The 62,993-nt window shown below is 42.6% G+C and overlaps 2 protein-coding genes across 3 annotated transcripts; both read left to right on the forward strand.

The window, feature by feature from the left end:
* The first annotated feature begins 3,883 nt into the window (after positions 1 to 3,883).
* On the forward strand, positions 3,884 to 35,384 carry LVRN (laeverin). The gene is made up of 20 exons (XM_033164534.1): positions 3,884 to 4,925; positions 8,753 to 8,895; positions 9,544 to 9,719; positions 11,737 to 11,863; positions 13,257 to 13,411; positions 16,134 to 16,247; positions 18,235 to 18,375; positions 19,475 to 19,540; positions 19,640 to 19,705; positions 21,839 to 21,999; positions 23,282 to 23,358; positions 24,226 to 24,365; positions 25,447 to 25,502; positions 28,245 to 28,398; positions 29,046 to 29,140; positions 30,220 to 30,324; positions 31,372 to 31,536; positions 33,303 to 33,443; positions 34,358 to 34,421; positions 34,845 to 35,384. The coding sequence occupies exons 1-20, from the start codon at positions 4,276 to 4,278 to the stop codon at positions 34,989 to 34,991; spliced, it is 2,943 nt and encodes a 980-aa protein (XP_033020425.1). The 5' UTR covers positions 3,884 to 4,275; the 3' UTR covers positions 34,992 to 35,384.
* Positions 35,385 to 38,308: 2,924 nt separating this feature from the next.
* Positions 38,309 to 59,328, forward strand: ARL14EPL (ADP ribosylation factor like GTPase 14 effector protein like). 2 transcript variants are annotated; one of them, XM_033163949.1, is made up of 5 exons: positions 38,381 to 38,400; positions 45,773 to 45,893; positions 53,887 to 53,931; positions 55,801 to 55,943; positions 58,163 to 59,328. In XM_033163949.1, exons 2-5 carry the CDS (start codon positions 45,792 to 45,794, stop codon positions 58,368 to 58,370), a joined length of 498 nt encoding a protein of 165 aa, XP_033019840.1. In that variant the 5' UTR covers positions 38,381 to 38,400; positions 45,773 to 45,791; the 3' UTR covers positions 58,371 to 59,328. The 2 variants fall into 2 exon arrangements, with proteins under 2 accessions (XP_033019841.1, XP_033019840.1); XM_033163950.1 differs by lacking the exon at positions 53,887 to 53,931 and having other exon boundaries at positions 38,309 to 38,400.
* The last annotated feature ends 3,665 nt before the right edge of the window (positions 59,329 to 62,993 follow it).

Genomic DNA, 62,993 nt, shown 5'->3' on the forward strand with positions numbered 1-62,993 from the left:
AACTGTAATTAAGTTAAGATCAATTATAATTAACAACTCATCAATAGATTCCTCCCTGACGGCTTACGAAAATCTTACTGAGTCCTTGCAGGATGTGGTCTCTGCCAATATAAACTCAGACTGCAAGTCCCACACTAATAAAGGGTGTTGTTGGTTTGACCAAGAGTGCCGTACGAAGAAGGAAGCATTAAGGAATGCCTATCTGGCCTACAGAAATGCCGGACTAAATTATTTACCTCCATCCTATTTTAAAATGAAAAAAGAGTATAAAGCCCCTTTGGCCTAAAAAAAAAAGGCAGTTCAAACAAAATTCCTGGTCCCTGCTATTGAACACTTCACTAAAAAATGAAACTAAACTCTTTTGGCAACTGGTCTCTGACTCAATGAAAAATAGCTATTCAGCCCCCAGCTGTGCCATTCCAACCCAGGTCTGGGAGAATCACTTCAGAAATATATTTATGGAAAACCCAAACCTTCCTTCCAGCTTTCAGGATGACGACTGGGCAGAATTGGCACTGCTACCACATTGGAGACCAGTTACAGTGGAGGGAATTTATACATTAATTGAGAAACTGAAGAACGGCAAGGCTTCGGGAAAATACTTTATACCAGCGGAACTGATTACATCAAACCAGCACTGGTGGGCTCCGCTTTTGGCGGTTCTTTTTACGGTAGTAAACAATTTGGGCAAAGTACCACATAGCTGGAAACATGCTATAGTAGTTCCAGTCTTCAAGAGAGGCCACCCAAAAGAACCCTCAAATTACAGGCCAATTAGCCTGCTTTCAGTAATTGGGAAGTTGTATGCCTGCTTCCTCAGTAATAATGGACCGTAATAAAGATTGTTGTTGTTTATTTTCAACCCCATTCCTATACCTCCTACTCTCTTTTTTTTGTAACCTCATTTGCACGCCATTTCCACCCTTACCTCTTTTTTTCTTGCTCCTCTTCTTTCTCAGATCCCCCTTGCACATAGACCACCCCCCCATTTCCATGCCAATTCACAGCCCTCTTTGCATAAACACACACAGCATGATGATACGGGGTTTCCCCGGAAATAAGACACTGTCTTATATTTATTTTACCTCAAGAAGACACACTATGGCTTATTTTCGGGGGATGTCTTATTTTTATTACGTCAGTTGCTGCCTGTCTTCTTAACCGCTCTGCGTCAGTACGCTGCATAGTCATGCCTATCACTATGTCTTATTTTCGGGGTATGGCTTTATTGTGCAAATGCTTAGAAATCCTTCTACGGCTTATTTTATGGGTATGTCTTATTTTCGGGGAAACACGGTATATGTTACCGTATTTTTAAGATGAACATTGTTATGAGTTTGTAGGTGCCAGACATATCTGATCCCTGACTGAGCCTGGAGATGGGAGTAATTTTGAGGCTCATTTGGCTGACATGTAGCATTCAGTTGGGTTTCTAAGGAAGCTTTCAACCCCAACCTCTGGGCACTCTTATCATGGGCACTGTAGTTCATAACATCTGGATGGCACTATGTTGGCTACCCCTATTTTACATAGCTACCTGTGGTCAAGACATTATTTTTACTCAGACACACAGCAGTACGGTTTATGGCCATCCTTGAACAGTAGTCCTCTTGTAACGTCTATTTTTTTTTTTACTCAACAGGATTTCAAAACTGTGCTTGGGGTGACGGAGGAATGGAAAAAGATGTCTGTGGTTCAAGAAGGACAGCAAATAGACATAATGCATGCTCAGGTTTTGTTTTTTTTTTGTATATGCATCTTTTTATCATAAGCAATATGATGATGACTGAGATGTAAGACGATATGCAGCAACTGGTGTCCTTTCTATAAGAAGCAGATGGAGGCTGTTTGAGAGAACTAAACCAGGATATGATAATGTAAACTAGTATTTAACAAACCGAATGCTAATGTTTTCTTGAGTTCTGCATTCCTGCATGCATTTAAATTGCTTTCCAGATGTCTTCAAAACAGTAGGGTTGAGCAGATAGGCAGTGAACAAGCAGTGGTCAGGGTCTCAGAAGTGGATTTAGCTCAGTGCTCTCATAAATACAGGTTATTTGTATCATCTGGGCACCACATTGTACACATTTTTATGAACTCTTGTTTATGTAAACTGTCCCTGTTTGAGACATAAACTTTTGCATTCTTGGGGTTGAAGGGGGGGGGGGAATCAGCTCCAAAAGCATAAATGATTGTGCATTGCTAGCATAATCTAAAATCCCTTGTCTGACTAAAGGTCCCTCCACACCCTCAAGCATTGCAATATTTCTGGATTTTACACTGTATGCTTTATGTTTCTGCTTGTAAACAGAGAGCTTCTTTATAGATTTTGATATCCAAAAGTTTTTTACATGGATACACAAAACTGTTATCACAGGTGCATTACCGAAACATGTTTTGCATCACATGTATGGCACAGGTGCAAGTCACAAACTGGGACTGGCAATTTAGTTCCTTCACTTCTGTATGTATATTCAGTGGTCTTAAGCACTGCATGGACCACCTACCTTCAAGGTTGCATCCAGTACCAAGGCTGTGTCCACCCCAGTGTGTTAATGCACACATGGGTGGCTACAGATCTTATTTTTCCAAGTGTGCTTTGGTGTGCATTCATCCACACACAAGCACTCAATGTTTTCCATCCACACTCATGGGCAGTGCTTAATGGAATGAATTTCACTGTGGGTTGTTGTTGTTGTCTCCCCTCAGTTTGTACTTTCCCACTGTCTCTTGAGTTCAGGAAACCAGATTCCATTGTGGGCATGTGCACAGGTATTTGTTTATCTGTGTGCACGGCCAATTATTTTTCGTAGAATTGTAGAGTTGGAAGGAACCCCAAGGGCCATCTAGTCCAATGCTCTGCAATGCAGGAATCTCAACTAAATTATACTTGACAGATGGCCATCCAGCTTCTGTTTAAAAGAGAGTGCACCACCTTTCGTGGGAGTCCGTTCCACTGTCAAACAGCTCTTACTTCTTCTTGATGTTTAGTGAGAATCTCCTTTCTTGTAACTTGAACCCATTGCTTCGGGTCCTAGCCACCGGAGCAGTAGAAAACAAGCTTGCACCATCCTCTGTGTGACAGCCCTTGAGATATCTGAAGATGGACAGGGTTGCCGTATTCTGAAGAGAAAAAAAGAGGATACATTTGCCAACTATGGATTGCTATGACGACTCTACCCATTAAAAAGTGTCCTGGAAAAATAGGGCATATGGCAACTCTTCTCAATTTTTCCGATACACCAGACTTATACAAAACAGCAGGTTAAAAAAACCCAAAGCCTTGTGTTGCTTGGCCCAGTCAGTAGCCCACTGATGAGCACCTCATCAATGGGAATAGAGTTAGATAGATGGCACCCAGCAAAAATGTTATAAGTAAACAAACAAACAAACAATGCACTTCAGTACCTTCAGTTGGGTAACATACAATTTTATATTGTATTTCCTTTCACCACATTATCCATGGATCGGGAACATCCAACTTAAACAGGGGAAAGTACAGACTGCCATTTATTTGGATGAGTACAAGGTCATGCTGATGAAACCGAAAAGTGTGCACACCTGGGATGCATCAAACCCACTTTACACAGCCCAGGACAGGAGTCCCCAACATGTGTTGTTTGGGAATATAATCAGGGAGAAAGAAAAGAGCTGTGTTCCTACCTTAAAGGGGCTTGAACATCTAAAGTAAGTGCTGAGTGTGTTTCCTACTTCCCCCTCAACCTTCCCTGCCCCCTTTCCAAGCTGCATCAGCTGCTAGGGCCTGCCTCCTGAAGGGACTCCCCTCCTTTCCAACAAGGGAGCTAAGGGGAATATTCCCCCAGAGGAGGAATGTGCAATAACCCCCTCCTGCTGGAGCTTCTAGTATGGGCTCTGTCTGGGCTACAAGAGGAGTCTCTGAGGATGCAAAGCAATTCCAAGTCCTCCTCACCCTTCCAGGGAACTAGGGAGGGCTTTCGCCTCCAGTCAGCTGCTGGGAGATGATGTGCAGATGAGGAGCTCTCAAGAAGGGAGGAAGAAGAGGCGGGGTTGAAGGAAGGATGGATTCTTGCCTTGGCGCCCAGGCGGGGTGTGCCGCGTTCAGAGACCACCTCAGCCAACAGCTTGCTTGGCTCCAGCCCTGCAGTCCTGGTGCTCCCGTCTCCACCGACGACCCCCGAGGCAACGAAGAAGAGGCTCCACTGACCCTTCCCCGTCTCAGAAGAGGGGTCTTACCCTGTGCTGAATTTCTTTCTCCGTCGCTCAGGCCCCACACGATTTCATCCGGCGGCCACCATGACCGTCAAGTTGCGCTCGGGCTTCTACGTGGGCAAAAAGTCCGCCGTGCTGCTGGCGCTGCTCTTGGCCGCGCTGCTCTTGGCGCTGCTGGTGCTGGCTATCCTGTACGGGCGCTGCGCGCAGGATTTGGAAGGGAGAGGCGACGAGGCGGCGGCGGCGGCGGCGCCCACGGGCGAAGCTCCCGCCAGCGCCGACCCACCCGCGCGGCCGCCCGGCGCGTGGGACGCCTGGCGTCTGCCGGGGGACTTGGAGCCACTGCACTACTCGCTGCTGCTGTGGCCGCCCCTGGCGCCCGGCCTTCCCGCGCCGCGCACGCACTCAGGGCAGGTGAACATCACCGTGCGATGCCTCCGCGACACGGACGCGGTGCTGCTGCACAGCGTGGGGCTTGTCTACCAGCGCGCCGCCGTCTGGGGGCCCCTGACGGGCGCCGCCGCCGCCGCCGCCAACGGCAGCAGCAGCAGCAGCGTCGCCGTGGCCGAGCTGTGGGAAGAGCCGCGCAACGAGTACGCTGTGCTGGAACTGCGCGCGAACCTAAGCGCAGGCGCCCTCTATGAGCTGCAGCTCGCCTTCCGGGGCAAGATCCAGCACGAGCCGGAGATCCATGGGCTCTTTACGCACAGCTATAAGGACGAAGGAGAGAGCAGGTAGGTGTGCGGTTCAATCCTGGCTTGCTTTCCCAGACCCTCCAAGTACCGAATTTGCAGAAGCCGTCCAGGTTTCTGGTTTGATCCCGGAACGGCCCGCTTTTCCTTAGGACGTCCCTATTTCCATGGAGGGTATGATAGGACGTCCCTGTTTTCATTGGAGGGTATGAGCAGTTATGTGACCCCCGAGCCAAGGAGATAGGGAACTATACAACCTTTGGAAGACACGTGAAGGCAGCCCTGTATAGGGAAGTTTTAAAATTTTTAACGTTTTATGTTTTTATAGATGTTGGAAGCCACCCAATGTGGCTGGGACAACCCAGTCAGATAGGTGGGGTATTAATATTATTATGATTATTATTATGGAATAGGACATCCCTATTTTCATCAGAGAAATGTTGGAAGGTATGCCTTACCCCTCCGACAGAACTTACGGTGGAGAGTTGCATGGGGGAAAACGTTAAACACTCCCTGAGCCCGAGGCTCGCAGGCTCAGCACGGGCCTTCCGACTCAATTTGGAGCAATGGTGGTGCCTGTTTATATTCGGTTATTTGTCCCAGCTATTTCTTTTGTCTTCCAAGGAGGGTGGGATCTCCAACTGGTCTTTCATCCAGACACAGCGATGGTTCTTGATCCAATCTGCGTGACATGCCGACACTTTTTGCAGTAGAGGCTGGAGGTTGGGCGGCCATCTTGTCATGAATGCTTGAGCTGAGATTCCTGCATTGCAGGGGGTTGGACTAGATAACCCTAGGGGTGCCTTCCAACTCTAAAATTCTGTGAGTCTATTATAGCAGTTGGGGCGCTGCTCCAGCAACCTCAGTCTGCCCTTAGCCAGGCCCCACCATCCTGCCTTCTTGCTTGCAGTCAGTTGAGGGGGTTGCACTGCTTATCGCTTTCCTCCTCTTGCTGCTACTCAGTCTCCGAGTTGCTCTTGTTGGAGGGAACCAATATGAGTTGCGTCTGCCTGACATGGGCTCTAACTGCCTTTCAGTGGGTTCCTCCTACTTTTGGACCACCCTGCCTTCCACCAGTCCCAAAGGACAGCAGCCCTACTGGACAACTGCAATATTGGAGACAGGGGAATTATTATTATTATTATTATTATTATTATTATTAAATTTGTATAATTTGTACCTCTGCTTACGTATCCTTCCGGTTACATAAATTTCAGGATACATAAGCAGCAAACCCGGAAGTATATTTATGGGTTTTTTTCGCACACGCATGTGCAGAAGCATTCTACCACTGCGTGCGCAGAAACGGTCCCTCCGGTTGTGGAAACCTCGGGGTCCGACTGGAGCTCCAGAACAGATTCCGTCCGCCACCTGAGGTACCACTGTCTACTGCCCTTCATGGACACGTGCGTATCTGGCACAATTATAGAATCATAGAATCATAGAGTTGGAAGAGACCACAAGGGCCATCCAGTCCAACCCCCTGCCAAGCAGGAAACACCATCAAAGCATTCCTGACAGATAGCTGTCAAGCCCCTGCTTAAAGATCTCCAAAGAAGGAGACTCCACCACACTCCTTGGCAGCAAATTCCACTGTCGAACAGCTCTTACTGTCAGGAAGTTCTTCCTAATGTTTAGGTGGAATCTTCTTTCTTGTAGTTTGAATACATTGCTCCGTGTCCGCTTCCCTGGAGCAGCAGAAAACAACCTTTCTCCCTCCTCTATATGACATCCTTTTATATATTTGAACATGGCTATCATGTCACCCCTTAACCTTCTCTTCTCCAGGCTAAACATACCCAGCTCCCTAAGCCGTTCCTCATAAGGCATCGTTTCCAGGCCTTTGACCATTTTAGTTGCCCTCCTCTGGACACATTCCAGCTTGTCAGTATCCTTCTTGAACTGTGGTGCAAGCAAGTTTAGTGTTCTAGGATGAGAGTTTGAAACTTGAAACACATAACTTTAAACAACTTCCCATATGCTAACTTCAGAATCCTGATTGCATTTCCATACAATATGCTGGCACTTCCGTTCCCTGAATTAACTGGAGTCCCTTTTCAGTGTTGTGTTGTTGCCTGAAGGATGTGATTCTCCTGCAGTGATGCTCTAACAGGCTGCCTGTTCTCCTCTTCCTCACAGCTGTTCTGTCCTTCATAGCCCAGGCTTAGACTTTTTAAAGCAAACTCTGTACAGTGATTTTTGGGAAGAGTGGTCTAGTCTTGCCAGGAAAGCAGATTTAAATTCACACTTCTTGTAAGCGCTGGAGCCAGGGGTGGACTTTCGTAATCTATGGAAATATGAGCAAGGCCAAAATTGGGTGCCCCAAGATGGATCTTCTAATTAGGGATCTTCTAAATCTTCCACCCCCTTGGCTTGGCGTCTTGCATTGGTCCTGCAGCATAAATAATCATGTCTACCGTACTTTGTCACTTACTCTTAAAGTCCAAATGGGGTATAAATGAGCTTATGTGGAAATACTAATATATATTGTGAATCAACGTGTATCTGAAGAAGTGTGCATGCACACGAAAGCTCATACCAAGAACAAACTTAGTTGGTCTCTAAGGTGCTACTGGAAGGATTTATTTTATTTTATTTTATTTTTATTTAACTCGAGAACAGCATTTTTCTCAGTTTGGGGTGAAGGAGGCATTCAGTAGAACTGGTTAATTCTTCCCAACACACAGGAAAACAGAGAGACAAAATGACTTCTGAGTCTGTCTCAATGTATATATTCTTTCTAGTAAAGCTGTATACTCCTTCCCTGACAATGGCTAACCCAATAGCTTTCACTCCTTAACCCAAAAAGCTGTTGGGTGTGCTTGTAACTTATTTTTAAAAACTGCACACAGCTCCAGGGATCAGGTTGTAGAACTGCTCATGCATACCACTAAGGTTGGGTTTGCATGCGGAAGTTTGTTTCCACACACACACACATGACCGGATTGGGGCTATCTTATTTTATTTATTACGTTTATAAATAACTGCCAGGGGCAGTGTATACATAACTGATAAAACAATGAAAACTTCTAAAAACAATACCAATACAAATCCAGACTGGGGTTAAAAAAAATAAATCTCCGTTTAAAAGTCTTGTTGAAATAAGAAATTATCCAGGAGGAGCCAGAGAGACAACAGAGATGGTGCCTGCCTAGTATTTAATGTGTGTGTGGTGGTGGGGGGATTCTAAAGAGTAGGGGCCCACACTAAAGGCCCAATTCCTCCTTATAATATGCTATCCACAGGAGGATTGAAGATATTTCAGCCGAGACAATCCTTTATGCATCCTGGTCCCAGGCCAGGGGCTCCGAGGGGCGGCAGGGCCCCCCAAAATTTGCAAGCAGCAGGCTGGGCCCCCTCAATATTCTGCTGCTATGATGGGCCCCACTGAGCCTACCTGCAGCTGGGGCAGGCCCTGCTGGGCCCTCCTGCTGCTGTGATGGGCCACAACAGGTCCCGCTAAGCCTACTTACGACTGTGGTGGCCTCACAGGGCCTACCCCCAGCTGCGGCAGGCCCCACCAGGCCTTCCTGTGGGTGTGACGGGCCCTGGCAGACCTACCTGCAGCTGTCGGGCCTCCCCACCACCACGTAATGTCAAAGTTGGGTGGTACCCAGTGCATGTGTCCCAGGTTGTACAGGGCTTTGTATACCAACCTCAACCCGGGCCAGCCTCAAGGGCAGAGTGCATTGAAGTAATCCACAGGTTACCCTCTCATGAACATTCTGTCCCGGTGCGGAAACCGCAAAGCTGGTAAAAGGGACTTGCAACTACCGAGGTCGCATGAGCCTCTAATTCCGAGATGGATTCAGGAGCACCCCCCAGACTATGAGCTATTGACTTTAAACTTATTCGTATTCTCCCTGTAGGTGGTTGGTCGCATCGCACCTAGAACCGGCAGATGCCAGGAGGGTTTACCCATGCTTTGATGAGCCTGCAATGAAAGCTACTTTTAACATCAGTATTGTCCACCACCCAAGCTATAAAGTACTTTCCAACATGCCGATTAAGGGTAAGTAAGGGACTGTGGAACTTTCTAAATGTGCGGTGGGACTCGTTAGTAATGACAACGGTACTAGGCTTATTAATATTGTTGCTATTATAGTTGCTGCAGCCAGGATTAGGAAAATCTCAGGTGCCCTGATCATCTAGGTGCCTAAAATTTTGGTGCTGGAACCTAGGAATCTGATGAAACAAAACTGGGGCCGGCTCCTCGCTTGGCCATGGCATTTTTTTTTACAGAGCGAAAAAGAATACAGCTTAACTATTAGATCTAGTCTTTGTCCATGGAGTTTTCTTGGCAGGGATACTGGAGTGGCTTGCCAGTTCCTTCTCCAGGTGGATCACGTTTGGTCCAAACTCTCCACTATGACCTGTCCATCTTGACCTGTCCATAGCTTCCCTGAGTAATTCAAGCCCCTTCGCCACGGCAAGGCAGTGATCCATGAAGGGGATCTGCCAAACTGCGAGAGGCAGTGAAGGATAGGCGTGCCTGGCGTGCTCTGGTCCATGGGGTCATGAAGAGTCGGACACGACTGAACAACAACAACATTAGATCTAGTGGTCGCTATATAGAAGACACCCTTAGACTTCCATTCTGAACAGAGCAAATTTGCCATAATATTCAGTATTAATGCCTATAATAATTGTTCTTTTATAGATGTATCTGAGTATAAAGATGTGAATGAGAGCACATTGAGTACTTTGAGTAATGGGACTGCACTGATGAACTGGACTGTCACAACATTTGAAACAACACCAAAAATGTCCACATATATCACTGCTTTTGCGGTCTGTAACTTTGATTATGTCACCACAGTGGAGAGGGGCAATGAGGTGAATAAGTCTGCTGAATTTATTATAGACTTTAGCAGCATTTACTTGCATTTATGAGTGAATTATGTGTTGCACAATATGCACTGATGTTTAAATTATGGTATAAGATTAAATGGCTTTTTTATGAATTGCATCCTGAAAACTTAATATGCAACATCTACTCCCGTCTCCCAATCTTAGTCAGAACAGGGTTACTCCAGATCAGGTTTTGTTTAAGCACAGTACGACTAGATTCTTTAGTGTAGAAACTTTAGTTTGTTAGAAGACTGCTTTCCACATGCCAGCCTGCCTTTGGAATAGGGTTCTCTTACTAGAACATCACTCACGCACTGTGGGCACTGCTGTCCCAGACATGGTTTACCAGATGAACCAGATCTAGCTGGCGTGCAAGATGCTCATCTCCCTCACCCTGTCCAGGCCATCTTTGACAGGTGAGTGGGACCACCCACATTAAGAGGGTAGGTGACTGATAGCTGTCAAAGTTCAAATGAGGTTGCTGTAACTATTAAATCAGTGATTACAGGAAACTCCTTGGAGACATGCTTTCAAGCACCAGTTGGCTGACTGGTGCTGGGAGTGTTCCTTTAAAGATTTATTAAATTGATGTAATGTTACATGTAATTAAATTGATGTTTAAAAGGCTGTCAGTCTGGGCCATTATATCATCACAGAATCATAACGTCGGAAGAGATCTTGAGGGTCTTCTAGTCCAACCCCCTGCAATGCAGGAATCTCTGCTGAAGCATCCATGACAAAACGACTGTCCAACCTCTGCTTAAAAACCTCCAATGAAGGAGAGCCCACAGCCTCTCATGGGAGTCTGTCCCACTGTCAGACAGCTCTTATCTTCTGCTGTTTTACTCAAACTGCCCATGCGGGATTTGTCTTGTCACTTGCAAAATGGGCAGAACGGTTTAGGACCTACACCAGTGTTTCCAAAACTCGGGTCTCCAGCTGTTTTTGGACTACAACTCCCATCATCCATAGCTAGCAGGACCAGTAGTCATGGATGATGGGAATTGTAAGTCCAAAAACAACTGGAGACCCGAGTTTGGGAAACACTGACCTACACTATGGGGGAAAGAGTTAAGACGCTTGTGTTTCTGGGTTTTTCATTTTCCAAGGTCCTTATCAGTGCTTGTGTTGTCTAGCTAAGGAGCAGGTATTGAGGTACTGTAGCAGCCTACTGATTATATAAAGTTTCACCCACGTAGCCTCATATCTTTAATCATTAAGCAGCCAGTACTCCCATTTACCCAAATGTCAGATAATCCAAAATATTTGGGTACATTGGGGACTACCAGGGAAGCTAAAAAATAATAAAATGTAACAGAATGCACCAGTTCAGAAGGCTGCATTCCATTACCCCTTCCACAGAGTTTTCCACCTGCCCATCAAGAGTCAGGCAACATTCTGTGGCTGCTTAGCATACTCGTACCTTCTCACTTACTTAACTCAGTGCTGATTCTTAAGTTGATTGGTGACTGGCTGCATGTAATGGTTCTTGCAAATTGTAGTCACGACAAACATTGTGTGGAGCAGGCACACAATGCCTTTCAAGTGGCTGCTTATGTGGTCCTGGATAACACAGAAATGAATTCGTTGGTGTGTCGATTGTCAAATGTTTAACTGACACGGAGCATGCACAAACCTAGCAGTGCCATCCACCATCTAGCAACCGTTTTCCTTTTCCCTTCATCCTGCATACTCATTCTTTTGTTTGGAACAATACGTGGCACAACTGCATGCGGATGTGGGAGCAATTAAGTTTTCAAAGAACAAGACTCTCAGGGTGCATGATGATGTCATGGAAGAAAATTTGGTGGTCTGCAAAGGATAAGGCAACCTGAACAGAGGTCTAAAATGCAATAAAGTTTTTAAAGTAATTCTGCTAAATACCTGTTTTCTTTTTTTCTGAAAGTCACTGTGCAAATTCATGACCACTAAAGAAGACCTAATGATATGAAATAGATTTTGATCAGTTGTCCAAAATAACAATTTCTGTGCATATTCATAGATACGCATTTGGGCTCGGAAGGATGCAATTAAAAATGGATCTGCTGAATATGCTTTAAATATCACAGGACCAATCTTTTCATTTATGGAAGACTTACTTAACATCAGTTACCCTCTTTCAAAAACAGGTATGGATGCTTGCTTCTTCTTTTTTTTAAAAAAAAAGAAACAACCTCTTAAAATGTTTAAAACGGACAAAATTGTTTTTGCTTGGAATCGTGAGATATGTTCCCGGAAGTGCTTTTTTTCTTCTGACTTAGAATTAGAAATTCATACAGTGTTTGAGGAACAGCTATTCTAAACAAAAGGCATAACGTTTCTGTGACCCTGAAACTAACTGGTTTATTGTGGTGTGAGCTGTCTGAAACAGCCTACACCCTTAGAATGCATTATTTGTTTTATTGTGTTTTTAAGACTTACACCCTACTGTCCCATCTAAAATATCCCTGAAGTGGCCACCAACAGATTATGCAATTCATTAGAAAGCTTTGGTGGTGGGGCAGCTAAGAGAGATGTGGTGAGGGTGTGATATTAATGTCTCTCCCCAGCTCTCTGGTTGCTTCTGCTACTGCCCTTCGGAAACTATGACCAACTCAAGAGAAATAACCCCTGCTACCAAACATGCTGCCAGGCATCTTTAGATGTCTCACTGATGTATATATGGTTGATGTTCTGCCTGAGCAAAAGTAGTTTCTTTTCTTGGAAAGCTGAGACCAGAATACCCTCTAAGTGTTAGGTCAATTTTGTGTGTGTGTGTGTGTTTGTGTGTTTGATGCTATTGACTGGTTAGTCCTCTGGAATCTATCTTACGGAATTTCTCATTCATAACGTGTCCCTTCTTTATTGAATCACTTCACTTTTCCATCCCTTCCTTGACCACACCCTTTTGATTTTTTTGTGGTGCACCTAACATCTAAGTAATCCGCTTTTTCCAAGCTGCCATTTTTGCCAGCAAAGAGGTATGTACAGTAAAATAAAGTACTTTTCTCCACGACACACAATCCATTTCTGGAATTAATTGCCACAAGATACATTGATGGCCAGATAGTTTTAAAAGGGGACTAGACCAACCTATGGAGAATATGTTGATGAATGGGTATTTGTGCTGGTGATGATACAGAACCTCCGTGTTAACATTCCATATGCTACTGAACATCAGTTGCTGAAACCAAGAGTAGAGGGCTGGTGCCCCCAGGAAGCCCACAAACAGGGCTTGAAGGCATCTGATTAGCCACACTGCACAAAGGTGGACCTGAGACCTGATTAAGCAGGTATATTTTTATGTTCTTTTGTACGAATGCTTCCTTGTTTGTTGTTATTAAAAAAAAACACAGAACATGGAAAAAATCTACATGGGCGGGGGGAAACTCCCAGTAGTATTTGCTAGGTTCCTTTTCATGCCGATATTGTCAGCGACTGAAAATCTTGGGAAATGGCAGATTAAGCCAAGAGCACTCATGTAAACATGAATTGTGAAATTGTTAAAGCTTCTTCTTTTTCTCTTTATTTAAACCAATCCAGATCTGCTTGCGCTACCTGAAATGGCAGCTGGTGCTATGGAAAACTGGGGGCTAATTACTTTCCAGGAAAAGTCCTTGTTGTATCACCCAGAAGATAAATTCTCAGGCCAGAAATACTGGATTTGCAAAATTATTTCCCATGAGATAGCACACCAGGCATGTGGTAAAATGTTCTGCATTTTAATCTACCTTAAAAATGAAGTTGATATTTCCGAAGCAGCTGTAGCTGCAATAGTGGCAATTTAATGTGAAAATAAATCCTGATAAATGCCAAGTGTCTGGAATTGGTCGTCGGGAGTACAGTTCCTGGGGAAGTAGAAGGCTCATGCAGCATATCAGTGATTGAATACACTTTGAGTTTTATAGATAATTGCATAGAACTAACAAACTTAATAAAAGTGAATCCTGGCATGACCTTTAAAAAGCCCATAATGTATTTGGGAGTCTGCGTTGAGATTTTTTTTAAAAAAAAGTCACTGGTATATCGAGTACATTTACTAACGAATGACTCACTTTTGCTTTCTCTCAAAGCACTTAGATCATGTCTGGGGGACCTTTGGTCCTTCGGATGTGGCTGAAATATGGTTCCCATGTAACCTGGCCATTAGCCATGCCTGCTGGTGCTGATGCAAGCAGTAGTTCAACAGCATCTGAAGGGCCAAAATTTCCCACATACGACGTAGGTAAATGTTGCAGAAATGCAAGTAATTACTTGCACTGCTGCCAGCACACCAGAATTGCCCTGTGAGGCTTCCTGTGGGACTGTGCTGTTTAACAAGATGCTGTTTAAGAGACCACAGCTAAAAGTAAGCCCCCCTAAATAGCATTTTTGGGCCGCAAAGGAGAAGGGGTACAGTTCCTGCTATAATTAGCAACACTGCTACAATCTAGTCCCAGTAGAAGTGTAGGAGGATAAATGAAGCACACAAGAATCACCTTTCTGGTTCCGTTTATAGTGCATTTGTCCCAGCATTTTGCTTCCAGTAGCGGACAGGCAGGAATATACAGGAGCTCATAAGCAAGACAGGAAAGTGGTGACCTTCTCATACTGTATTGTTTGTCCCTATCAGCTGATACTCATGAGGTGTTTTGCCTGCAAATATGGAGGTTTAACTGTCATGGCTAGTCTCTGTGAAGTTCCCAGTCGTGCTAAAAAGGAATTCATACATTTAGTGACTTCCAGAAGTTCATTGTGCATTGCCCCTTTGAGCTTGCAGTTGGGCACCTTGTAATAGATCCCATTCCTTGAAAGATGAATGTAGTATGCAGCTATGGGTATGCTGTGCTTTTTTGTGATGGTACTCACTGATATGGAGTACCGGTACCTCATTTGTTTAAAGGGGGGGGGGGAGGAAGTAACAAGGGGAAACATAGAAGTGGGAGCAAGAAAGGAACAGCAGGGAACATCATAACATTTGTTTAGCACCAGACTATTATTATATTTTGCTAAAAGCCAAAAAAAGGAGTACTTAATGAAAGCATGTAAAATAAGATACTGGATCATAACTTGATTGGTTAGCATTTGCTCTACAAATCTGCAAACGTGTATCAGATTATTATAAACTTCAATACCAAACAAAGTTTTTGACACTCCAATATATGCTTCTGCTTAAGTTGTTAAGCAAATCTGTTTTTCCTGTTGTGTTTTCCATTGATTTGTTTTTCTTTTCATGATGAGTTAAGCAACAACAGTTTTATTTAAAGTGGTGTCTGAAAAAAGGTGTTTGCAAACTGAGGGAGCGCCATGCTTGACACGCTTTATTTTGACACGGTTAACAGGATGGTAAAGCACAAACATGCCTCTTTTAAATTAAAGTAGAAAAAGGATCAAGGTAGTGGATGGGTGGGGTTAAAGACCCCACCCAAAATTGCTGCTTATTTACATTTCAAGAGAAGTCTCCATTTCCATTTCAATATAGCAGTCAGGCAAGGTGGCATTGCTCATCTGCCTTCCCAGTACTGGGCACCACGGCTGGTTCCTGAGAGGGGAGCTCCAGGGAGCTCAGAGTGATGCTGGAGATGCAACAGAGCCATTCTGGTGCTTCCTGCTGCCGTGTACCTCTCAGGAACCAATAGTAACACTCAGTGTTGGGAAGGCAGGTAAGTAGTGCAGCCTTGTCTTACAGACCATTATGGCTCCCTCCTCCTTCCACATGGTTCTGCTGTTTAAAGACACCCTGTGGAACACCCTCCCACCAGATGTCAAAGAGAAAACCAACTACCAGACTTTTAGGAGACATCTGAAAGCAGCCCTGTTTAGGGAAGCTTTTAATGTTTAATAGATTATTGTATTTTAACATTCTGTTGGAAGCCGCCCAGAGTGGCTGGGGAAACCCAGCCAGATGGGTGGGGTATAAATAAATTATTATTATTATTATTATTATTATTATTATTATTATTATTATTATTGGCATTCATTGCATTTGCACACTTTAATGCATCACACTTAGAGAGAATTCTATTTGGTTATGTTATCAAATCCCAGAATGGATTTTTTTTTTTTAGTTCTTTAACCGCTGATTTCTATCTTTGTAGCTTTTCTAAAATGGCATCTTCCCAGTGCTTTTTTCTTCTTCTTGGGGTACGCAGGGGTATGCATACCCCTAAACATTTTGTGAATCTAAGTTTGGCCTCATTGAGGGGCAGTATTTCAATATGAGTAGGAAAATGAGAGTGCCCCCTAAACATTTTATTTCATTTAATTTTTAGAAAAAAGCACTGCATCTTCCTAAATTCATACAAACATGTAAACATTATAGCATTCCTTATTGATAACGTATGCCAGTGTGAACTATGAACTACTCTCTTGCCTGATGATTAGAAGAGCACTTTGGAAAAAATGCACTGAAAGACTCTCTCCTCTTCCTTCTATTTGAAGTGGTTTGGAAACCTAGTTACCATGAATTGGTGGAACGACTTATGGCTTAACGAAGGATTTGCATCTTACTTGGAGCGTCTTGGTACACACTACATAATGCCCACAATGCCTCTGGTAGGTGTGAACTATATCATCGTTTATATAAGGTTTATCCAAACTGTGGGATTGTTTTCAGTCCCTTGAAATTAATGGGATCTATGCAATGGTGCTTTCAGGTCTTAGAGGGCCCCAGATTAGGTCCAGTCTCAACATTCTCCTTTCTGCTGCCTCCGCTTACTTTCCTGCTTACATATGAGCCCTTATCCACACTCTGAACTACCGTGTTTCTCCTAAAAATAAGACATAGCCATAAAATAAGCCATAGCAGGATTTCTATGCATCTGCGAAATATAAGCCGTTCCCTGAAAATAAGCCATAGTGACGCAGCACCTCCCATTAAAACAGGCCAGAGAGGCGTGGCTATGCAGCGTACCAATGCAACGCGGTTAAAATAAGACATCCCCTGAAAATAAGCCATACTGTGTTTTGTTGAAGGAAAAATATATATAAAACGGTGTCTTATTTTAGGAGAAATACAGGAGTACAGTCCACACACAGATTTGCCACTTTACACTTTTTTGAGAACTCATGCATGAAGCTGTCCTAGCAGCCTTGCAGTTCTCCATCCAGGTCAGTAGGTGGCTCCAAATCCCTTACCGGAGGTTTCCAACCTTTTTGAGTTCAAGGCTCCCTTGACCAATTGCAGCACCGGTGTGGTTATGTCACCCCTTGCCTGCAGCAGAGCACCCTTTTTCAAACTCCCTCCCTTGTGGAGTGTCTCCTCAGCTTCCTCCCCTCTCCTTGGGAGTCCTCTGGGCAGCCACTGCTGCCGCCCCTGGTCTCTGAGCTGCCACCCTGCCCCAAAGAGAAGTGCCTCCTCACACTGCCCCACAGGGAAGAGGATGCCTCCAGCCTTAGCAGCCCAGTGGAGAATAGCCAAAGGTGAACGTGAGGTCAGCATCTTACCTTGAGAGGCAGCTGCAGTACTGCCAGGCGGAAAGGCTCCCCTTCAGCACCAGGCACTCAGCTCCCAGGCAGGCCTTGCACACAGCAAGCACAAGAAAGGCCAGCGCAGTGCCAGCTTGCTTGCCAGCCCGGTCTCCCACTTGTCTATCAATTTCCTAACAGCAATGACTGGTGGACTGGCTGGCTGGGCTCCCTCACCCACTTGCTTGCTTACTCGGAGGCAACCTCATCTCCTGGCAACCAGCACCCCCTGGCCAGCCCCACAGGCACCATTCACCTGGGGAGCACATTGTATCCAGGGCTGCTGCAACTAACAGCTGTGCAAGCCTTTGGGAGCGGAGATGAGAGAGGACAACATCAGAAAGGGTACGGAAAACATCGGAGGACTATGGAAGACAACGGAAATTCGACGTTGATTAAGACTCCTAAAAGTTTGAAGCATGGGAAGTCGTATAAAATTAATAATTTGGCAGTTTATTTGGACTTATTTGGATTATTTGATATTCATATGTAAAATTGGAGTATTTGATGTGATTATTATAATTGGAAAATTTAATAAATGGCAAAAAAAAATAGAGAGGACATCAGAAGAGGAGGGAAGGAAGTGGGACAGAGGCCAGTGTTGCCCACGGCACCACTGATCATCTTTCAAGGCACCCTAGGGTGCCATGGCACACTGGTTGAGAAACAACTGCCCTAGCTAATAATCATGCCTTGTGTACTAGGTCAAAGCTGTCTTCTACTGCTCTTTTGTGCTATGGTAATACCATAAACCATAGGTATTCTTTTTGTTGAAATTTTGTGCTCTGTATTCCTGATCTGATTCACACTAATTATCTGTAGCAGATGTTAATTAAAATTAGGACATGATACTGGTTTGCTGACATTTACATTTCACATGCTGGCATTCCGCAAATGGACTTTCTGCGATAAGAATGCCGATTTTCTTGAAAGGGGATATGAATGCAACGACTTGCACTAAGGTTTTTAAATAGAAAGACATTTATGTTCTATGAATTAAATATAATTCTCAAAGTAACTTAAAATGTGGTCTTTTATTTTTAGGTAAACATTGCTATTTTATGGTTATTTTCAGGACAACATCTTTAGCTACGAAGTGGTTCAACCTATGTTGCGCATGGATAATGAACTACAAAATCGGTCTTTATCCGACACAGGTGAAAGACAAGAATCGGGCGCATTACTTAATCTGTTTGGTTTAATAACATACAAGAAGGTAAAAACAAAATTTGTAAGCAGTATATTAAAGGATGTTATCGGTCGCATGATTTGAAAAGTCAGTATGAAATTGCCACTTTTTCATAACGTGAGAAAGGGAATCCTGTGCCTCCATTGAATTGAATGGTAAAGCCTTTATGACAGTTTCCCCCAACCCTGGTGCCTTCTATGTGTTTTGAACCACCACTCCTGTTGGCCCCAAACTGTATAGCCAATGATATGGAATGATAGGAGGGTACCAGGTTTGAGAAGGCTGCCTGCTGCATTCGAAGTGGAGCCTGTATATCAAATTGCAGTGTACAGGAGGGATGGGGGACAGATGAGTGGCTCCTGTGCAGAGTTATGTTGGCGCAAGCCCCATTGAGATCAGTGGCATTTACTTCAAAGGAAGCATATATAGGATCACACTGTAAATTAGGTCCATTCCTTTCAATAGTTCTGTTCTGAATAAAGCTTTGTTGAATACCACCCCATGTTTCCTTCACCTGTGAGGAGACACAATATGTGCCCACATATCTAGAACTGGAGAGGGTTTTTAAGGAAGAGAATGCATGCCTGACAGGTTTGATGTGGTCAGCAAACTTCATCATTGAATGCCACAAGTGCCGTTTTATTCTCTTGTCTGTTGTTTCTGATTTGTGAATTAGGAGCGATGTGTTTGTTATTCTATGTGAGATATTTTTACTGTTCTTTGTATCATTTGTGAAAATTACCTTAGTAATTATATATGCCCATCCTAAATAAAGCATTCTGTGGCAAAATAGCCACTCACAATATTACATATAATGCCATATAACAGTTTGAGAAATACAAAATGTCATCACTTGGAGATGTATGATATGAGTGCAGGGAACTGTTTTGAAGAAACTGTATAATATAAACAGACTCTATATGGTTTTTGCTGCCACGTTTGCACAGCTACCCATCTGAACCCCCCCCCCCAACAATCAATATATTTAATAAGACTTCTAATTTGAATGTAATGTTGGTAGATTAATGTCTTGAGTTTCATGATTTGCAAAGTCTAATCATTCTAAATACATAAAGATAAATAATCTTTATCTATATCTGTATCCATCTATTTTTCTCTCTCTTAGGGGGCTGCCATCCTTCGGATGCTGTCCAACTTTGTGACTGAAAGGCTTTTAATGAAAGCACTTAATGTGAGTTTCAAAAACAACTTTATCTACAGTTGGAATCTTGACGACTATTCAAAATGTGTTGTCACTGTGAATTGACTAATTATACTTGTTTAATTACAGTCGTACCTGAATGCATTTTCCTTTTCAAATGCCATCCAGGATGATCTGTGGAATCACATTCAAAAGGTGATTAAAACCGTTAGTGTTTTTCGCTGGTGCTCTTGGAATAACCAATGTGGGGCATTCTTGGTCCTGAAAGGCCTTCGAACCAGGGCTGTGCATGGCCTCTCAATAAGAACTGAGACCCAATCTGGCACTCTGTGTTGGCCCCAGGCCAATGTGGCCCTAACTGACCCCTATCTATATGCCAAATCGATTTAGGGGCTAGCTCTAATGCTTCATTAGGGTTTTTCGTCCTAGTTTAAACATGTGATCAGGAGAGGGCTGGGAAATGAATGACCTGTTTGAATCTGCCTGATGTGGTTCAGGGTTCAGCTAAAACCAGTGCACAACACTAGTTTGAACCAACAGTGCTGAACTTAGTGTTCAGATGCTCTGCTAGTTTGGGCTCAGTGATCAGCAGCACCAAAACAGCAACGTGTTCTGCGTTAAGCCTCTTTGACGTGTTTCCAAGTCAGGTCTTATCCCTGAGCAGCAGCATATTTTTTTTCATTTGATAGTTCAGGTGTGGGGAACCTTTGGCCCTCCAGATGTTGAACCACAACTTTCATCAGCCCCAGTAATCACGTCAGGGGTGCTACAGTTCATCAACATCTGGAGGGCTAAACGTTCCCACTTCTATGATAGCTTATGCCTGGTACGTGATAGTACCTTGCAGGCAGCAGTTAATGGCCCAAAGGTCTATATGAGTCTATATGAGTCTCAGTACATTTATATGTCTGTAGTTGTTTATAGTCCTTTCCACCACCATCTGTGGGCAGTCATGTGCCTGCAGTCAGCAAAGCATGGGTGTGTCAGAAAGCCGTGTGTGAAGTGCAAACTAATCCCACGTGAAAAGTTTCTACTTAATAAAGACCTGGGGGATAAAGTTGTTGTTGTTCAGTCATTCAGTCGTGTCCGACTCTTTGTGACCCCATGGACCAGAGCACGCCAGGCACGCCTATCCTTCACTGCCTCTCGCAGTTTGGCCAAACTCATGTTAGTAGCTTCGAGAACACTGTCCAACCATCTCATCCTCTGTCGTCCCCTTCTCCTTGTGCCCTCCATCTTTCCCAACACCAGGGTCTTTTCTAGGGAGTCTTCTCTTCTCATGAGGTGGCCAAAGTACTGGAGCCTCAACTTCAGGATCTGTCCTTCTAGTGAGCACTCAGGGCTGATTTCTTCCTGGATCACTGCCCCTTCCTGGATCACTGCCCCTTCCTGGATCACTGCCCCTGGCAGTGGCGAAGGGGCTTGAATTACTCAGGGAAGCTATGGACAGGTCAAGATGGACAGGTCATAGTGAAGAGTTTGGACCAAACGTGATCCACCTGGAGAAGGAACTGGCAAGCCACTCCAGTATCCCTGCCAAGAAAACTCCATGGACAAAGACAACAGGGGGATAAAGTAGGTGGAGAAAAATCCCCTATCCCACTTCAAGCACTGCTTAGATCAGGCATCCTATACATAATTGACAGTTTCATTACCCAGGCCCAATCACAAATTAGTATGGTAATTGGCTTCAATAGGACAAGTTGCTCTGGCGAATCTGGAGCTCAACAGGGGCCTTTCATCCCTCTTGGACCAGGCTATACCTCCCAGGCTCCAGGCACTTCCTGAAGAGTGGAGAGCCTTAAAGTGGTAGTCCTTTGGCCTGAAGTCTTAATACTCTGAGGCTTTGTGGGTTACCTGTATTTGCAAGAAGAGACCATTAAGCCAATAGCCTATGATGTAAGGGACCAGCCACTCAGTCTTGCTTGGGTGGTACTGTCTCTGGACTTCTGTTTGAGGGACTCTGTTTCGAGAGACTCCTGACTGAAAGGGTTCAGTTCCACTCCAGAGTCAGGGCCTGAGGCAGGGATCAGCAATCCCACATCTTGCACTGCTCAGCCTCCTGATCCAATGGGATCTTCTTCTCCTGAGTCGGACACCTGGTTGCTGCTTGAGGTGGGTAATGGCAACCTTGCTTATGAAAAGTGATCTGTAAAGTTCACCCCCCCCCCCTCTGTGTGAGCTATTAAATGTTTAGGAATGCTGGATTCTACTTGTGTATGAACCACCAGCAAATAGTATCTGGAAAACCTGCTGTTAGTACAAGTAGAAACATTTATGTGAAATTAAATAAACCAAACTGTTTTCTAATCCAGACTTTTCTTGAAGGTAGTAGATGAACAGAATGACCTCCAGTTGCCGGCGCCAGTAAAAGTTATAATGGACTCGTGGACCTGCCAACATGGCTTGCCACTCCTAACAGTAAATCTGACCACTGGGAACATCAGTCAGGAACAGTTTTATTCTAAAAAAGGAACAAACAAGACCAAGTATGCCTAATTTAGTACAATTGTTTTAATTTTGATTTTTTAAAAGTACTTTGGTGTATATTTGAATAGTAGGTAGCTCTTTTTTCTGATAATCTTCTATTTTTGCCTGAACTATAATTAGCCACAGCTTCTGAGCCTGCAAATTATGATTTGCACTTTCCTTCCAAAGCAGACATTGAAATCCACCACAGGGTTGTGGCAAAAAGGAGATGTGAAACTGCATGCGAGGCGGGGGTGGGTGGGAAGGAAATGCAACCCTGTGGCTAATTTCTGATCCTCCACAAATGGGCCGTTGCATTGTTTTTGTTCTCTATTAAGAGCTCCCAGTAGCATGCTGTAAACCGCTTTGAATAAATAGTTGCCTACTATTTCCTTTTGTCAAAGCACTGTTGTTTCTCTTCACATGAAACTGAAAGGCTTTTTCTGGTGTCAAATATATGACAACGTGTGCCGCCCCAAGTGCTGTGCACACACAAGGTTTCTATAGCTCCTGGGATCTCAGATTTTGGGTCAGGATCTCCTGGGATTTAATGCAAGAAGCATCTTTTGGCTAATGGAATTTTTTTTGGTGTTTATAAACGTGGCACGCCTGGAACCTTGGGACTACAATATCTGGGTTCAGTTTTCTGGGCTTTCAGGACCAACCATATTCATGTGAATGCACTTTGTTTTAACTGTTTTCATACCAAATTTTAAATTGTAACCTGTCCTGGGATCTGCTGGTGGAGGGTGAATAATAAATATGATGAAAATTTTGATGATGAAGGTCAGATGTGCTTAACAGTGCTTGCTTCTATATGGGTTGTTCCCGCTACATGAAAACACACTGCACAGAAATCCATGAGACTTGCTTGCAAGTAAATCAAAGGGCAAGTTCTGGTTCGGAGTGGAGCCACGTGCACGACTGTGGCTTCCCAGTTATTAGTTATGGAAAGTGAAGGTTTGTCATGCATATACAAAGCTTGACTTTCCAGATCTCATGGATGTTGGAATTGGGGTCTGAGAAAGTTAGTGTAGCTTGAATCAAAACTCACACCAAAGCTCAAGTTCCAGAGTAAGCTCTTCTCTTGCTCGTGCCCAATATGATTAAAGTGAGTATTCTTTAGGTGCTGATCCAATTTGAAATGCACATTTAAAATGATAAAGAAATTAAAAGGAAAGGCTAAGAGAACTAGATTTTTTTTCTAGAAAATGTTTCCTAAATGTAAGTTATTTAATTGCATTTGAACTATTTATTTACTTAGGTTCAATAAATAATCATGTGGTTTTTTCCTTAATGAAGCAACATGTGGACGATTCCCATATCTTGGTTAAGAAACGGGACTGTACAACCTTTGGCATGGCTTGATAAGAGCAGCAGTAAGTAGTTTTCTTTCTCTCTGAATTCAAGAAAGCCTCTATTTGCTATACACAATCTTGAAAAGTGGCTAAAAGCAGAGCAATTCAAATAGCAGGGAGAAGGGGAACAAAATGCCAGATCTAGAGCTCTGCTGGGTGTTTGGCAGTAGGAAAAGAGGAGAGTGTTTTCCCCTCCCCTTGCCAGTCTGTTTCAAGGGCTGGCATATTTTCTCACCCCTAATGCTGGTGGAATAGGAACACATCACATTCAAGCACTCCCCAGCACATTCCCATTTTGCTTCTACTGACACCGGAGCCTCAACACGGTTAGGGAACGAGACACAAGTTTCGGCAGCAGCTGGGGGCGGGGTTATGATGTAGTGAAGAAGCACTGGTTTTAATAGTCATACTCCCATCTGTTTTGGGATATACTAGCTTATATTTCAGGAACTTTCTGTCTGGGCCATCAGTGTACTGTACTTCATTTTGTATTGATGTTTGGTGGAGATCGTTAACAACAACACATTATTTGAATGCCGCCCAGCTGACTAGGTTGCCCCAGCCATTCTGGGCGGCTTCCAACAAATTAACACACAGTAAGGCATCAAGCATTAAAAAATTCCTTATGCCTTCAGATGTCTTCTAAAAGTCCAATAGTTGTTTATTTCCTTGACATCTGGTGGGAGGATGTTCCACAGGGTGGGAGCCACTATCGAGAAGGCCCTTCGCCTGGTTCCCAGGTTTTTTATTTTTTTTGGTGCATTGTAGGAAGCACATTTGTGTATTTTCCTATGGTTTATTTTACCTTAGAAATGAGCCCGCAGTCTTCACAGGCCTACAGAATCCACTAAATTCATGCCAACTTTGTTTCCCTCATGCCACCTGCAGAAATATTTCCGGAAATGAAGATATCAGATTCAGAACATGATTGGATTATTTTAAATGTGAATTGGACTGGCTACTATAGAATTAATTATGACCAGAAGTCTTGGAGAAGACTGGCCAAAGTTCTTGAAAGAAACCCAAAGGTAACGTAATGATTATTATACAGTCATGTGACCCTCTATGTCAAGACAACCTCCTTTTTTGTGGGGGGAGTTCAGCTTCTTTTTATATGTGGAGAATCACCTTTTTCTTTTACCACTGGTGAGTCACCTTCTAAATGCTGCCACCAAATATTTGTAGTATACACACACACACACACACAGACACACACACACAAAACCAATGCCTCTAATTATATTCCAGTAGCTGTGTTAATTTAGACATGATATAAAAACATGTCTGGCTGGTTTTGTAATTAAATAAAAGTAACAATACATTCTTTTTTATTATCAACTATACAGATATGCTGTACCTTCCCTACATTATTTGTGTATGTATGCTAACTGAAGTTTACTTATCCAGCTAGGGATTGGCTGATTGTCCTGCCTGTTAATATTAGGCAGACACCTTTGCTGTACTGTTTTTGCTGCCCCCCCCCCCATTTTTTTTGTTTAGGCAAGTCTACCCAAACTCTTAGTTTTATTTACTATATCTGTTATAAAACTTCAGATTTTTAAAATATTTTATGCCTACTTTAAGATTTTATTTTAATCGTAATTTGTTATGAAAATTTTACATTTTTAAAATGTAATTTTGTTGCTTGAGTGCTATGTAAACTTTGTTAAGTAAATGAAATCAATGTCCCAGTTCCAAACATGCAATATCTCACATTACATTCATCTTGGAATATTTGAGAACCATTTCAATTAAAAGTACAGTGGTACCTCTAGATGCGAACAGGATCCATTCCGGAGCCCCGTTCGCATCCTGAGCAGTCCGTAACCCGCAGCGCCACTTCTGTACACATGCAGGTCATGATTCAGCCCTTCTGCACATGTGCGCGATGTCACTGTGTGCGTCTGATCATGCGCGAACCACCAAACCCTGAAGTAACCCGTTCCAGTACTTCTGGGTTCGGCGCGTTTATAACCCGTGCCACGACTGTATGCATGAGTTTGACTTTGGGTGCTGCAGATTCTTGTGAATATCTTGAAATGCAGTAGAGTATTTAATGAACTGTTTGGACCTTTTAAACACGTAGATTTAATGGATGCTCTTTTGCAGGCCATTCCTTCTGTAAGCAGATTTCAACTGGTGGGAGATGCCTTCCAGCTGCGATGGTAAGCATGCCTCCCAAAGACAGGTTTTTGCTATATTTGTGAATGAGCTCCATACTTTCCCCACTTCTGTCTGCTTCTTTATTCACACACGCGTATACAACTTCTTCTGCACCACCTTTTGCTTTGAGAGTGCAGGGTGCTTAGCACAAAAAAGTTAAGGGGAAAGTAGACATGGATAATGCAGTCCTGCGTTAGGCTGCTGCAGTTTCCCCAGTTCCTTAGAATAGCCTCACCAGGTATGATGATCACAGCTGCAAATTCAATGAAATCCTTTCCCCTTGGCTTACTTCAGTGATGGCCAAACTTGGCCCTCCAGCTGTTTTGGGACTACAGTTCCCATCATCCCTGACCACTGGTCCTGTTTGCTAGGGATGATGGGAGTCGTAGTCCCCCCAAAAGCTAGAGAGCCAAGTTTGGCCATCACTGGCTTACTCCCTCAACCTATGGGCCAGAGGTTCCCATCGATTTAGAATCATAGACTTGTAGAGTTGGAAGGAACCATGAGGCTCATCTACAAATGCAGGAATCTTCCGCCCAACGCGGGGCTCAAACCAGCAACCCTGAGATTATGAGTCTCATGCTCTACCGACTGAGCTTCCCTACCCCCGTGCTACAATACATGTGTAATCCATGCCTATGGATTCTGGCAATATTGATGCAGCATTACAGTGGAGTAGAGGAATAATTAGTTCAGATTTTTGACTGAAAAATATTTCCTCTTAGAAGCAGAGATTTGACTGAAAAGAAATGAAATGTTTGGGATTTATTTATAACTCAGGATCTTTGTCCATAAATCCACGGGTTTTCCTTCACTATTCTGTTTAATCAACTAAGGTGTACACTGACCATAATGAAGCCCTGCCCTGTTTGTCCCCCAAATATATAATTTGCAGCACACTTTTAAGCTGCTTACTCATAAGCAACATTGACACAACAGACTCCTTAGTGTGTTTAGGATTGGAGCCAGCAGCTGATCACATAGCGAGTTCTCATAGACAACTTTGATCCTGCACTCCAAACATTTGCTTCCTGGTCTGCTTCTAGCCTGTGTCTTGCTCCTGCCCTCTCTTTGCTCCAGTTCTGAGACCAGCCCACCTGGCCTCCCTTGTCCAGCCTCAACCTGCTTCCTGACTCTGCTTGCTCCTCCTATAAATTGCCTGCCTGGAATATCACCATTCAATAATATTTGAACTGTGAGTATATATACACTGCTGTCTGCTGCACCTAATTCTGTTGAGACTTTCCTCCATTTGAGTCCTGACACGCAAACCATTAAAGTTGGGGTCATAATGCCAGCGACAAGATTGCCACATTAGTTACACTTTGTGGGGTGCAGCACCGTGTAGGAAGTGATTTGGGTTACAAAGCTTCCCTTGCTGTTGTGTGATTTCAGATATGTCAGTGTAGAACCTTCATGTGGGAAGCTGCTTTCGCACGAAGTTTCTCCCATTGCCTTGCTGTCACTGAAGTTCCTTAGCAATTTAAGATTGTGCTTGAATCTGATTGATTTCACTTGGATTCAAGCTTAAATAACATTGCGTGCCCAGGCGGAAACCCCTCAACTCTGAGAGACAACCAGAAGGAATAACGGCTCATGACAATGTGTTATGGAATTAAAAATTGGCCACAACTTTATTAAAGCTTTCAGATGTAGGAAGACCTAGGCTCAGGCATTGGGCGTGTATCCTTCCCAGCCAGGGGAACTGCGACTCCTCAGGGTGAATAGGATATGGGAGGGTGCACTGCAAGACGCTTGTGTACGCAGGCAGCCCACCCTATATCCACTCAACACAGGGGAGTTGACTGACAACCTTTCAGTGTGTGGCCAGTGACTCTTTCCACAAACCCCTTTAAGAGGGGACACTGGAATCGCCGCCGCGGGGTGTGTGTGTGAGTGACCACTTCTCGCCCTCCACCCCCATTTAGGGAAGATAGACTAAAGGATTCCGCCCAAGGCCTCAAACCGCCAAAGTTGTGACAATTGCTACGGGAATGCAGGGAAATTCCTTCCCGGCTCTTCAACAGCAACAGCAACCATCAAAAGACTGTAGCAGCACCCGCTGAACAGAAAGGAAAATGGTTCACCTGCAAACAAGCATTAGGCAAAGGGAGGGTTGGGTGGATGAAGCTCCAAAGCCGACTGCATGTTTGCTGCTGGCCCCGCCTCCACACGATGCTGATAGGTTAAGGGCAGGAACCTCCATGACTAGCACAGGGAGGCGGGCCAGCCCAACCAGCTGGTGAGTCCCATGTGGCCCGGGGGTGCTGTGTGCTGTCCTGCAAAGGGTGCCCACAAAGGGAGGTGTGAGCACTCATTCCCTGGAAACCACCTGTAGACCTTGGTGCCTGGGGATTTTCTCAGCTCTGGGTGCCCATCGAAGCTTTTTAAACATCCTATAACCGACAACTGTGAAGCTACACATGTGCACATGGCCACACTTTGAATCATGGCTTCACATTCGCCGGATCATGGCCTTTGCATGGAAGCAAGTTCTGTGGATTTCAGTAGAATCTGCTTTCATATAAAGGGCTCTTTGCATATCATTTGTAAATGGTGACACTTCAGCTTGTAAACAACTCAGCATTTCCCTAGCAGAATATTCTTTTGTGAGCTCTCTTTAAAGTATTTCAAGAGCAGACCATTTATTTGCTTATAATCATTGTCTAATAATGAAAACATGCATACACATATGTACATAGCTCATTGTACGCATTGCTTAAATATGATTTCTTTTAATATAGGTCTGGTTATACTGAGTATGATACTCCACTATATTTAACTAAGTACCTTGAAAAGGAAGATGATACCTTAGTGTGGGAAACGGTACTGCAACATCTAGAAGTTGACAATTGGGGGCTCATTCAGAGTGATTATGAATTATACCCAGTTTTAAAGGTACCTAAATTCTGAAATTTAGGGTGCTTATTTTACAATGAGTACAGACACTTGCTGATGTGACATTTCCCCATTTCAATGCATGCAGAAAAGTGGCCATTAATGTGATGTCCAAAGAGTTAGCTATATGTCTTGCTGCCCACTTAGGAATTATGTGTTATTTCCATCCTCATTCTAAGTAGAAAAAAAACATTCACACAAGCAGCAGCAATATGTTCTGTTATTTCATCAGTGAAATAATTTTTTCGACATTGCAGGGCCATATTTTAATATCAATTAGATATAATAATCTCTGCTATAATTGTTGTTATTGCCATTCAGTGTCTAAAACGCTAAATATTGTACAGAACACATGGGGGGAAATACCCTTGTCCAAATAAGCTTTCTATCAAATGTAGACAAATGCAATAATAATAAAATGAATATTGGAGGAGGAAAAGGAGAATGCTAAAATGAAAACCACAGTACCTTAACCTAGGTTACCTACTTAAGGCTGTGTGCAGTCCCTATACATGCTTACCTGGGACAAAAAGAACATTTATTTCAGTGGAAGATTGAGTAGATATGAAAAGATTGTGCTGTTTGTATTAGAAGAAACGTAATAAAAGAGTTCATCTATATGTCACATCTCTTTCTTTTCTCCAAAGAAATATTTCTTAACAAGGATTTCACCAATATGTCATCATTATACTAATCTCCTTCGTCAGAGTTTTGAAGTACTGGAAGATGAATTTTATACTGTGTAAGTCCTTAAATTTTTTAAAAATAAACCAGCATCCTTATGGAATGTGCAACATAAAGGTAAGCCTGGATCTCATAGGTTTACGCCTACCAGCTGCACCATGCTGGGTCTCTAGCACACTGTGCATGATATATGGAAGAGGAGAAATAAGGTCTGTTAAATTATAAATAACGCATAAATTGCAAAGGACAACAAAAATCTGTTGTTTTATGTAATACTCTTCACAATCCTAAATTTAAATGTTCAGCTGAGAACTTTAGAAAATGCAAGGGTTGTTCTTATACACTGCTGCTTCATTACTGTCCTTTCCTTTTTAAAATTCCTGCTAGTTAACAGCTACAAATCCTTCTGTGCATAGCTGTCAACTTTTCCGTTTTTTAAAGGGAAATTCCCTTATTCCGATTCCTTGCAAGAAAAGGGAAAAGTTGACAGCTATGTTCTGTGATTTCCCACCTCCACGCTATCCTGTCCCCGCTCTCATAAATTTAGTGCTAGTTGTTCGAGTAGTCCTGTCATCCAAGCCTATGAACATAGACAGGGAATCTATTCAACTACGGGATAGAATTGCAAACTTTGAAGAAATTAAAAAGCCACCTGGCCTAACCCCATGCGCAAAAACAGAACCATTCACTCATCAATCCCACCCTACTTCTGAAATCAGATTGTGCAGTCCCAATGAGAGCAGGTAAACTGGACAATAGGAACATACGAAGCTGCCTTACTGGTCTGTCTAGCTCTATGTACTGTATACACGTAACTGGCAGCAATTCTCCAGGGTTTCAGACAGGTAACCTTTCCCAGCCTTACCTGGAGATGCTGGCAATCTGGTACTTGCATTCAAAGCAGATGCTCTACCAATGGACTGTGGCCATCCCCTATAAATAAACTTGCAAAAAAAAAACCTCAGGTGCCCAAAGGTGCCTGCAGAAGATGCAGTTCCAGGTGACTCTGGTGATGGTGCGTTAGTTCACATCAACTCCCCCCCACTTTGGGGGGGGGGGAATGCAACACATTTAATATGTTTTTCTGTCTCTCTCCTTTTATTTATCCATTTACATTTTGTTCTTTCTTCTAAAAAGGGGCATAGGAACCATTATAAAAACTGCATGTTGGTTGGGGGTCCGTGACTGTTTAGACCTAGCTTCCGAAATCTTCACCAAGTGGATGAACAATCCCGATTTTGAGTAAGTATGGTGCATAATATCTGTCTGCAAATTTACGTCTGAGAAAATGTTAGCTGGTTACAGATGATTTCCGCAGGGGTTCAGTAAAAAGGATTTTCTCCCCCTTCTGACAGGTCAGGTACGTGTTTGGTAATATAGAATCATAGAATTGTAGAGTTGGAAGGGACCCCTAACATCATCTAGTCCAACCCCCTGCAATGCAGGAATATGCAGCTGTCCCATACGGGGATTGAACCTGCAACCTTGGCATTATCATCAGCACCATGCTCTAACCAACTGAGCTATCCAGGCTGTCATGTGTTAGAACAAGTGAAATTTTCACAAAGCTTTTTATCAAAACAAAAAACAAACGGTTATTCTGTACACAGAATGGCTGAGTAGGTTTTTCTTTGCGTTAGGTATTGATTCATTTGGTAGGGGCCACCATTAGAGTGTGAATGAGGGGTGGAAGTTAGCTTTCCACATGGCAATACGGTAACACATCAGTTCATATTAGCAAAGTAATAGTTATAGTTAAAGAAGTTCAGTTGTTCTTTGAACAGCATATTACTGCACAAATAAGTGAAATTGTAATAGTCCAAGTAATGTTCATTGTTTTCTCCATTGACTGCTTTCTATCATAATTAACAGTACAAATACTAAAAGCTTTTCAATAAAAAGGAGAGATCGTAAACATATTTCTGAAATATTCACAGAAGTTTCTTAGTTGAAGATTTGAAAGACTTTCAGAATTCTCAAGTTAAATATTTGAAAACACAAAATTTCAAACTTGGCTTAATTATTCTCATGAAGTTGTCCTCTTTGTACGTATGTCATGTTTTTACAGGAATACTCCATTTTATCAGAAAAGAGTATAGCGTTCCGAAATGTGAATCTTCCAATTAGCAAATTCTCATTTTTTAAAATGGAGAACTCTAAATTCCTTTTGTCTCAACCACAGTGTATGTGAAATTCCATCAGCCATAGTGACAGATGTCAATAGGTTATTTTAAATTGTGAAACAAAGGACTGCATGGTGCCAGTTCTAAGTGATATTCTCTCTTGCAGGGTTCCCGTTTCTATTAGGAGAGCCATTCATTGCTATGGTATTCAGCAGGGTAGTGACAAAGAATGGGACTTTGAATGGCAAATGTACAAGCGGAATGATAGTCAAGAAAATTATTACTTACTCTTCTCCATGAGCTGTACCCGTGAGCCATGGTTACTTCAAAGGTGACCGTAATTAACTTACTATTTCAGTGCATTTAAAAAATGTTTGCCAAATTTGTTGTTGACATCTGCCTGTGTCAAAAGACAATGGAGTACGCGGGGTGTGTGTGAAGTCAAACCGCTGTTTTAGCAGCACTGAAGTGACCTCTCCAGGGCGTAAGCCTGTATGGATGTCCTGGTCTGCCCAGGTGACAAAGACCCTGTTCTCAGCCTCACTGATGTGGTCCAAAGCAAAGCAAAGCAATACATTTGGCACCAGCTTGGCTCCAGGAGTTGCTTGAAAGAGGCATACAAGGTGCATTCAAATGTTTTAGGGACTGCACTCCAGATTTGTTTGAAAATCAGTAACATTATACATCTTATTCAAGTTTTTCTCTGGACAGGGGAAATTAACTATTGAATTTTGTGATCCTTATAATACTACTACTAATATATTTTTTGCTGGGTTATCTGTTCAGTTATGGTGAATTTATGCTTACTAAGTAAATGGTGCACTGACGACAAACAACAGAAATGGTCTGAAAAGCATTATTCTTTTTTGTTTTGTTTTACACAATTCCATTCCATGAGCTTTCCACAGCTGCTGCTCCCCTCTCTTGATGTGGGTGAAACGCCTAGCAGCACAACCAACATGAACCCTTGCTGTCTAGCACACAATCTTGCAGATCCTTCTACTGATCTGAGTTTGTTAGGAAGGCAGTCTCCTTCTCAGGATAAAGTTAGCTAATGTGCACTCAGAAATCTTTGTCAGGATATCACACATGCACACAATGGATTTTTTTCTTGAATGGGACATTCTTGGATGGAAGTTGAATTACTTTCAGCACGCGGGGGTGGGGGGGGGGAAGGAGAGAACAGAACTGGTGGTTTGTCTGTCAACTAGGGACCTGAGTGGTGTAGTTAAGGAAGTCCATCTTTAATTAACAAAGTGGTCTCTGGTGCCTGCAACTTTAGGAGAAATTGTCCACAGCTGTATCTCTGCAGTCATAAGACAAAAATTTAGAGCAAGTTTCCATCTTGCTTAAAAGATGACATTTTTTAGGATTCTCTGGATAGGATAGGTTGGCAGGATATCAGCCTTCTTTGTCTTGGAAAAAGCCTTCAGCAGGGGCTTTTTCCAAGACAAATACGCATTCCAGTGGCTTACAGGAAGCTACCAGGTGGGTCAGATTTTGCATTTCACATGCAGGCTCTTCATGTTCCTTGTCCATTATGCTTTACCTCAGAAGTGGGGAATCTTTGGCCCCTCATATGTTACTTGAACTTCAACTCTCACCACCCCTAACAAACATGGCCAGTGACCAAGTTTGATGGGAGTTGCAATTCTGCTGCGCACATTCAAAACAATGTACAGGTAGTAGCAAAGTCTCCCTGGGAGCATTAGAACTGGATGACATTATTTGGAATGTACGTGCAGTGGTGGCAGGAGCCCTGTGTGCTAGCTAGACGCTTGTAGGCAGCTCTGATTAGTTCTTAAAAGGCAACCCAGGAGGACAAAGGGGCAGCTCTCAGACCATCTCAAAGAAAAATCCATGAGAGTCGGAGCAAGGCAGTAGAGTAAGACACTGGACGACACATCTCAGTAGATCAGATCTAGTGTGTCCACTTTGCAATCCCAGTTCACTGGATTCCTCACCCTGCCGTATTTGTCTCCCCTCCACAATGTAAAATGTATGAAGATGAAAGTCTGGTGCTCATCTTAGAAGCGTTTTGGAAATTGTTTTCTTTATTATAAATTTTATATTTATTTTGAATAAACTTCTCTTTAGATACTTGCAGTATATCCTGAACGATTCTGTAATTTCATCGGATCTTGTGTCAGACATCATTAGATATGTGGCACAAAGTGAGGCTGGCCACTGGATAGCATGGAAATTCATAACAGAAAATTGGTCTCGTTTATATAATAGGTATGGCAAGCGACTTCTTTACATAATTTCCCTTTAACTTGATTTTCTAATGTTAATCTGCTGGGTGGGGTAGGGCTGAAGTGTTCATTACTTTGCAAATGTTTTGTTTTACTTGGCTATCAACAGAATAAGGGATAAATTCCCCCCCCCCCAAAAAAAACCCCCAGACACAATGGTGGTGTGCTTGAGAATCTATTAAGCACATTAATTTACTGGAAAAGAGAATAAACAACACAGCATTAAAAAATGAACAGATATTTAATGTTATATATTTGAACATATAAATGGAAGGTATCCAAAACTCATTGGCTTGCAACCAACATATCTCAAATCCATTTGCAGAAGGAGTGGAAGTTCCAACTCATGGAAATGGTGGGGGGGAGAGGCCACCCCCCCAATTCCACTTTGTTATGGGATCTTCCAAAGTATCTCCTATGCTGCTTCAGAGTTTTCCAACTCTGCAGATCTCTGTATCCAATCCATTATCTAGAGCAGGGGGTGATAAACTGTTTCCCCCACTGAGGGCTGCATTCTCTTCTGGGGGAAGTGGGCAAGATACATGTATCCCTGATAACAGTATAATCCAGAGACGAAATACTCAAAAAATCACACAGAAAATAGTATACGGAAAACATAATAAGGGTGTTAAACACAGGCAGAACCTCAGTTAGTTAAATATTTTTATTTACTTGATTTAGGGGGGCACCTGCCTCCTGCCCCCCTTGGTTACATCCGTGGTATTAAATCATAGAACATGCATTCCCTTAACAAGGTGAATTGTTTACTCTGGTAATCCATATGAACATTCTGTCAAACTTTTGAAAAATATGCTCGAGTGAAAACAGACGAGTGGCACACTGCTCAACATTTTTTATCAAAATGTTTTCTCTTTATGAACATGCTCTCTTCTATAGGTGCTCCTTTGAACCATTGTATGCTTTCATGGATTCTATCAGTACAGACTTCGAGGTTCAAGTGGTAAGTAGAACAGACATAGCAAAGAACAGTCGCTCTGAAAATGAAGGATTTAAGCCCTTAAAAAAAAATCTTATAAAAACCATGTGGAATAAAAAGAATAATGCAGCTGAGTTTCTTAGTTAATTCCCCTGCTTAGAAGTCTTTGCCCATCTCTGATCCATATCAGCAGGGGCTGGAATCTTCTCTTCAATTGCCCCAAAGCCAGAATGGACAAGCGTTCTGTGAATTCCTTTTCTCTGTTCTGTGTTTTTTTCTTTTCAATGTTGTCCTTCTGTTCAAAGGAGGGTGGTGGAAATGAGGGTTGGAGGTGGCAGAAATGTATGTAGGGTTTTTAAAAATAATAATTAAAGAGAGTGAGTGAAAGTGAAAATGCAAAACTTTGAATAACATCTGCCAATTTACCATAAACGTTAATTATTTTAGGTCCGGGTTTTTCTTAACAATACACTTGAACCAGAACAAAGAATAATTCCTACAGAGATATTGCAGAAAGCAAAATCTAGAAACGAAGAAAGAAAAGAATCCGTTACTAAAATGGTCAAGTGGCTACAAAGAAATATGGACATTTGACATTTGATGATTCTTCCAAATCTCTTTTTGGAAACTGCTTTAATAGCATTTTTTTTTAAAAGGAGAACATATTTTGTGCATAGAGCTCCCACTTCATGTTTTAAATGGTGGTAGTCTTGCGATAGTGTCTGTGCAAATCAAGCTACTGTGGAGTCAAATTTCTACTCAGAACATTGCCATACAAGACAGAATGAACTAAAAAAATAACCCCGTGCCTAAACAAAGAACCTCAAGGAATATCTTGACGCTTATGTCAAATGGACGGAATGTAGCAAGCCTTACCAATTGAAATGAAGAACTGGCAACTAGAAGAAGCCATTGTCATCAGTTTTCTATGTGACGTGGGACTCTTCGGGCTACACATCTGTAAAATTTCAGCTTTGCCTTTTAAAACGCACTGGGGGGGGGCACCCCAGCTCGCTCCACTTGCCAACTCCCCAAATACTCCCTCCACACCAACCCCCTAGAGCTTCGCCTTCCTACCCCAAGCAACTACTTAACTCCCTTTTCACTTTCGCCACCCAGTTTCTGAAGCCACTTCTATTCTGCAGCCCCACTATCTCCCCCCCCACACATTGACACTGCTAAGCATCCTTTCCACCTTCTGTCCAGTTATGAAGCCACCATCCCCCTTGTTCTTCAGAAGCTTTCATCTTCAACCCCATTCCCATACCACCTCCTTCCTTCTACCTTGCACCCCCATTTCCACGTTCACTTCTTTATCTCCTACAGCCCCATCTTTCCTCAACTCTCCATTGCGCCCATTTCTAGGCCTTTTCCTCTCCTATTGTCACTCCCTTTCTGCGCGCCCAGTAACTCCTTCACTCCCTGCTTCCTACCAACTCTTTCCTTCAACTTTCCATTGCACTCAGACTACCACCCCGTTTCCATGCCTCCTCCTTTCTCCTCCTATTCTGCACCCCTCTTTTATGCACACTCCCCATGCTGGTATTTGTTACTGTACCGCTAAGCCTATCAGCTTTTCAGTTGATGGATGTTGTACAGCATGCATGTTTGCTTGTTAATAAATGTATCTTCTAAATTACTACACGGAATCCGGAAGTTCATGTCAAAGACAACGCACGGTGCCAGAAGTGAAATACATGATTGTGTGATGGGACTGTGGAATAGCTGAGGGCTCTGCATCCTCTTCGCCACATGAGAAAAGCTGGCCATTGACTCTCCCTGGGCAGGAAGTGGTTTCCGTTGTGAATTCAGCCTTGCCTGAAAAGCAAAGTCTCCCTGGCTTTAGTCCAGTCACAAGTAATTAGTTTGTTGAGTGCTCATTTTTTGGTGCTTGCATGCTTATTTGGTACTCATTCTGACTTGCTTACTGACCTACTCCTTGGTTCCATTTCCTACTTACTCCCAAGCTCTGGCCTACACCTCTGTGACAATTTCTCCTTAGTCCCATAGATCTCATTCTCTGGCTCAATTCCTGGCTCCTAACAGTGCTCTAGAGCCCAACCCTGGCAGCCTATAACCACCAGCAACATATCCAAATTAAAGACTTGTAGGGGAACCTGACCTAAAGCCAGTGTCACCAGCTTACTGACTGTGGCCTGTTGTTCTTTGTTGGGCTTGATTGATTTCCCAGTCCCTGCAGATCCCTGCTTTGGCTAGAACTGTGTGATGTTGCACACACTGAATGCACAACTGATATGACTTCTGATAGTGTGTGTTGTAGGCTTGAGTCCTGACGGATAGAGAAGTCAAGAGATTGGTCTGTTTTGTGCTTATGAGGAGATTTCTTAAATTTTGAACAGTGCCTAGCTGATTTAACTCTTTAAGAAATCAAACATTTAAAAACTGCCATCCACACAGTATTTTTCTCATGCAGTCTACAGAATCACTGATTAAATCATGTCTCAGGTGCACTAACAATTTTAATTGGCAGAATCGGTGGCCCATTGTGTCCAATTACATTTGTGTATAGCAAACAAGCAGCATCGCTACCAAGAGACTATCTGCGGACCATTGTGTAATTCTACAATCATTTGAATTTCTGCTCTGTGCAACTCCAAATGGAATGCAGCGATAGGTTGCTTTTTGCAGTTTAATTAGCAAATTAGGTAAGATATACATATATATATATGCACATAAAAATGCTAACTTGGTAGAAAATAATAATCTACTTATGTATCTGTTTGCATAACATTCAAATTTCAGTTCCAGCTTGTGAGGTGGGATGATTCTTCATATTCTGCAGGAAAAAACAGGTGGGAACTTGTGGTTTTCTCTCCTAAATTCTAAGCTGGCAAAGCTTATGCTATTGACATGGCAGTTCAAGACAAAATGTACAGTGGTCCTTTGATATGGGATATAGGCATTTTAACTTATTGAAAAACTTTGATCTCTCTAATATGCCAAATGTGCCGGAAATCTGTGTCCACCCTTTTTAAAAAATGACATGATTTTAGGTCAATGCTAACTTCAGTAACTGATCAGTTATTGTCACTGCATCCATGACCCTCAGAACATTTTCTGTGCATATTCACATTAAATGCTGCATTCTTCCCTCTCTGCTGCAAAAATAGAGAAAAGTTTTACATGGAAGAGTTAAATATAAAAGCCCTTTTCATTCTAGTACAAATGCAGATTTAATTTGTGGACTAACATGCTTCTTCCAAGTAACTAATTTGCTGTGAAATCTGTAAGAGAGGGGAAAAACATTTACAGAGCAGTGTTTCATCCTTCTATTGTAGAAAGGTTTGGAATAAGAACCCTTTCTGTTTCCCCCTGAATGATTTATGGTTTAGTTTTGAAGGCAGGAAAGCACCTTATTAATGCAAACTTCTGCACAATTCCTTTTAAACCAGTCTGGTATATGGCTAAAGTATCTTCCTTCTTCCGCTCCAGTGTCCGATTTCCTGGAACTATCTTGCAATCCTCTTCCTCATTTTGTACTACTAGGTCAGCAAAAATCTACAGTGATTACACATATAGATAAAGGTAATTTGACAGAAATGCATCTTGCCTTAATGAGGAGGACTTGTGATCAAGTCACCTTGTGTGCCAGCAGAGTCCACTGTCCATGTCGACTCAAGAACCCCGTTTTCCCTTCTTATGGTTTCATCTGGACTTGGACCAGGTTGTCAAGGAGGGGGTCGCCTTCCCAAGTCCTCCCCCCCAAGCTTCCAATAACTCACAGGTAGACACCAATTGGATTACAAGGCTTTACTGCAGTCTTCTCTGGCACCAGTTACAGACATCAAGCAGCAGTCTTATCTACAGCATGTACTCTCCCACCCTGGCAGGTTAACTCCAAGATTTATAGGGCAGCCCCATCACCTGCTCCCACTTTAGGGCCTAATTATTGACACCTGCCTGAGGGGCCGCACCCAGCGATACTTTACAGAATCACTCCCAGGTCCAGATTTAGGTTTGATGAGGCCCTAAGCTACTGAAGGTAATGGGGTACAGCTGTCCTTTGTCAACAACAAATTGTCACTGTTTTTTTGTGTTGAATATATGCTATATGGTAATTTATGGACCTAATAGGTATCTAAAGCCATTTGCACATAACAAAATATGTATTTTATCAAGGTAATTGTTGAACTGAAATACAATTAAGAAGTATATTAATAGTGACATTTGGGGGGGGGGCAAGAGAGTGGGGCCCTAAGCTATAGCTTGTTTAGCTTATATGTAAATCCAGCACTGATCACTCCATGACACAGGTAGCTTTTCAGATAATGGACTCCTTTAAAGAGAGACATATATTCCACGAAGTAGGACACATGGCTATCCAAGAGAAGCATCAAGACTATACTGAAATCATCATAGGTTTGAACTGTTTATGCTTGATTATCCAAATGAGTAGTATCCCTTTTCTGTTAAAATATGTAAACTGTGCATAAGTCATAGCAGAGTATAGGCTGGGTAGACTTATGAACCATAAGGAAAGCTGGCCCAGGGCATTTTATGTGACAATGAAGATGTCATTTCTCCAACCACATTACATGTACTGTTTAGTTGATTCTTATTTTAACATTGGCAATGGGACAGCACCCTCCATTTTACCTGAAGCTGTGTACACATTACAGCTAGTTCCATCCTTTTTCTCAATTTGGATTGAAGCCGGTTTGCAGGAAAATGCATCAAAACGCAGTGCAGGTGACTCTTACATTATGCGGGGGTTAGGTTCCAGCGATGGTGTGCAAAGCCACCATTGCATATAGTAAAAAAAACCATTGGGTCCAATGGTGGGTGGGATTGCCGTAATCATTTTTCCAAAAACCCACCCCCCTTTCTATTTATTTTTATGCCAAGTGTGTAAAGCTGAATGTGTACAAGTTAAATGCACTTAAGTTACAAGTTACTTGTATTTCCCAAGGAATGACAAGATGGATACAGGATAGATAGGGATTGCTGTAAACATGAAGTGTGCACTGCCTCTCATGCCAGCTGCTGGAAGGCATGGGATGGCTATGTTATGGAGGCAAGACCTCCCTTGCTGCCTTTCTGTTGCCAATAAAAGACAACGTGCAGAAGGGCAAAAGAGTTTATTCAATGCTGCAGCATAGAGGCTTGGCAGAATCTCTCCAAAAGACCAGTCCCCGAATGCACAAAACACAAAGCATTTATACTATCCTAGCAAGTGCACGCACAATTTCTTCCTTTCTTGTGCTACTGTTGGCTAAGGACTTGCGTAGACAAAGCATGCTTAAGCCAGGGATTCTTTTGATTGGCTACAGGGCAGTTACTTCCTATCCCATCCTTATATTGAGCTCAAGGGCAGACCAGGTGTAACTGGCCTTGCAGTTGTGGGAAAGTGATTATGCAGGCTCAGCAACTTGGCAGGCTGGGGACAGCTGGGTACGTGATGTGTTCGCTTCAGGGTTATGTTGTTGTTGTTGTTGTTGTTGTTGTTGTTGTTGTTGTTCAGTTGTGTCCGACTCTTCGTGACTCCATGGACCAGAGCACGCCAGGCACGCCTATCTTTCACTGCCTCCCGCAGTTTGGCCAAGCTCAAGCTAGTCACTTCGAGAACACTGTCCAACCATCTCATCCTCTGTCGTCCCCTTCTCCTTGTGCCCTCCATCTTTCCCAACACCAGGGTCTTTTCTGGGGAGTCTTCTCTTCTCATGAGGTGGCCAAAGTACTGGAGCCTCAACTGCAGGATCTGTCCTTCCAGTGAGCACTCAGGGCTGATTTCTTTAAGGATGGATAAGTTTGATCTTTTTGCAGTCCATGGGACTCTCAAGAGTCTCCTCCAGCACCATAATTCAAAAGCATCAATTCTATGGCGATCAGTCTTCTTTATGGTCCAGCTCTCACTTCCATACATTCCATACATTCTGGGTTATGGGGCCCAGCTATCAGTTATGGAGCAAATGGGAGTGGGCAGGCTACTTTAGGGGATGCATGCCAGGTTTAGTGGCATGCAGAGCTCTGGTCTTCCAAGAGAGAGCAATTGTCCAGGGGGCTCATGAGAAATGGCATGGGGGGGGGCTGTTGCTGCTGCACCCTCTGTGCCGCCTGAGGCAATTGCCTTGCCCCAATGGTAAGGCTGGCCCTGGAGGCAAGGGTTTGTGTGTTAAAGTGGGTATTTGGGATGAGAAATAGCGGCTCATTCTGAAACTTGCATTGGGATTTGTGCGTGTGTTATGTATCAAAATAATTGTTGGCAATAATTTTTATGCTAGCTTAAAAGCTGTGTGGAAACCTTGCAAGGTATTTGATTTGTAAGTGGGATTGCAATTCAAACGAATGCTTCATGGTCTGTGTCGAAAAGACACATATACGTAATTTTCATTCCTGGAGTGGCACGAGACTGTCCTTTCGCCTTCATAGAACAATAGTGACACCTAATGGCATATCAGTTTAACTACATATTACATGTTGCTGTATGTTTTTTTTTTTTTTTTTAAGACCTGTTTCTTACTTTAAATCGACACAAGGCCTTTCAGCGTGACCAGTCAGACAGGCCCCAATTTCAGTTTTTAAACTTTGTGAAATACTTTTCAGTGACCACTGATAGAAATAACATTGCAATGAAGGGAGATGGCGCAGCAGGCCTGTGTTTTATGTGTGACCTACATAGCAGATGTAAAGACAGCAGAACTCATATTTAAGATAAAGAGTAACACAGTGATACCACTGCTTCTGGAATTGGCCCTACAGTTAGAAATAGCATGGTGGTCAACTTCAAATATCAGAATTTGGAGTACCCTTTAAAAACAGCAAATTGTCTTTTGGATGTTTTATCTCGCTTGTTGGATCAACTCAGTGGCCTGAAAGAAGAATGAAGGACAACATCAGAAAGGGAACCAAAGATATTGAATAGGACTATGGAAGGCAATGGAAAATCGACATTAAGACTCCTGATAGTCTGAAGCATGGGAAGTCATAAAATTAATAATTTGGCAGTATATTTGGATTTATTTGGATTATTTTGATCATATTTATATGTAAAATTGGAGTATTTGATGTGATAATTATAATTGAAATTTAATAAAAATGATTTGGCAAAAAACAAACAAACAGCAAATTGTCAGTTACTTAGTTTTTATATATATATATATTTTACCACAGTTGAGAGCACCATTTGGATTTTTTGTCTTAGGTGCCAGAGTTTTTGGCCTCATCACTGCAAATGGAGTTTGGTGTTTCCCTTTTGGGCATTATGCAACAGGGAAGCACATGAGTTTCAGTTAAAAATAAAACTTTTGCAGGTAAATGAAATGTAAGAGTTGGGTGTGTTGACTTTTTTAACTTCCAGCTTCCAAAAGCGAAGGGTGCTAAAAAATTCTAACACGACTTGGGAATTCAAAACATACAGTAGTACCCCGTGTTACGTACGCGATCTGTTCCGGGTCACGCCACGTAACCTGGGCGTACGTAACATGAACAAACAAAAAGAAGAAGAAAACCCCCGGAAGTTTGCGGGTTTTTGCGCTTCTGCGCATGCGCGAAGTGCGCAGAACGTTTCTGCGCACTCGCGCGTCGTGCTCTCTCCGTGGAGGACTTCTGGGTCGCGGAGGTGCGTATCTTGAACATACGCAACACGGAGTGTATGCAACACGAGGTATGACTGTATTCGGGTTAAATTAATATAATTTAGTTTCGCTTGGTAAGTAAAATGTGTGAGAAATTGCATAGAAGTCGTTAAAAAGCATGGCCAAGTATTTGCAGTGGGTGGTGCTGTGGGTTAAACCACAAAGCCTAGGGCTTGCCGATCAGAAGGTCGGCGGTTCGAATCCCCATGATGGGGTGAGCTCCTGTTGCTCGGTCCCAGCTCCTGCCAACCTACCAGTTCGAAAGCACGTCAAAGTGCAAGTAGATAAATAGGTACCGCTCCGGCGGGAAGGTAAACAATGTTTCCGTGCGCTGCTCTGGTTCGCCAGAAGCGGCTTAGTCATGCTGGCCACATGACCCGGAAGCTATAGGCTACGCCAGCTCCCTTGGCCAATAAAGCGAGATGAGCACTGCAACCCCAGAGTCATCCACGACTGGACCTAATGGTCAGGGGTCCCTTTACCTTTACCTATTCTATATTACCTGACGTTTTCAGAAGGTAAAATTAAAATTCTTTGGTTTTCTGAAAGCAGTTCTTAGGAGACTCTTAATCTCAGGGCTGTGGGTTCCAACCCCACACTGATTCCTGCATTGTGGGGTTGGACCTCGTCGTCCCTTCCAATTCTGCAATTCTATGATTCTGTGGTAATCTTAGATTTACCAAGCTAAATGTTGTCCAGTCACAAAAATAACAGCAGGTTTGAATTCTTCACACCTCAAAACAATATTTTAAAGACCCGTCACTGAAGAAATTTGGGGGGAAATAAGTTTCACCCCTTAAAATGACACGCTCTACAGATTTAGGTTTGATGATGCTCTAAGCCACTGAAGGTAATGGGGCCCTTTATATGTCCAGCTGTCCTTTGTCAACAACAAATTGTCACTGTTTTTTGTGTTGAATACAGTGGTACCTCTGGTTAAGAACTTAATTCGTTCTGTAGGTCCGTTCTTAACCTGAAATCATCCTTAACCCGAAGCACCACTTTAGCTAATGGGGCCTCCTGCTGCTGCCGCGCCGTCGCCACCCAATTTCTGTTCTCATCCTGAAGCAAAGTTCTTAACCTGAGGTACTATTTCTGGGTTAGCGGAGTCTGTAACCTGAAGCGTCTGTAACCCGAGGTACCACTGTATATGCTGTATGGTAATTTATGAACCTAATACGTATCTAAAGCCATCTGCATATAACAAAATAGTTATTTTATCAGAGTGATTGATATACTGTAGAAATGAGCAAACCAGTGATATTTTAGGGAGCAGGCTAGCAGGCCTTACACAACACAACACTGGAGCCTACACAACACAAAATACTGTTGCTGTATGTAGGTTTTATTTTATTTGTTTTTTTATCTTATATTTTGGAAATGTACATCCAGTTTTCCCCCCCTTAACATTTTTTGCCCCCCCCCCCAAGAGAGTGGGGCCCTAAGCTATACGTAAATCCAGCACTGGCCCCGCTGGGGGAGGTCAGGCATGGCTGAGGCTCATATCCACCCCATTGTGATACTGTCTGGCCTGAAGTGCTCTAGTGGCCTAGCTCCCTCTGTTCCTCTATAAAGAAAGAAATGAAGGAAAGCAGAGACTGGGAAATCTAGAGCTGGCACCAAGGCTCCATGTCATTCTGGGGCTGAAACTAGTAAAACAATTGGATGTGAAAAGGGAGAGGCAGGAGAGATAAGACGGCAGAACATTTACCGTGGGTAGGGAAAAATAATGTCACTTTTAAGGAAAGCTGTCTAAAGCTGTTTTGTCATTAAAAAGTCCCTGTAATTACCCCAAAATGGAAAATGAGCGAGGTCCCAACTAAAGAAGAATGGCAACTTAACTTGACAGAATACGCACAACTCGCAGATTTAACATACAGAATAAGAGAACAAGAAGAACATACGTTTAAAGAAGATTGGAAAATGTTTATTGAATATATGGGATATAATGGTGTACAGCTGAAAACGCTGGAAGCGTTAAGATAAATTCAATAGTGTAAACAAGTTTGGATGGATGCAATAATGGAATAGGGTTTTTTTTTGTAAAATATGCAAGGGTTTATTATATGTAAAATGAACCATGGAAAGAGAAGAAAGGAAGTAATTGATATCTTAAGGATGAAAAATGAGTATTTTAAATTGTAAAACAGAAAACTTAATAAAAATTATATACAAAAAGTAACGAAGAAGTGTGCATGCACACGAAAGCTCATACCAAGAACAAACTTAGTTGGTCTCTAAGGTGCTACTGGAAAGAATTTTTTATTTTGTTTTGACTATGGCAGACCAACACGGCTACCCACTTGTAACCGAAAATATATAGTTAGAATGGATAGAAGTCCCTGTAATTAAATGAGCTTTCCAACTATAAAGAGGAGGGAGAAGCCAGATATATTGCTCCCTGAAGAGGGGTGGGATGAGAGGAAGAAGGGCTTACACACACAAGGAGAAGCAGCATTTAACAAATCCTGGAAGATTTCTGTTTTGGTGCAGAGGAACGGGAACAGGAAAGCACATTGGCCCAATTCCAGCTCCTGATTTATTCAGCTTATTTCCATGACCTCCATTCCTGATTGTTACAAAACCTGACCTGAAAGAAATCTTGTGTGTGTGTGTGTGTGTGTCCAAATCTATATTTTATAATATATTCTTAGCCAAATATATATTTTATTTTACAGTATTCTAAGCCAAATTAACTGCAGGTGTGGGAGCCTTTCTGAGGCTGCCTTGGGGGTCTCTCCCACCAAGCCCCCACCCCCTTGAGGAGATTAGTATATAGAATATATAGTACAGTATATAGATCTCAAGGGGGTGGGGGCTTGGTGGGAGAGACCCCTCCCAGGCTCTCACGCCTGCAGCTAATTTGGCTAAGAATAAAAGCAGCCACAGTATCTCCTCACCTCATATTCTTTTTTATATCTCAGCTAGATTTCTGGTGCAATTCAGGCCAGGCTCCGCCTCCTTCCCGAGTCCTCTATGTTGGGTGTGGCTGATGGGAGTTGTAGTCCAATATAGTTGGAGGGTCTCGAGTTAGGGAAGATGGGGGCTCAGACTTAAACATCAGGAGTAGAAACCGAAAGCGTAACCTTATTGCAGTACACCAAAAACCTGGTGTCTTCTACACGGGCCAGAGAGGTGGTAGGTGAGGTTGGAATTGGTGCTGAGGATGGTTGCTGGCTTGGCTAGAAAGCCAAGCGAACACTTGTAGACCTTTATAGTCTACCGGCTTCAATACCTTTTAATATCTCTCATATATATAATTGTCACTGGCTTTCTGATAATTCTGTTTGTTTGTTTGCCCAACAAGTGTTGGTTAAAACACTTACAAATGTATTATTATGGCATACGTATCTGATGTAGTTTCCTGTCACAACAAATTTGTTAGTTGATTTTTTTAATGTGCCACAAGGCGCTTTGTCATTCTTGCTTATAATGTTATTACCGTAGATTAAGCAGCCCTCAAATTGTCCTAATCTTCCGTTGTTGTTGTTTTTAACATTTTCGTTGTGCCTTCTGAAGCTTTAGAAGTACTCTTGCAGGAATTAACATGTGGAGATGAAGTATATCAGTGGGATTTTTTTTGGAGGCGGGGCAGGGGAGTAATGTAAGTAAGAATGAATAAAAAAAAATCTGGGTTCAGTTACTGTGGGAAAGAAAGGGTTCTGTAGCTAGGTCAGTGTGCCCTATAAAAGGTCTTGTTGCTGCCATCTTTGAAAATCTTTAGCTGCCTAAAGTCTGGCACATGCTTCACCTGTATACATTGTACATCTGCTATTTTAGGTTTTGCATACATTTGACAATGGATGGTTCCTCAGAAGGAAATGTTCCAGCAGGAGAACAACCTGCAGCTGCGGGGCTGGTAGGAGCAATTAGCACTTGCACTAAAGAGCAAAAACAACAGGTAGGACATCTGAGTCCACACATATTATTTATTTCTATCTTTCAAAAGGTGTCTTCTTTTCTAAATTACCGTATAGAAAATGAGATTTTAAGTTGATCCACACTGTGGTTTTTATATCGTATTTCTTTTGTGTGTGGACTACCCTGAGATCAGCGGATGAATGGCGGTATACAAATTTAATAAATAACAATTAAAAAAAAGTTTACATTTTCGAACCAGGGTGTTCCTCCCGTTAGAAATCTCTCTGGAACCTGAGTATTGATACAAATGTATAACATGCCTAGATCTCTCTTGGGTTTGGACCCCCCCACCTAGCTATTTAGCTGCTCCAGTATTCCTAAGTGCTGCGTGATGCCCATCTTTTCAACCATCTTCCTGCTGACAAAGCTGCTTATGGGACAAAGGAAATGGAGGATGGACTTTATGCTGTCAACAAAGTGATGTGTACCACCGGTACTTTATCATCTTAATGGGAGGGGGGATATATATAGCTCAGAGACAACGTGACACAGGTTCAAACAGTAAGTACTAGGCTGTTGTTTATTTATTGGATTTATTTGAGTTGCTTTTTGTAAAAGGGCAACTAATAAGTTTGATTAATATGAACAATTAATAATGTTTTCCCATAGCAGGAATTCTCTGGATGGCTCACAAAGCAAAAACAACATTTAAAAACAGTATAAACACTAAAAACTATAACAAATTAATTTTTTTAAAAACCCTAAAACACAATTCAAAACTCAGCTTAAAACTGAGACGTTGAGACTATAAAGTGTTAATTAAAGAATAGATTCTTCACCTGGTGCTGGAAAGATAATAAAGATGGTGCCAGGCGGTGCCTTTTTTTCTAAAAAAAAATGTTAATTCTCATTTTGACTCAAGAAAACCACCATTTTATCATTCAAACCAGAAAAAATAAATACAGTAAAAGTACAATGATTCACAAAATGTTTAGGGGTAAAAAGCACTGGTGCCAGTTGAACCTTTCTGAGGAGGCTGCTTTGAAATTGGGATATCACCAATATCTTCTCCTGTTTCCAGTAGAGGTTGGCATGGTGTTGGAGCCAATGCAGCTTGCCTGTCAGTAAAGGTAAAGGTAAAGGGGTCCCTGACCATCAGGTGCAGTCGTGTCCGATTCTGGGGTTGCGCTGCCGAGGGAGGCAGCGTTTGTCCGCAGACAGCTTCTGGATCATGTGGCCAGCATGACAAAGCCGCTTCTGGTGAACCAGAGCAGCGCACGGAAACGCCGTTTACCTTCCCGCTGGAGCGGTCCCTATTTATCTACTTGCATTTTGACATGCTTTCGAACTGCTAGATGGGCAGGAGCTGGGACCGAGCAACGGGAGCTCACCCCATGGCAGGGATTCGAACCGCCGACCTTCTGATCAACAAGCCCTAGACTCTGTGGTTTAACCCACAGAGCCACCTGGGTCCCTAGTACATCCTTATTGCCACAATGACCAGGTTCACATGTTTAGGCAGCCTTTCTGCTGCCTCACCCCTCCCAGAAAGCCACAGCGATACGGATGTCAGGTTAGGTAAGCAGCACTCCACTGACCACTACTGACCACCCCTCTTCCTTCCACATGGGACATGTTCACAGTTTTTTTTTTTTTATATAAGAATTTATTGGCATTTTTTCCTTATAACAACATACACCCATATCCACACCTACATTTATACACATACAAAACAAATACAATTATAAACCAAATACAAACATTGCCAGGATTCTTCTTCTTATTTAAGCATCTCGTAAAAAAATTTTCTATTTCTGAATCTTGACGGTTGACTTCCCCTACCTTTTCACCTTCGGTTTTATACCCCTAATCTGCTTTTTAACCTCTTCTTCTAAAAATTAAACACAATTATATATATAGAATTAGACAATCATCTTAATCGTCTTAGTCTATAAACTTAATCATCCTATACTAGATTTACTAGCAATACATCATCATAAATCTTCACAAATCGTTCTTATCAAGTCTACACTATCTCCTCTGTTCTTTAATCTGCTGCTAATAATATAAAAACTTCAAATATCTCCTTTCTTATTAAGAAAAGCTACATACAGCTAACAGTCTTCACCCTCCGATTTCAGAATGCCATAACAGACCGTTTTAGATTTTACTTAATACTTCACCCCACTCCCCCTCTATCCATTATCCTTCTCCTAGTGACGCCAGAACCAAACTTCCAGTTGCCTTCTTTTTCCAAATGTCCACAGATCCAGGCACAGTTCAGAACACTCCTTGCAACGAGCCTCAGGGTATCCATCTCATCTTCTTTCAGCTGCTCCGTTTCTTTATACCATTCTTTTTCTTCTTGTAAATATCTTAATTCTTTGTCCCTTGCCCCCGAGCTCACACCTCGGGGTCTGGATATAACAAATCTTATCGCCGTCCTGGGGCTGCCACCCCCCAAGAACGAATCTTTTTCCCGGAGTCGCCCTGTCATTTCTCTTCATCCTTCCAGCAACCCTCTCAGCTCCTTGCCAAGGTTTTCTTCCAAAGTGTCAAAGTTTTTGAGAGCCTCCTCTGTGGGAAGTAGATTTCTTTTCAAATCCCCACACAAGACTTTCACTTTCCGATAAAGCAGTTCCAGCCTCAAAGCATTGAGCCTTTGTTCTTCCGTTAGTCCAGAGTTCAAAACAAGTTCGAAGACAAAGCCCAACATGATGGTAGAGGGGGTGGGAGTGAGTGTCAAATTACAGTTTCTGTCTCTATGTTCTTCCTTTTGTAAGAGTTGTTTTTCATCTCAGTTTAAACTTTCCGTCGCCATTTTTCCTAAGCCGGAGCGCAAAGACCGCAGCTTTAAACGGAGATATTTTCCGCGAATTTACTCCCCCAAAGAAAATTTTAACAGTCTCATGTATCAAAGTTCAAGTACTTTGTAACCAGTTCTGTAGCAGCAGTCACTCAAATTGGCTAACTTCTTACACTCGAAGGGAGGGAGGCAGGCTGCCTTTCTCCTTCCCCCGGATCGTCCAAAAAAACATAATATCTAGTCCAATCAAGTACTCACGACCACCGGGTTTCTTTAAATCCATGCATCAAAGGTAGAACTTAGACGCTCATCACAGGATTTGTCGCCGCATTTACATCCCGGTTGGGGCTTGTCCCCTATAGCCCGGCTCCGTCGTCCCTTCACCCCCACTCCCCCTTTACAGGGGGAGCGAGGGAAGGGTTCGGAGCCACAACGGGCACAGCCGGGGAGCCCAGGGTGCGGGACGCTCTTCCCGCACCCCACCGGAGCCCCGCTTTGCGGTAGCGGGGCTCCAAACCCCCGGGATGGACTGGGCGCTTCGCAGCCGAAGCAGCCCACGACCACCCGCAATGGCGTCGCCGCCGGAAGGACATTTTCACAGTTTTTGTAAGGGTTCGTGGGTGCTCCTCACGAGTAAAAGGCGGTGACTCGGGGTCTGTATATTTACAGCAGTTTATTATACAGATATGTACAAGACAGCTCAAAATTCCATGACCGTCTTAGTCACTCTCAGATCCTGGAAGTGACGTTTTTCTGGAGCGCCTCCAGCAAAGAAACTTGGGAACCCCAAATCTCCTCCTCTCTTCCTTCTCTTTAAGCCCCCTACATAATTGGAGCAACGGAACTACCATCTCCCCCTCTGTCCCTGACCCGCACAGTAGGTGTCCGGACCCATGAGCGTCTGACAGCCCCTCCACCACTGAGCTCTCTTCCTGCCTATCGCTGCCACAAGATGTCTCCGGGGTCCTCGGGTGGTGTTGGGTACTCTCAGCATCAAGGGTCCCTCTCTCCACCTCAGGCTGCTCTCCGCTGCCTGATAGTTTTAGTGCTATGTACATGAGCTGGAAGGGACGTGGGTGGCACTGTGCTCTAAACCACAGAGCCTTGGGCTTGCCAATCAGAAGGTCAGCGGTTTGAATCCCCACGACGGGGTGAGCTTCCGTTGTTCGGTCCCAGTTATTGCCCAACTAGCAGTGCAAGTAGATAAATAGGTACTGCTCCGGCAGGAAGGTAAACGGCATTTCTGTGCGCTGCTCTGGTTCACCAGAAGCGGCTTAGTCATGCTGGCCACATGACCCGGAAGGTATACGCCAGCTCCCTCGGCCTATAGAGTGAGATGAGCGCTGCAACCCCAGAGTTGTCCGCGACTGGACCTAATGGTCAGGGGTCCCTTTACCTTTTACCTTTTACATGAGCTGGAATAACTCCAAGCAAAGCTTTGGATTCATGCCCTGCCCCTCTCCTGTTCTACCAGGACTTTGCCAGAATGTTTTAAGATTCACTTCCCCCTAATCTTGGCTTGCTGTTGTGTATGAACCAGAAGTTGAACTATTGTAGCTGTCACAAAGAGTTGGGGTCAAATGATAGAAAACTGAAATGCTTGTTTGACCTTTTGCTACACCCCAAGGCCCCAGTGTTCCTTCCTGCCTCCTTTCCTGAATGGACCATCAGAGATGACCTTCGTTTCATCCCAGCCAATGTCCTGATGCAGTTTAGGCCTCTGTTCATTTTACAGGCAAATTTTTATAAATGCAGTCTTGTGCTCGGGGCCTTCAGTTGGAGTTACCTGGTGAGGCGCAATGCTATACATCTGCCATGAGAGCAGCATGAAAGACTGGTAATTTTAGACTCCACTATTTCTGAAGCACATAAGAAACATTCACTGTCTTTGTCAGTAGTTAGAAGCAAGTTCAAAAGAACTCAGAACAAACTTTTCTTGTTTTTGTAAGTTGGCTTCAATACCATGTTGTGTACAATTGGTTTATAAATCAAATTTGGAGGTTTAAGCACAGTTGGTGTGGTTTGATACAGTGGGATTCCTGTATCTCACCCCATGTCCTGATCTTAACCAAACTATGGTAAAGTTCTATGGCTCTATATGGTAGCAGTTGGCTATTCTATTGTAGACTTAATTCTGTTGACTAAGGTACACAGTTAAGTTTGTCTTCTGACCCCCAGGATGTGGCAGGATACAGGGAAGGATAAGAACTCTGTAAATGACCTCAGAGTATGTCACAACCACAAAATCATCAGTTCCAAAACAATATACTGTACTTCACACCATGAGTTTATTTGCTTATTACATTTATATACCTCTGTTTCCAAGATAATCAAGATGGCATGTGTAGTTCTCTCAGTTCCCACATTATCTTCCCAACAGCCCTGTGAGGTACATAGCTTAGGCTGAGATACTGCCACTGACCCAAGGTCATACAGTGAACTTCAATGCTTTTCACACCCTAGTCCACAACTCTAACAACTCTACCACGCTGTTGTTTTAACTGGGTCACTTTAGTTCCACAAGTATCCAAACCAAGAAATTTATGGAGGGACTGATTCAGCAACTAAAACATTCTCTGTCTTAGGGTGAAAATATAAAGCCGCTCTAGGGTGGGCTGATGTCGTCATGTGTTTATGTTGACATGTGCATAGAATCCAGTTTTACATATGCTGTTGCTTAGACAAAAAGTGGATTAGTCAGGGATGTGTGATGCAGCAAATGGTTTTGTTGGGGTCATATAGTAGGTTGTATTATGCGTAGGTACCGTCACTGTGCAGACTGCTACCCTTTACACACAACACACATAGATTGATAGCTAGTTTATTCTTCTTCTCTGAATTGCTGTATTAGCTACTTTTATTTTATCTGCAGTTTTCTACCAGTAGTTGTTTTCCGTTCTGCTTCCCTGAGAAGCAGAAATAAATACTCAGCTACATGGTGCTATGGCCCATCTGGCATTTTTTAAAAAAATTTTTTGGCAAAGAAGGGAATGCTTGTCAAAAGAACCTATCCTTATGTGTATATCAATGTTTATATTGCCAGCGATGAGGGTGTGGCGATACAAACTACATGCTGGTAATCTAAAACAGCGGTGGGGAACCTCCAGCTGCGAGGCATCCCAGTTTGACCTACAAGTGTGTTTTGCCACACTCATGAAGTTATATGTGGTTGTCTAAAAAACCTATCCTCTGTGGGGTATACTGTATATTCTGGCGTATAAGACTACTTTTTATTTATTTATTTTTTAAATAATATTTATTAGAATTTTCCAATTAAAACCAAATTATAATACATGATTAAGTTTTCCATACTCCCCTTTCTCTCACCAAGGGGAGCCAAACAAAACAAACCCCCCTCCCACTGGGGCAGCCATCACTTCTTTCCCAATTTAACCACTTAATTTATACATAACATCTTTACAGACTTCCCCGATTCCCCCCCCCCCGTTGATTTCCAGATTAACCCTAATTCACAGTTATTGCCAATTACTCCCCATATTACTTTTTTCTTCTAACATTTCCTTTTTTTAAAAAAAAACTCTTTTACCAATTGATTATTCATCTTACATATCTTATTTATGAATTTAACATATCCTCTGCATACACGATATTTTTGAGCCTCCATTGCCTGATTCTATCTTTCAATAAAACAACCTAATTTAATTAATTTCATTTTAACTCTTCTCCCCCTCTTCCTCCTACAGTCCCCAAAATTAAGTTCTATTCGTAAACCGTTGTCCATTACCAAACTATATGTCTATGCCATAACACAAAAAGAAAATCTATAGAAGCATTCAGTATAAGACTACTTTTTAATCCAGGAAAATCTTCTCAAAAGTTGGGGGTTGTCTTATACGCCGGGTGGAGAACCTGTGGTCGAGTATATCTCAAACTATATATTTTAATTGGAAAATTTGGGGGTCGTCTTATTTGCCCAGTTGTCTTATACACCGGAAAATACGGTAATCCATTGGAGCAGTCAAATACAACATTCCTTGTTTCCTTTCAGTGGACACAGGCAGGGGGATGTTACTCCAGCCAGTATAACTTCCTGTTCTCCTGGTCTGGAGCATCCTCCCCCTGCATGTGACCAAAAAGATGGGTGTGACACTGGCTGACTCCACAAAGGAGCCGAGTCACGTAGCCATCTTTTTTTTTTTTTTTTATGATGATATGCTGCTCTTCTGCAGCCATTTTGTTCTCTTGATGCTGTTCTCTTAATGTATTTTGCTGTCTGCTGGCTCTCACACATTACAAATATACAACGTCACACATTACAAATATACAACGTAGGTTAATGCTTCAGCATCTGCAAATACATTTGCATCCTCAATCAGCTCTGAAAGGTGTGTGTGTGTGTGTGTGTGTGTGTGTGTGTGATAGAGGGGGGAGGGATGTATCCAGTACAGCTAGCATGTGAAGGCTGCTTTAAATCCTTCCATGTGGCAGCTGTTGTTACCTGGAGAGCAGCTTGCCCATGGTGATTCATCTCACAGATTAGGCAGGTTTGGCCATGTAACCACAAATATTGGAAGAGGGAGGTTAGCAGTTCCCTGGTGGAACTTGCTCAGACTTTATGGTGAGCCACGACGAACAACTCGTCATGTCACAACAGTTTCCACATGGAAGGATTTAAGGCGATCAGCCCTAAGCTGATATTAGGAAAAGGTAACAGCCCGAGAGCAATTTAGTCAGACTTGGCAGGTGATATATTTTTAGCCACATAGGCACATCATTGCACAGTTGATCGAGCATAAGTCTATCTAATTCAGCAGACTGCATGTGTTTGGCATTTTCTCCTTCAATGTTGCTCCTTATCATTTCATTTTCATTGTGCAAGCTTTTTATTAGAACAGATGCTTGTTTTTTCTGCAATTCAATTATTTGACTTGTCCCTCCTTCCCCCACCTTTTCAAACAACTAAATTAATACAGCAGTCAACTACTGACAGATACTTAAAAATAAATAAATAAAAGCACGACCTCATTCTTAAGCTCCCATATGAATTTGTGCACAAATTTACTAGCTTACTTGTATTTTATTATGAATACAAATTCAAACCTTTCTTGCTTCTGAACATAAAACGGCCACCCTGAAATACTTCCCCTAGCTATTAATGTGTTGGCTTTTGGTTTATTCATTCTTTTCAGTACTTTGCTGTAGCACCTCTGCCTATTTTCTTGTTTTTGCATCAATGATAATTTCTGTGCCTTTTCCTTGCCTTCAGATTCTTGAGTTGCCAGGTGAAGGGGATCAGTGGAAAAAGAAGACGGTAAGAGTTTGGAGGGAGGCAGCTACCTAGCAGAGAGTAGCAGGGGCGGGGTAATAATAATAATAATAATAATAATAATAATAATAATAATAATAAATTATTATTATTATTATTATTATTATTATTATTATTATTATTATTATTATTTAATATAAACTCAGAAGCTAAAGAAATAATAATAATAATATATTATTATTATTATTATTATTATTACTTCTTTAGCTTCTGAGTTGGAGTCCTTGGTGTTTGAAGAAAGTAATGTGACCTCTTCAGGCTGAAGATGCATGTCACAAGTGGGTTCAGAGGATGCATTTCCCTCCTAGTCAGAGTTATCCTCTGAATCCATGGCCTTTCCCCCTGTAGATAAAGTGTCAGGGCCCTTGGACATGACACCAGTACATTTTGAGTGGTTGTCTTGGCACCTAGGCAAACTGAGGGTCTCTTAGACATCACAAAATTAGCCGAAGTGAGCAACTCAACTATCATGCCTGCTTAGCAGCTTCCTTACTAGTGCTAATAAAGGTAAAGGTAAAGGACCTCTGACCATTAGGTCCAGTCACGGATGACTCTGGGGTTGCGGCGCTCATCTTGCTTTACAGGCCGAGGGAGCCAGTGTTTGTCCACAAACAGTTTTTCCGGGTCATGTGGCCAGCATGACTAAGCAGCTTCTGGCACAACAGAACACCGAAACCACAGCAGGGCACGGAAATGCCATTTACCTTCCCGCCGGAGCAGTACCTATTTATCTACTTGCACTTTTGGGCATGCTTTTGAACTGCTAGTTTGGCAGGAGCTGGGACAGAGCAACGGGAGCTCACCCCATTGCGGGGATTCGAACTGCCAATCTGTAAACCGTGTTTTGTTTCTGATGATGACTTACTGTTGACACCTATAAGTGTTGGTTTATCATGATTTTTTTCATCATTTCCAGTAGCAGTTAGTACAGCTGCCTGCCTGGCCAGGACAGGTTTGCTGGCATTGCACCTAGTTTCTCCTTTGTGAATTGTCCATCTCTCCACCCCTGTGTTTACCATCTGCTCTCTCTGCTAAATTATGACAAGATGAGGGGAATTTGTAATTCATAATTTATAAAGTTGCATGTGCCCTACAGCTGATGCCATTGTGGTAACAATAACCCTCCCTCTTGAGCATGCAGAAATGGTGAGCAAGAGAGGAAAAGATAATGATGGATGATTGAACCAATCCATTCTCCTGCATTGCAACAGAAATCAGTTGGCTGCCTTTTGCCATCCTGATCTCATCTGCATTGTAATGGTCGACCATCCTTCCCTCCCTCTCTTCATGCACCCAGCAATCCACCACTGCTATTCATGAAGCAATAAAGTGGGTTTAGCACAGCAGACAGGTTGTGGGAATGGCTGGAGCATCTCTTCGCTGTGTGTCCCCTCATCCTGAATTGCAGAGGCTGGCTAAAAGGGAGAGAGAGGGCCTTTTGGGGGGTGGCTCCTCTGTTGTGGCTTTTCTGATGTGCACAATGAGTTTTTGGGATAGGCATTGCTTTATTGCTTTGTGTTGGTCTGGCATTTAGTGTGAGCTCGTATCGTTACATTTAAAATGTGGTTTTATTTAACTTATTGTACATCATCTGGAGGATATATATTCTGAGACGACTAAGAATATAGATAATAAATAAGTGTGAGTGATACTGAAGTGGCCGGGTATATGTAGGTGTGGGTGTCGAAATTCAAATGGGGAAGGTAAGAATTTGAATGCCTTCCCTGTTCAAAAGCATGTCACACCCCCAGAATGCTTTAAGTTTGGGTCTGGCTTGAAATGGGTCCACCCTGTGCTACTGCCTGATTTAGAGTATTTTATCGCTGTAACTCAGAACAGCTCATTTTCCCTTAGCAACAAATAGAGCGTCAGCTGAAATGCCTGGCATTTCAAAATCCTGGACCGCTTCTAGCAGACTTCAACCCTGAAACCCGAGAGCAGCAGAAGAAAGCCTGCATGTCAATGATAAACCAGGATTGTTTTAACAATACAAAGAAGTAAGTAACATGCGGCATCTTATTCTGTATTTTAAATTGGGAGTAATTGCAGACCATCACAAGAATTACCATAAGATCATAAGGCTGATGTTTATAATTTAAGATTGTTAAGTTGTGGGTGGACACAGCAGACGACACAGTGATTTCCAAACAGCTCTTGTTTATTCTCAGGCTGGAACAGAAGTGAGCTGAAGGCCTCAGCAGCATGTTTATATAGAACTCAGCTACAAAGCAACAGTAACAACTTTCTGTAGTTACCCAATCCCTGAACGTCACTTTTCAATTCCTCATTTGCATATGCGGACCTGAGTGAAAACTGCAGCAGAATGAACTATATACACACACCCCTAGTGGCCTAGGGTGAGAACTTCAATACATAACAAAGATAGCAGTACAATGCAAACTGTCTTTTAAGCCCCAGCGGTTTCGCTGGAATTTGCTTAGGGCCTACTGAGTAAATAGGCACAGAATTAACATTCATTAGGCAGGCAAGGGAAAAATCAGAAGTGGGGCGCAATAGTAACATCCACCTTCTCTTGTTCTCCATGCTCCAACATAGACTGTATCCTTTTTAGTAGCCCCAGTAGGCAGGTGTTCATCTGGAGTAGAACCACAGCTGATCATAAATATTACCTGCTCATCTGAGAGCAGAGTTGATTTTTCTATCTGCCGAGGCTGCATTGTCTTTAAATTAAAAAAAAAACAAGAGAAAAGTGCATAAAAGAAACTGTCATAAGTTATCATGCCATTCTTAGGAAATGGAATGCAGTTCACGTCACTGCACTCAACTGGTTTAGACTTTTTCTGGTTATAATGGTGAAATAGTAATGGACAGCTTACATCCTTATGGAGACTACAGTGGTACCTTGGTTCTTGAATTTAATCCGTTCCGGGAGTCTGTTTGACTCCCGAAACAGTTCAGAAACCAAGGTGCAGCTTCTAATTGGCTGCAGGAGCTTCCTGCACTCATTTGGAAGCTGCAGAAGCCGCATCAGGTATTCAGCTACTGAAAAACGTTTGCAAACCAGAACACTTACTTCCGGGTTTGCGGCGTTTGGGAGCCCATTTGTTTGGGAACCGAGCCGTTTGACTACCAAGGTACCACTGTACTTGAGTGCAGCAAAACTTTCTCATTCCCCTTCTTCTTCATGTGGTTAATTTAGCAGAGTATAACAAACTCCATGGAAAATGTCCAGGATTTGGAGAAAGGGGCCATCAATATGCTGATGGCACCCTTCTCTATTTTGTTTTTGCACCTGAATCGGAAGCAAATAGCGTCTTTGAACTGGTGCTTGGAGTCACTAATAAATTGGATGAGGAGGACAAAAAAATAGTCTGAATCCCAAGAAAACTAGAATTGATGGTGGTTGTGAATTCTGCTGATAAGGAACCAGGATAGGCTTATTGATAGTGCTCATCAAGATCAGAATCCAGGACACCTCTAATTTATTTTAAATATGCTGTTTGCAAAACAGAACAGGAATGCAATTCCCTATCTCTAGTTAGTTTGGATTGTAATTAATCATGCTGGCCAGTCTTTGTGGCTAATGTTCCTGGCTGTCTCCTGCAGAATACTCCACTGAACCCTAGTTTGTTGATATGTGTGCCCATTTGTTAGGTAAGTTGTGCAACTGATTAGATTTCTGATATTTAGGATCCCTTGCTAACCGCACAAATGACAACTGTTCTTATATGGCTACAGTGCTTAACTGCATAACTTAGCATAAGCCACTGTAGCTGCATCCAGGTTATCTATGGAAAATCTTCCAGGGCACAGCAGCCCCATCTTCCCCAAACAACCCCCAACTCATCCTTCCAAGCTGGACTTAGGTAATATGGCCCCAAGTTAAGGTCTGAGATTCAAAACTGTTTTTTCAGTACAACAGTACCTCGGTTTTCGAGCATCTCGGAAGCCGAATGTTTTGGTTTCCGAACGCCAAAAACCAGGAGGTAATTGCTTCCGTTTTGAAACTTTTCTCAATTTTCTCCATTGACTTTGGTGGACTTTGGAGACCGCCCATTGTGCCTCGGTTGTTGAACGTTTGGGAAGTCGAATGGTCTTCCGGAATGGATTACTTTCAACAACCGAGGTACACTGTATATTGCAGGAGTATCAGGAGGAAGTACGGAGGCGTCTCTCCCCCCCCCCTTGGCTTCTCCACTTTTATTTGCTTCATACTCTGAAAACCAATGGCGATTCCATGTTTTCTCTTTTACAGACCCTTGAAGAAATATGACAAACACGGCCGGCTGCTTTCCGGTAAAGCGGATTTGTGTGACTGCCTGGAGAAGAACTGCTTGGGCTGCTTCTACCCTTGCCCTAAATGCAATTCCACCAAGTGTGGGGCAGAGTGTCGCTGCAACCGGAAATGGGTTTACGAGCAGATTCAAATAGAGGCCGGGCCGATTATCAGATTTCCATTTTAAACGGCTTTTTACCTGACCACTGTTGTTGTGAAACAGAGGCTGGACTTATTTTATTTCATATTTATTTATTTATTTATTTATTTATTGTTTATTTATTTATTTATGAAGAGAGAGGGGTGTTATTCATCCTGTTAGAGGAACAAAATGCCTGACATTCAAAGACGGGTAGCAGAGTTGTCAGGGTGTGACATGCAGACCATAATATTGAGTGTGGAAGAGAGTGGAGCTTAACACTTTCACCACCCACCACTTACCTGCTCCAAATCACTCCCCAAGCAGTCTTTCCCACCTGTGGGGGCCAAAATACATGCACAGCCACATTTTGAACACTAGGTGTATGGAGTTGGGAAAGGGCAGATGAAAAAGTTCAAGCACTTTCTCATATCTTTTTGTTCACGTTTGCTCTGAGCCAGGCGTTGGTTCATAATATGTTGCTGAGCCTCTGAGTTTCTTCAATTTAAACAAGTTAGGAGTTGGAATTGGCTACTAGGAAGTTTATTTAATCTTTCTCATCTGTTAAGGCAGTAGAGAAGGGGGGCGGGCGGGCGAGATTTGAACATTTTCGTTGGACAGATCCAGCTGCCTTGGGAATAAACCAATTCATAGCCAGCAGAAGCAAATTAAAGAAAAAGCAGGCCTCCCCTCTTTAAAAGCTCATTATTTCTTGACTGCATCTATACATGCCTCATATAGATTATTGTACCCTGTTATTGCTCAGGTGAAAAGACTATGCCCTCCTGAAAATCACACTGCAAAGTGACTCTTGCGAACAGAAGGAGGAAAGGGGGAACCAAGGAATTCAAGATTAATGAAAGCCTCTTCTTTTTCCCCAACGGGCTGCCGCACAACTCGAAAATTGATTCCTTCTGTGTTTATCATCTGTGCAGAACGAGGGGCTATCAAAGTAAATGTTTAAGTCCTTGAGCAAAGTTGCAGAAAATAAAGTTGGATATAAATAGTGTCAAGCATACAGTTTTTATTGGTACGAAGACCCGGGTTCTAAATGTATTTAAGGAATTCATAGTTTAAAAGTTACGTTCTCAACCATTTTACACTAGTCTGCCTGTAATGTACATAAAAAATGGACATTTATATTCATAAAAGGAAACATGCAGGTGATTTTTTATTAAGTGTCATTTCCAACTTTGAGTCAGTCCCCCCCTTAAATGAGTTGCTTACTCTTAAGATACAGTGGTCATATCAAACTGAAATGGGTAACAAGTCAAGGCTCCTTGACTGAAAAATAAATAAAATATCAGCGACATAGAGGTTAGTGGAAAGGAAATTGGCATGTGTGCTGGTAATATAGTAGTATGTATGAAAGAGGTTATCAAATGATATAGTGGCTAAAATCACAATGAAAACTTTATTATAATTTTGAGGGAGCTCCACCTTTTGCAGCGAAGAGAAATGATGACACGTTTAATTTTTATTCTGGTTAACCAAGGTTTCTGCAGTGTTTGCTTCTCTTTGCAGTTTACTAATGCAGTTATGCAATAGCTACACACTTGAAATGTTAATGCAAATTAAAACTTTAAAGAACTTTGGACTAAATCCCATGTGAAATCCCATGAGAGCTTATTGGTTCCCCCCTCCCTGCAATACCTCTTTGCTTGGTTGTAGTTTTCTTTTGACTCCAATTGACTTCCACAAAATTGGCTAGGTGGCCTTGACCCCTTTTTCTTATTTCAGAGAAAAATAGAGCCATTACACTTTCTATTGGGAGGCTTGGTTGTTCACTTTCATTTTCCCCTCATCGGCTTTTAATGTGAGACAGGCAGCCACGGAAAATCACTTCTGATATGCCAACTTGGTCAGGTTTTCAGCTGGTGCTGTTTGGTATAGCTCCAACACAAGTCAATGTTTTGCTTTAAAGTATGTCCATTCAATGTCACACAAAACAATGTTTTGGGAAGTGCTCAAGCCACACTTCTGTGTTTGTGGTAGGTTTGTAGGTTTAAATTTTGTTATACTTGTATCTGGTACAAATTATAGGGTTTGCTGCATAGCACACTATGCATATGGGCTTCCCCATTGCAGACATGCATGACCAAAGACCAATCTCAATCCTTTATTGGCATATAGACAAAATTCTGAAAGGTTCTACTCTGCAAAATCTGCATCTAACAATTCAACAGAAGTATAGTGTCCAGATCAAGTGAAGTAATACTGCCACTCTATTCTGCCTTGGTCAAGCCACACCTGGAATACTGTGTCCAATTCTGGGCACCACAATTTAAGAAGGAATTTAGATAAGCTGGAATGTGTGCAGAGGAGGGCAACCAAGATGATCAAGGGTCTGGAAACCAAGCTTTATGAGGAACGGTTCGGGGAGTTGGATATGTTTAGCCTGGAAAAGAGAAGACTGTGAAGAGATATGATAGTCATCAAATATCTCAAGAGTTGTCACATGGATGATGCAGCAAGCTTGTTTTCTACTGCTGTGGAAGATAGGACTCCAACCAATGGCTTCAAGTTACAATAAAGGAGATTCTGACTAAACATCAGGAAGAACTTTCTGACAGTAGAGCTGTTCAGTGGAACAGTCTCCCTCAGGAGGTTGTGGACTCTTCTTCCTTGGAGGATGTAAAGCAGAGGTTGGATGGCCATCTGTCATGGGTGCTTTAGCTGAGATTCCTGCTTTGCAGGGGGTTGGACTAGATGACCGATGGGTCCCTTCCAACTCTAAGATTCTATGATTCTAATTGAAGCAGGTGGCTAATGAAAAAAAAGACCTCAGTGGCAAAACCCTGGTTATGGAATGTCCTTCCCAGCAATATATGTTCCCTGCACCACCTTTATGTTCTTTTCAGCACTAGATGAATAAATTTTTGTTCACTCAGGCTTTAAACACCTTGCTGTTTAACAATCTGGGCTTCTAAATTTAGTCGTTTTTATTGTATATCTGTGTTCTTATTAGTTTTACTTCTTCTTCTTCTTCTTCTTCTTCTTCTTCTTCTTCTTCTTCTTCTTCTTCCAGAAAGCACCGTTTTTTGTGCTGCTTTTCACTGTTTATATATTAAAAAATAGCATTATTGTGTTAAGAATAGCATTATTGTGTTAAAATAGTATTAAATAGTATTTAAAACAAAAAAGCAGAGAACTTAACTTAATACGCAGCCAGATACCCTTCACAAATGGTTGCTCTTTGACTCCAAAACTCTAGTGTGGAGTTTGGAATGTGCTCAGCTGACAAAGCCACACTACAACTTAAGTTTTGTATCAGTTGCAAGATTGCAGAGACCAAGAAAGAAAGTATCTGGATCATATCTTGAAATGTTTGCCAAGGCTTTGTTCCAAGTTTAACTGATTTTGAAACTAGCGGTCCTCAGTCAGATCTACTTGTGCTTGGAAATATTTCTCATGTTCAATTTTGTATTGTTAGGTAATGCTATTGAAAAAGAAAAAGAGCCTGGAAAGAGGTTGTGATTTGTGAATTTTCTGGCATAGTTGTGATCTTAACAGGCCAAGGCTGGTGAACATTAACTATGAAGCTCTCCCCTTAACAGACGTTGATCGGTATGAGTGGTTGAACAGGCCAGACTCATTTTCCTTCAAGTGATGAAGTGGGACCAGTTGGCATTTTGCCTAAAATACATCAGAATCACTCTTTGAAACCCAAAGGGGGTGGCTTAATGGTCAAAACCTGGGATTGAAACTACTAGACTTTCTGGAGCCATAGGTCTCCTTGAGATGACAGCTCATCTTTTTTAAAACAGTGCAGATATGTTATCATGTAATATTCTACCCAGGAATCTTCGGGGGATTGTACTTTTAGGGCCAGAATTGTTCTGCTATTATGATGATGCAAGTACCACAGTGCCTTAGGAGGAAAAGTGTATGTTATGGAGGCCTACTGTATCATGTTCAAGTTACATAAGAGGGCCAGTTAAGTCAAGAAATCCCTCCAGATGTTTATTGCCCATATTTGTTTCCCTCTGTAAACTCTGGGGTATTTTAAAATAATGCTGAATAATAATGCTGAATAAAATGCAGATACCGCTCCTTTCTGTACTCACACATGTACAACACCCCTTTAATGTGGCGTGCAGACCCAGGAAAGGGCCATAGTGGTGCAAACTCAGAAACAGTATTTTGCACCCGAAATAAACTAGAAAGGCACCTGTTGATAGATGGGCAGGTAGAAAAACTGCAGGGGAGGAATGAAATAACACTGAAGCAAAGCCAGTTAAACATGCAGTTATTGAGTATGTTTTCATAATTCAAGAGTTTTGAAAAGACATCTGACAAATGTTTAATGATGAAGACGAACACTATCTGTATGGATAAAGGCTTCTGTAATTGAATAGATGCACCAGAGGAATAGTGCCCTCTTGAAATGGTCATGCTGTAAGACAGGGGTAGGCAACCTAAGGCACGTGGGCCGGATGCGGCCCAATCGCCTTTTCAATCTGGCCCACGGACAGTCTGGGAATCAACGTGTTTTTACATGAGTAGAATGTGTCCTTTTATTTAAAATGCACCTCTGGGTTATTTGTGGGGCATAGGAATTCGTTCATTTTTTCCTTCAAAATATAGTCTGGACCCCCACAAGGTCTGAGGGACAGTGGAACGGCCCACGGCTGAAAAAGGTTGCTGACCCCTGTTGTAAGAAGGTGCAAA

Source organism: Lacerta agilis, chromosome 11 (assembly GCF_009819535.1).
Source record: "Lacerta agilis isolate rLacAgi1 chromosome 11, rLacAgi1.pri, whole genome shotgun sequence".
Lineage (NCBI taxonomy): Eukaryota > Metazoa > Chordata > Lepidosauria > Squamata > Lacertidae > Lacerta > Lacerta agilis.

Bases quoted from the DNA above. Each gene is read 5' to 3' on its own strand.
- LVRN (XM_033164534.1), top strand. From the start codon at position 4,276: ATGACCGTCAAGTTGCGCTCGGGCTTCTACGTGGGCAAAAAGTCCGCC. The intron at 16,248-18,234 runs GTAGGTGTGAAC...GGTTATTTTCAG, and splicing joins TAATGCCCACAATGCCTCTG to GACAACATCTTTAGCTACGA. The intron at 23,359-24,225 runs GTAAGTAGTTTT...TGCCACCTGCAG, and splicing joins ATGGCTTGATAAGAGCAGCA to AAATATTTCCGGAAATGAAG.
- ARL14EPL (XM_033163949.1), top strand. From the start codon at position 45,792: ATGGATGGTTCCTCAGAAGGAAATGTTCCAGCAGGAGAACAACCTGCA. The intron at 53,932-55,800 runs GTAAGAGTTTGG...ATTTTCCCTTAG, and splicing joins ATCAGTGGAAAAAGAAGACG to CAACAAATAGAGCGTCAGCT. The intron at 55,944-58,162 runs GTAAGTAACATG...TCTCTTTTACAG, and splicing joins TGTTTTAACAATACAAAGAA to ACCCTTGAAGAAATATGACA.